Below are 70,861 nucleotides of genomic sequence, written 5' to 3'. Positions count from 1 at the left end.
GTGAAGAGGAACTAAAGAGCCATTTGAAAGTGAAAGAGGAGAGTGAAAAAGCTGGCTTAAACATTCAGGAAACTAATATCATGGCATCTGCTCCTGTCACTTCATTACAGATAGACTGGGAAACAGTGGAAACAGTGTCAGATTTTATTTTTGGGGACTCCAAAATCACTGCAGATGGTGATTGCAGCCATGAAATTAAACGACGTTTACTTCTTGGAAGGAAAGTTATGACCAATCTAGACAGCGTATTAAAAAGCAGAGCCATTACTTTGTCAGCAAAGGTCCATCTAGTCAAGGCTACGGTTTTTCCAGTGGCCATGTATGGATGTGAGAGTTGGGCTGTGAAGAAAGCTGAGTGCCAAAGAATTGATGCTTTTGAACTGTGTTGGAGAAGACTCTTGAGAATCCCTTGGACTGCGGGGAGATCCAACCAGTTCATCCTAAAGGAGATCAGTGCTGGATGTTCATTGGTAGAACTGAATTTGAAGCTGAAACTACAATACTTTGGCCACCTGATGCGAAGAACTGACTCATTGGAAATGACCGTGATGCTGGGAAAGATTGAGGGCAGGAGGGGAAGGGTATGACAGAAGATGAGATGGTTGGATGGCATCACTGACTCGATGCACATGGGTTTGGGTAGACTCTGGGAGCTGCTGATGGACATGGAGGCCTGTAGTGCTGCGGTTCATGGGGTTGCAAAGAGTTGGGCATGACTGTGTGACTGAACTGATAGTGTAATTCTTTTTTTCCAAATGTGTGTGTGTGTGTCTGCTATGTTTCTTCACTCGTGTCTGACTCTGTGGGATTCTATGGTCTGTAGCCTGCCAGGCTCCTCTGTCCATGGAGTTCTCCAGGCAAGAATACTAGAATCGGTTCCCCGGTCCCTCTTCTAGGTGATCTTCCTGACCCAGGGATCCAATGTGCTTCCCTCATATCTCCTGCATTGGTAGGCGGATTCTTTCATGCTAACCACTTGGGAAACCCCCTTTTTCCTAATATAAAGTAGTTAATCACGCTACACTCTAACTTTCCCAGACATACAAGATCCATACAGTATGAAATGCACTCCAGATAACTGTTGCTAATTTAAATTTAATTTTAACCAGCCTGATATGTTGATGAATATGAAAGGCTGCAGAAGCTGAGGATAAAGGCCAAACTATGCTGGATGGGTTTGTGGTTCTGGAGCTCACTGGTAATTATAAATGTAGATGTATATCTGGTATTTTTCTGTAGATAAGTATGGAGTTGTAAATATCAGAAAAATATTCAGACTACTTCTGCCAGCAGAACTCTGTATCTGGTGAAATTGAATACGTGAGGGAGAGAGACCATCTGCTTGACCTTTATTGTTTATTAAGTCACACCAATATAAAAGACCATTTGAAAGATAAGGCAATAAAGTGGTATCCCTTGCAGTGAGAATCTGTTACAATCTAGACATATATATATATATTTTTAAATGGGATGCATTTTAAATGTTAAATGCTAGAGGAAATTTAGATGCCAACTCATAAGCTTACAAAATAATCCTTCCATCCCTGTGATAACATTATGAGGTATATCTAACTTCCGTAAAAATTCTACTAAGAAGGGCATGGACTAAAGTCATTTATGGCAACAAAGGATGATTTTCTCAAGGCCTATACCAGGGAGATTAAAGTTTAGTACAGGGAAAATAAATGTGACTACAGAACCAATAACGACATTCACAAACAGGAACAGAGACACGTTGTTTGTCAGTCACTGCAAAACCAAGGGAAACAAAGGCATGAATAAGGAAGAGTCAGGAGGGAGTCAAGAGTTCACCTCAGATAAACTCAGCAGCTTATTCAAAGTGTCCTGTGAATAGTGCTGACATTTGGTTCACTAAAGCTTAAAAGTGCAGGCCAGAGGCCAGGCACCTGTGTACATATGAAAAGGCATAGCTATAAGTTGTGTTTTTGTCACTTGTTTATGGGCTTGTGAAATTTCAAGAGCCAGCATTCTTTTTCACCTATGAGTTCTGCTTATCAGCTGCTCACTGATGCCAGAATTTTCTTCAAGAGTATGATTTCATTTTTATTCAGTTCAGTTCAGTTCAGTCGCTCAGTCGTGTCCGACTCTTTGCAACCCCATGAATCGCAGCACGCCAGGCCTCCCTGTCCATCACCAACTCCCGGAGTTCACTCAGACTCACGTCCATTGAGTCAGTGATGCCATCCAGCCATCTCATCCTCTGTCGTCCCCTTCTCCTCCTGCCCCCAATCCCTCCCAGCATCAGAGTCTTTTCCAATGAGTCCACTCTTTGCATGAGATGGCCAAAGTACTGGAGTTTCAGCTTTAGCATCATTCCTTCCAAAGAAATCCCAGGGCTGATCTCCTTCAGAATGGACCGGTTGGATCTCCTTGCAGTCCAAGAGACTCTCAAGAGTCTTCATTTTTAATAGAACTTGTAAACTCTGTTCAAATGCAGCCAAAGTTTTGAGCTCTTTTAAATGCTGCTCTTTGACAAAGAATGCTTAAACATTACCTAAATGAGTATGTGCTAAGGATTTAGATTTTCAGAAGTTTGGAGATGGAAGTGCAGTTTGCCTTTAGCGAGAAGTGGTTGGGAAAGGTCACTTGCCGGGGTCCAGCCCCGGTGGATCCAGGGAATTCGAAGGGTGGACGGTGTTGGCGTGGAAAGACTTGTTTGTTTATTAATGTAAGATTAGATTAAGAAACTATAGTGTAGTAAGATTAAGTGGAGGAAGAGGGCTGAATAGCTTGGTTTACGCGGAAGGCCAATAAAATTCCAGACAAGGAATTTGCACCATCTACGTTGGGCCACCGGCACCCGCTTGAATATCTAAGGGTGCCTCCCCTTAAGCTCCCTTTCGCGCGGGTCTTAACAGCCAGGGCAAGTAAGTAGACCTGGCGAGCCTCTGCGCCCCAGGTGGAGATTCAGCCTGAAGTTAAAGTAAAGAGCAGAGAGAGGGAAGGGGAGAGAAGAAGAGAGAGAGACACGGGGGGAGCCAGAGTCCCAGAAACCAGGCCGAGAGACTAGTTCGAGAAGCTGGCCCGAGAAACTGGCCCCTGGCCCCCGGCCCCCGGCCCCCGGCCCCCTCCTTTATTGTTCAGTAGGCCTTTTATACTTTTGATAAAACATGGAGATCAACGGGTAACACAGAATTATGTAGCGTTCGCAGCCCAGACTCTTTCTATACATCATTTTGTATACAAAAGGTCTCAGGTGATTTACATTATCTTCTGGCCAAGAGGCTTGTTAACACTTTTTGGCTCTCTTCTTTAATGAATGTTAATTTTGTTTCCCCTGAAGTGTTTTTCTTTAATCTGCATCTCCTTAAAGCATTAAAGTTACATCTCTATAGAACAAAGGTGCAGTGGGTTATAACAAAGGTACTTAACTCAAAGATCTAATGTTGCTAATACCAGGTCTACTACTTGTTTTTCTATATACCAACTATATCTAAAAATAAAGGATATGAAAATTTGGCAGCAAGCATTGACTCAACAAATGAAACTTTTAATCAGTCCTATTCTAAAGATTTTGACTCCTCGGAAGCCCCTACATTCCTAGGATGTTTTAAGCTTCCTGTGCCTCCTGCCGTCAGGAGGCCTCAAACAATCACATGCGCAGCTGTACGAGTCCTGCAGGCAGGCTAGAAAGCCATCAGAGGGTTTTTGGATTGAAACACTCTCAAATGCAGAAGACTAAAGCCCTGAATTGACTTTTTCCAGAAAATGTCAGAAGAGTGGAAAAGCAGAGCACAAAAGCCGGCAGATTTTTGTTGGGGTACATGCTTAGGAATTTCCAGAGGGGTCCCTGAAGTCTGAGCACGCCTTGCGTATGTCAGCTTCCTTCCTCATGACCTTGTCACGGGCGGGATTCCTCACACTGGCTCCCGGCAGTCACTCATATTGTTAAGGTGTCTTTGAAAGACCAGGTTTAGATAGGAATAGAATAGGATGAGAGTGAACATGTGTTAGGTTAGAAGGGAATAGGTTTATGAGCCTACAGACAATAAAGACATTTGACTATTTTATAATTATTCTGGAAGATGGCAAAATTAAAAATTGTCCTTTGTGTATTGTCATTTTCTTAACCCTTCAGTTCAGTTCAGTCACTCAGTCGTGACCAACTCTTTGTGACCCCATGAACCACAGCACTCCAGGCCTCCCTTTCCATCACCAACTTCAGGAGTTTACTAAACTCATGTCCATTGAGTTGGTGATGCCATCCAACCATCTCATCCTCTGTTGTCCCCTTCTCCTCCTGCCCTTAATCTTTCCCAGCATCACGGTCTTTTCCAATGAGTCAGTTCTTCGCATCAGGTGGCCAAATTATTAGCGTTTCAGCTTCAACATCAATCCTTCCAATGAACACCCAGGACTGATTTCCTTTAGGATGGACAGGTTGGATCTCCTTGAAGTCCAAGGGACTCTCGAGAATCTTCTCCAACACCACAGTTTAAAAGCATCAATTCTTTGGGCCTCAGCTTTCTTTATAGACCAAATCTCACATCCATACATGACTACTGGAAAATCCATAGTCTTGACTAGATGGACCTTTGTTGACAAAGTAATGTCTCTGCTTTTTAATATGCTGTCTAGTTTGGTCATAACTTTCCTTCCAAGGAGTAAGCGTCTTTTAATTTTGTGGCTGCAGTCACCATCTGCAGTGATATTGGAGCCCAAAAAAATAGCCACTATTTCTACTGTTTCCCCATCTATTTGCCATGTAGTGATGGGAGCGGATGCCATGATTTTAGTTTTCTGAATATTGAGCTCGTAACCCTTAGGACTGCTAAAAAGTACCTATCCTGAGATAAGCATCATTTCTTTCTAAATTAGGCAAATAAATGCCAACTATTTATTTTACTGTGTCTAGATGTGTAATTTAGGTGTATGGAGGATTTACAGGGCACCTTAGAGAAACAATTGAGATAATTAAATGTCTGGGAAACTGATTTTTTATGTAGGGTAAAGGACTTAAATCTTTTGCTTTGTGTAAAATAGGACCACAAAGGATCACAGATTAATGTAAATATTAGAAATTATATTGCACAAAATTAAAGTGGTGGCATGTACCTCTTCTCCATATATATCACCCTACTTAAAGTATGAAGCTTGCTTTTGATATTTTTCTAGAGCCATCATTGTAGGCTTTATTTCCTTTCTTCAGTAAGAATTTGTAATACAATAGAACTTATAATGAGGTGGCAGGGATTGAAATTAGAGAATACAAAATATATTTCATACCTTTTAATGTGAAAATTCATTTGCATCTATGAACATTTAATAACACTATTGGATGGAAATGAAAGGATATGCAGATCATACTTGAATCCCCTTTTCATCTGCATTGTCCTGATTTTCCTTGTATTTGTTTGAGTGAATCTACTCTTTTCCATAATTATTTGATGATTTTAGCCACAATTACAACCAACTAATTGTAACGCTGCTTCTTTACTATCAGGCATGACTCATTTCCTTGCAGAAAAAACTATTACTTAATTTCACTGCAGTTTTTTCCCTAGCTCTATTGAAACCATCCTAAAAATTCAAAATGTCAAATCCTGGAAGATGATGCTGTGAAAGAGCTACACTCAATATGCCAGCAAATTTGGAAAACTCAGCAGTGGCCACAGGACTGGAAAAGGTCAGTTTTTATTCCAATCCCAAAGAAAGGCAATGCCAAAGAATGCTCAAACTACCGCACAATTTACATGCTAGTAAAGTAATGCTCAAAATTCTCCAAGCCAGGCTTCAGCAAAAAGTGAACCGTGAACTTCCAGATGTTCAAGCTGATTTTTAAACAGTAGAGACATTACTTTGTCAACAAAGGTCTGTCTAGTCAAAACTATGATTTTCCAGTAGTCATGTATGGATGTGAGATTTGGACTATAAAGAAAGATGAACACTGAAAAATCGATGCTTTTGAACTGTGGTGCTGGAGAAGACTCTTGAGAGTCCCTTGGACTGCAAGGAGATCCAACCAGTCCATCCTAAAGGAGATCAATCCTGGGTGTTCACTGGAAGGACTGATGTTGAAGCTGAAACTCCAATACTTTGGCCATCTGATGCGAAGAGCTGACTCATTTGAAAAGACCATGATGCTGGGAAAGATTGAGGACAGGAGGAGAAGGGGACGACAGAGGATGAGATGGTTTGATGCCATGATCGACTTGATGGACACGGGTTTGGGTGGACTCCAGAAGCTAGTAATTGACAGGGAGGCCTGGCATGCTGCAGTTCATGGGGTTGCAAAGAGTCGGACATGACCCAGTGACTGAACTGAACTGAACCCCTGTGTTCAGGCTTTGTTACTGGATGATTTAGAGTTCTGGCATCTGGGCTACAATAACTTAACTATATCAATTCTTTTAGATATTATGATTTTGTGTTTTTTTAATTAACTAAGTTTATTATTTTTTAAAAATTAAAAGATTTAAATTTTTTAGCCTTACTGAGGTGTAATTCACAAAGTTGTAAGATATTTAAAATGTGCAATGTGATACTTTGATGCATGTATACATTGTAAAAGAATTTTCCCCATCAAATTAATCAGCATATCTGTCACCTCACTTTTTTGTGTATGAGAATTCTTACTTTTAAAAATTATAGTTGATTTATAATATTGTGTTAGCTTCAGATGTACCACAAAGTGATTTAGTTACATGTATTATTTATTTTTCAGACTATTTTCCCTTATATGTTATTAGAAGATACTGAATGTAGTCCCTGTGTTATACATTAAATCCTTGTTGCTTATCTATTTTATGTACAGTGGTTTGTATCTACTAATCCCATACTTTTTTTGTTGTTTAGTTTTTCAGTGCTGAAGTTTGTAACCATTTTTCACATTTAAAAAAATGTTTATCTATCTACTTAATTTTGGCTGTGCTGGGTCTTTGTTGCTGCGCTGTCTGGTTGCAATGAGCAGGGGCTGCTCTCTAGTTGTGGTGCTTGGGATTTTCATTGCTGTAGCTCCTCTTGTTGCAGAGCACAGACATGAGTGCTTCAGTAGTTGTGCGCAGGCTTAGTTGCCCCATTGCACATGGAATCTTCCCAGACCAGGGATCCAACCCTTGTCCTCTGCATTGACAGGCAGATTCTTAACCACTGGACCACCAGGGAAGTCCAATCCCATACTTCTAGTTTATCTGCCATCCCCCGACCCACTGCATTAAGGAAAAAAAAAAAAGTTCATGCACTCTGGTAGTTCATGTGTGATTACAAACCTTGGTGGATTTTCATCTCTGTTTACCTAGAATTAAAGCTACGGTTGTTATACACCCTCCTACTATTGGTGACCTCAGTTTGCATGTTGCATTAACACTGTAACACTGGAAATTATTTTGATGTCCTGTTTTCATAATTCTTTATCAATGTTCCCTACAGTTGCCCCTGAAAGTGCATTTGCTTGCCAGTCACATTATTCAACATTTTTCAGTAAAATTAGGTTGCATTCAGTTTCTCACAGCCTCTTTTGACTTATCATAACCCACCACTTCTTTGTTTGCTTGTATTTTTTTGGCTGTCCTGGGTCTTTGTTGCTGCCTTTGGGCTTTCTCTAGTTGCTGGGGGGTGGGGTGGGAGCAAGGTTATTCTCTGCTGCTGCTGCTGCTAAGTCACTTCAGTCGTGTCTGACGCTGTGTGACCCCAGAGACGGAAGCCCACCAGGCTACCCATCCCTGGGATTCTCCAGGCAAGAACACTGGAGTGGGTTGCCATTTCCTTCTCCAATGCATGAAATGAAAAGTGAAAGTGAAGTCACTCAGTCATGTCCGACTCCTAGAGACCCCATGGACTGCAGCCTACCAGGCTCCTCCATCCATGGGATTTGCCAGGCAAGAGTACTGGAGTTGGATGCCATTGCCTTCTCCAGGTTAGTCTCTAGCATGTGGAATCTCCCCAGACCAGGGATCAGTTCTGTGTTCCCTACATTGGCAAGTGGATTCTAAACCACTGAACCACCAGGGATGTCCTTTAGCCCACCACTCTTAAAAAAGAATGCTACTGACTTGATTACAAAGCCAGGTTATTTGCTCTGCATAACGTCCTAAATTCTGGTTTTAACCCAAGATTCATCCTTAACTTTTTCCTCTATTCTCCATATTTCCTATAGACATTAGGATTGATTGGATTCAGGCTCAAGGGTTTAACTTTGTTTTGTTAAGACTATTTCATGGGTGATGCTGTATACTTCATATTGCATTGTATTTGAAAACATGTTATATTTGGTTGTTTCACTTCTGCTGCTGCTGCTGCTAAGTCGCTTCAGTCGTGTCCGACTCTGTGTGACCCCATAGATGGCAGCCCACCAGGCTCCCCCATCCCTGGGATTCTCCAGGCAAGAACACTGGAGTGGGTTGCCATTTCCTTCTCCAACGCATGAAAGCGAAAAGTGAAAGTGAAGTTGCTCAGTTGTGTCTGACCCTCAGCGACCCCATGGACTGCAGCCTTCCAGGCTGCTCCGTCCATGGGATTTTCCAGGCAAGAGTACTGGCGTGGAGTGCCATTGCCTTCTCCAATAGTGGATGCTAAGACTGATCAATGAGTTCAAGTGTTGGCAACTTGATTCCTTTATTGTAGTTTTCCATTTATCTTTTACTTAATGATTTTATCACCTATTGATAAACATAGTTTGAGTCATTTCATTAGAAGTTGCAAAATGTTGACTTTCTAATTCTAGTATACTATTATCCAGTAAAACTATTAGATTTCCAGGAAGTACTATTCATACTGCAAAAACAATATAAAATCTAAATTCTTTCACTTTAGTTAGGAGTTTTAAAAATAATGAGTTAGTGCCCAACAACATTTAATTATGGCCATGAAGGCTTATTTTTTCTTTTCTCTTTTTATATTTTTCATTCATTTTAATCACTTAGAATAATAGTGTTTTTGAATCATCAAATGATCTCACTTTTGACCAATGGGAGCCTCCTCAATCTGACTCTTGAGTTTTTTGTTTTTGTTTTTGGATGTGTACCCATTATTAGCCTTTGATAGCTTCTTTGCTTTCTGGTACAACAATCTGTTCCAAGCTCATCTTGTATATTTTCTGCCCCAGAAATGGATTAAGCTTGGTCCTTTTAGTGAAAATCATATTTAATTGTAGCTATTCTAATTGAGGGGTATAGTGGTATTTTATTTTGGATTTAACTTGCATTTCACTGATAGCTAATGATTCTGAACCTCTTTTCGTGTGCTAATTGACCATTCATACATCTTCTTTGGTGAAAGTGTTCAAATCATTCACCTATTTTATTTATTTTTCTATATATATATATTTTTAAATTTTACTTTATAGTACTGTATTTGTTTTGCCATACATTGACATGAATCCGCTTCGGGTGTACATGAGTTACCAATCCTGAACCCCCCTCCCACCTCCCTCCCTATATCATCTCTCTGGGTCATCCCAGTGCACCAGCCCCAAGAATCCAGCATCCTGTATTGAACCTAGACTGACAATTCATTTCTTACATGATAGTATATGTGTTTCAGTGCCATTCTCTCAAATCATCCCACCCTCTCCCTCTCCCACAGAGTCCAAAAGTCTGTTCTATGCATCTGTGTCTCTTTTGCGGTCTCACATACAGGGTTATCATTAAAACATCTTTCTAAATTCTGTATATATATGGAATTTAGTTACTGTATGGAATTTAGTGTTAGTATACTGTATTGGTGTTTTTCTTTCTGGCTTACTTCACTCTGTATAATTGGCTCCAGTTTCATCCACCTCATTAGAACTAATTCAAATGTATTCTTTTTAATGGCTGAGTGATACTCCATTGTGTATATGGACCACAGCTTTCTTATCCATTCGTCTGCTGATGGACATCTAGGTTGCTTCCATGTCCTGGCTATTATAAACAGTGCTGCGATGAACACTGAGGGACATGTGTCTCTTTCAATTCTGGTTTCCTAGGTGTGTATGCCCAGCAGTGGGATTGCTGGGTCATAATGCAGTTCTATTTCCAGTTTTTTAAGGAATCTCCACACTGTTCTCCATAGTGGCTGTACTAGTTTGCATTCCCACCAACAGTGTAAGAGGGTTCCCTTTTCTCCACACTCTCTCTAGCATTTATTGCTTGTAGACTTTTGGATCGCAGCGATTCTGACTGGTGTGAAATGGTACCTCATTGTGGTCTTGATTTGCATTTCTCTGATAATTAGTGCTGTTGAACATTATTGTGATTTTAGAGACAACAAATTTCTAAAGGGTTGAGATTATTATGCGGCTATTTTTTCAGCAGCTGAAAGATTGTCCTAAAGTGATTAAGTGGCTAATGTCCTGAAGCTAACAGTTGTTACAGCTGGGGCCCTGACTTAGGATGCAGTGTTTCTGCCACTAGAACCTAATCTGTTAACTAGTACTCTCTGAATCATCCTTAACTATTTCCTGAAGTCAAAATTCTACTGATGCCAAAGTTTGTGTTTTTTGGGGGCCCAACGAATCAAAATTTCAAAACTTTTTCTTAGCTTTTGAATTTTCCAGGCTATTGATAACCTGTGTCATCACACTAGCAGCCAGTCCAGTATTCCTGCCGTCACCTTTCCACAAGCCAAGGGACATGGCTTCAGGGTCCTCTGTCTTCAGTTTTCCTTCCTCTCTTTGTAAGTAGTCTCAGGTGAGTTTTTAAATATGTTAACCTATTCCTCAATTTTTTTAAAAGTGAAAGTCTTGTCTTTAGTATTTTTTGCTATGTTTCTTTTAATTGAAGTATAATGGATATAAATATTATAGAAGTTATAGGTGTATTGTGATTTACACTTTTAAAAAGTATTATATTAACGTATTCCCTGTGTTACAAGATATAGCTTATTTTATACATAAAAGTTTGTACCCCTTAATCTACTCCTTAAGTTCCTTTCTTTCTGCTTCGTGTAGAGCCAATTCTGTTTGTAGGATCTCAGCCTTTATCATTTTCTTTCTCCTGATTTTCAGATTCAAACCGACTTCACTAGAATCTGACTTATAAGGTTTTATGTATTTAAATATACAGAGTTATGAGTTTGCCAAAGGTTTCATTCATTGCTCAGATACCATCCATCTTCCCATGTCTGAGTAGGGTGTGATTTAACACGGAGTTATTCTCTCATCAACTTGATATCTAACTCCAATCTGAATTCTGTCTATTGCCTCTGGGGCCTCCCCAAGAGGTTTCTTTGTTCTCATATTTAGAACCTTCAAATGTTAACTTATTTGGCAAAAAAGAAAAAAAAAAGCATCTTTGAGAGATGTGATTAAGTTTAGAGTTCAAAAATGGAGAGATTATACTGTATTACCTAGGTGCGCCCTGAATGCAATCTTTAGTTGTGTCCGACTCTTTGTGATCCCATGGACTGTTGCCTGCGAAGCGCCTCTGTCCATTGACTTTTCCAGGCAAGAATACTGGTGAGTTGACATTTCCTTCTCCAGGGGGACTTCCTGACCCAGGAACTGAACTTGTGTTTCCTGTGTCTCCTGCATTGACAGGCAGATTCTTTGCCACTGAGCCACCTGGGAAGCCCCAAATGCAATCACATATACCTTTTAAAGGCAAGATTTAAAAACATACATGGGAGAAAATACTGTAAAAAATAATTAGACAGAGGCTTGATGCTTTATTCCCTGAAGATTAGAATGATGCGGCCACAAGTTAAGAGATGCTAATAGCTACAGAAAGAAACTGGGAGGGTCACAGCTCCCCAAAAGCCTATCAAGGGACCATTGACCCTGTGACATATTAATTTCAGCCCAGTCAACTTGATTTTGGACCTCCTGAAATGTGAGGGAATGAATTATTTATTTAAGCCACCAACTTTGTAATTTGTTGCAATAACCAAAAGAAATCAGCACACTTACCATGCTTAACTTCATGTTAGTTTGTATTATTTTCTAATTTCCAGTAAAGTTCTAACGCCATGTTTCCTTGGTATGCTTTCTCATTCTGCCTCTGATACATTTCAGCTGTGTAATCTTGGCAAATCATCTATCTTCTCTGTTATTCAGTTGCCTAACATTTGTGGGAATAATAATTGTATATACTTGCAGGGTTTTTTAAGGGCTTAATAAACTTACATTGTTAGGAGCTTAGAACAGTGCCTAGAACTGCAAAGTACTATGTAAATTGATGTTAGATAAATGTTTAAAAAGTAGGTAAAACATTTTAGGGGAAGGAAAATGGGGAGATAGCCATGGAATGATGCTTGTCTCCTCTTTATGTTTTGCTGAAAGGTTTACTTTTGTTTTAAGTTCAAAGGATTTGTTAACTAAAGACACCACTCATCACACATAATAAGCAATTTTAATATTTAATAGAGGATTATTGGACTTAATTTAAATACGCAGTCATTACAAGTGAAGAAACAGAGGCAATAGAGAAAAGTAACAGCACATACATCGCCAAATGGAGCTGAATGACCTACAGAGTTAAATAGCACTGGAAAGTCCCTTGTTAACAGCAATCTGGAGTCCCAGTCGGGAAAGGGTCCCAGCAGTGCACCCATCCCATGGGTGAGACTTCAGATTGCAATTCCAAGAGCTCCCACTTATTATCCCAGGCCACAAAGTGATGTCTTTACCAGATTGTGCACAAAAATGCAGCCCTGGTTTTACTTTAATTAAAAAAAAAAAATACTGTGTTTCACTCTGTAAGTCAAAGGATTTCATTAGACCTCCAGGGGATTGGCTAGACCCTCAGGGACTCAAGAATTTCAACACCCATTCCCTTTCTTATCTAAAGTAACACTTGACTTGCTGTGCTTACAGACAGGCATGGAATCCAGACAGTGTCCAGACAGGTCAGAAGCAGGTCAGCTCTCCTACTTCTGAAGCCTGAACAAGACTTCTTCCTTTTTAATTTCCTTAACAAACTACTTTCTATTTACTTTCAGAAGAAACAAATTGGAAACAGAAAATAAAAAAGATTCTTTTTTGTGTTGTGTTTTTTATATAGGGTTTATTCAAAAGAAAATCACATATTGCCATCAGATGTTTAAATCTCTGACAATTATTATTTACATAGTTAAGAAGTAACCTTTTAAAATTGTGAATTGGAAAAAAAATAAACCAAATATCATTTCTATATAAATTAAATCCAATGAAAAAAATATCATAAACAAACCTATATGGTGAGACTGATTATTTAAATTTTTTTTATTGAAATATATTTTTAATAGAATGGTAGTCTTTGAAAAGAAAATAAATTTTTTTAGCTTTCACTGATTCTTGTTCCAATTATTCCTGAAAAAGAAAGATAACATATTAGTTTTGTATAAAAATTATCAAATGGCTATAGAAAATTCCTCTTGTTGCATTATGATTTTAACATTAAGGGACTATATTGAATGGTTATCTATAAATCCATGCTACTGGAGATCCAGCCAGTCCATTCGGAAGGAGATCAGCCCTGGGATTTCTTTGGAAGGAATGATGCTGAAGCTGAAGCTCCAGTACTTTGGTCATCTCATGCAGAGTGGACTCATTGGAAAAAACTCTGATGCTGGGAGGGATTGGGGGCAGGAGGAGAAGGGGATGACAGAGGATGAGATGGCTGGATGGCATCACGGACTCAATGGACGTGAGTCTGAGTGAACTCCAGGAGTTGGTGATGGACAGGGAGGCCTGGCGTGCTGCGATTCATGGGGTCGCAAAGAGTTGGACACGACTGAGTGACTGAACTGAACTGAACTATTAGAAGTCATATTTAAGAGAATCAAGTTTGTTTTCCTCTATCTCCTTATAGCTATTATGCAGTTTCATAACAATTTTAAAATGCAAAGGTAATTCAATGTTATGATTTATTTGCAGGCATGCATATATTGTATAGAATATTTTGTGTGGGAGTGTTGGGATCAGATCACCAATCTCCTGATACTAAATGACTTGAAGTAGAATTCCTTCTCTTTCTTAAAAACTTTTGTAGAAAAGTAGTACTCTTTCTTTTACCTGTTATGAATTATCATTAATATAGTAAGGAAAGAAATATAAATGTTTATTAAAATATGAAAGTATTAAAATTTGGAATATCTTGAACAAATTCACTAATAACTACCCTTTTATCTTATATAATAGTAAAATAAAAACCTCAAAGAATATGACAGTAGAAAAGGTTTAACAACTCAACATTTAAGCCTTTTAATTTGTTTTGTAATAGCTGCTGTTAAGAGGCATCACTAACAATAGTAAAAGCTGTCAAATTAGGTATTCATTTCTACTGTAAGCACTGATGTCACCTTAGCAGAAATCCTGATGTGGTTAACAGTCAAAGCCTTGCCATTTTCCTGTCTAGCGAATATTCATAACAGTCAAATTGGAAAAGATTTATGAAAGGATAAAGGAATGAGGTCACAATAAAGGATAGAAATGGTATGGACATAGCAGGAGCAGAAGATATTAAGAAGCAGTGGCAAGAATACTCAGAAGTATACAAAAAAGATCATAATGACCCAGATAACCATGATGGTGTGATCACTCACCAAGAGCCAGACATCGTGGAGTGTGAAGTCAAGTGGGCCTTAGGAAGCATAACTATGAATAAAGCTAGTGGAGGTGATGGAATTCCAGATGAGCTGTTTCAAATCCTGAAAAGTGATGCTGTGAAAGTGCTGCACTCAATATGCCAGCAAATTTAAAAAACTCAGCAGTGGCCACAGGACTGGAAAAGGTCAGTTTTCATTCCAATCCTAAAGAAAGGCAATGCCAAAAAATGTTCAAATTACCCCGTAATTGCACTCATCTGATACTCTAGTAAAGTAATACTGAAACTTCTCCAAGCTAGGCTTCAACTACATGAACCGGGAAGTTTCAGACGTTCAAGCTGGATTTAGAAAAGGCAGAGGAATCAGAGATCAAATTGTCAACATCCATTGGATCATCAAAAAAGCAAGAGAGTTCCAGAAAAACATCTATTTCTGCTTTATTGACTATGCCAAAGCCTTTGACTGTGTGGATCACCACAAACTGTGGAAATTCTGAAAGAGATGGGAATACCAGACCACTTTACCTGCCTTCTGAGAAATCTGTATGCAAGTCAAGAAGCAACAGTTAGAATTGGTCATAGAACAGCAGACTGGTTCCAAATTGGGAAAGGAGTATGACAAGGCTGTATATCGTCACTCTGTTTATTTAACTTATATGCAGAGTACATCATGCGAAATGCTGGGCTGGATGAAGCACAAGCTTGAATCAAGATTTCCAGGAGAAATATCAATAACCTCAGATATGCAGATGACACCACCCTTATGGCAGAAAGTGAAGAAGAACTAAGGAGCCTCTTGATGAAAGTGAAAAAGGAGAGTGAAAAAGCTGGCTTAAAACTCAAAATTCAAAAAACTAAGATCATGACATCCAGTCCCATCACTTGATGGCAAATAGATGGGGAAACAAAGGACACAATGACAGACTTTATTTTCTTGGGCTCCAAAATCACTGCAGATGTTGATTTCAGCCATGAAGTTAAAAGATGCTTGCTCCTTGGAAGAAAATTTATGACAAACCTAGACAGCATATTAAAAGGCAGAGACATTACTTTGCTGACAAAGGTCCACCTAGTCAAAGTCATGATTTTTCCAATAGTCATGTATGGATGTGAGAGTAAGACCATAAAGAAAGCTGAGTTGATGAAGAATTGACTTTTTTAAACTGTGGTGCTGGAGCAGACACTTGAGAGTCCTTTGGACTGCAAGGAGATCCAACCAGCCCATCCTAAAGGATATCAGTCCTGAGTGTTCATTGGAAGGACTGATGTTGAAGCTGAAACTCTAATACTTTGGCCTCCTGACGTGAAGAGCTGACTCATTTGAAAAGACCCTAATGCTGGGAAAGATTGAAGGCAGGAGGGGAAGGGGACGACAGAGGATGAGACGGTTGGATGGCATTACCGACTCAATGGACATGAGTAAACTCATGAGTAAACTCCGAGAGTTGATGATGGACAGGGAGGCCTGGTGTGCTGCGGTTCATGGTGTCGCAAAGAGTTGGACATAACTGAACAATTGAACTGAACTGAACTGAACTGAACTGAACTGATACTGCTATCAGACTTAGCTTTTGGAAATAAAGAACTGGTCAAATTTTGTAATAAAGGTCAATAAATTCCTTTCGATATAGGAAACAGTTAGCAGTGTTTTCAAGGCCCACTTTTCTGAAGTCTTATTTCTTTTTACCCATACTTTCTAAAATATCTCTTTATCTCCATGTGAATCATGAACCATAAGTATGTATATAGACTGATGGAAGGAGAGTTGCTGCTGCTGCTGCTAAGTTGCTTCAGTCGTGTCTGACTCTGTGAGACCCCATAGACGGCATCCCACCAGGCTCCCCCATCCCTGGGATTCTCCAGGCAAGAACACTGGAGTGGGTTGCCATTTCCTTCTCCAATGCATGAAAGTGAAAAGTGAAAGTGAAGTTGCTCAGTCGTGTCCGACCCTCAGTGACCCTATGGACTGCAGCCTTCCAGGCTGCTCCGTCCATGGGATTTTCCAGGCAAGAGTACTGGAGTGGGGTGCCATTGCCTTCTCCGAAACAACTACTAGGAGTGTTCAATTAGTGGCAATACACTTTCGAAATTATTCACTGTTGAATTTAAGCTCTCATTTGTCTTTAGCCTGTGCCCAGGTTTCAGAGTATCTTCCATGTACTTTGGAATCCTTCTTTTCCTTTTTTAAAATAGCCACAGCTCTAAAACTCAGGGACAAAAGGCTTCTATTTTTTTTTAATCATTGTTTTTAAGAAAATTTAGAGGACTATAGTTTTGGTCAAAATAAGTAACAGAAACTGAATATACCATCTTGTCTGAAATGAACTTAAAATTTACCAAAATATGAGAAGCAACTATTTCTCAAGATCTGAATATCAAGTTATGAAGAACAGCAATCCCTAAGAGACAAGAAGCAGAGGAAATGAACCCTATGATTGTCTTAGCTTACTGCTTGCAATATTTTAAGGCCTTAGTGAAGGGAGATGGAGCTGGGAGTCTAAGAAGACCAAGATAGCTACAATTCACAGGATTGAGAATCTGAAGGAAAGAGGAGGACAAAGACATAGACACAAAGATCTAAGAAGGTTATCCTATGCTTATAGCAGCGTTATTTACAATAGCCAAGATATGGAAGCAAGGTACATGCCCATCAACAGATGAATAAATAAGGAAGGTGACAATGGATTATTAGTCAGCCATGGACTGAAGCCCATCAGGCTCCTCTGTCCATGGAATTCTCCAGGTAATAATACTGGAGTGGATAACCATTCCCTTCTCTAGGGGATCCTCCCATTCCCGGGAGTGAACATCAATCTCCTACATTGCAGGCAGATTCTTTACCATCTGAGCCACCAAAGAAACCCCATATGTATAAGTAGCTCGGTCATGTCCAACTCTTTGCGGCCCCACAGACTGTAGCCTGTTGGCTTTTCTGTCCAGGGGATTCTAAAGGCAAAAATACTGGAGTGGATTGCCATTCCCTCCATATATATACCAATATATACAAATATTAGTCACCTATAACAAAGAATGAACTTTTGCCATTTGCAACAACCTGAATGGACCTAGGAGTATTATGCTTAGTGAAATAAGTCAGACAGAGAAAGACAAAGTCTCTGTGTTATCAACTTATATGTGGAATCTAAAAATTAAAACAAAATACTGTATATAACAAAACAAAAAAAGACATTTATGGAGCACGAACTAGCGGTTATTGGTGGGGAGAAGGAAGGTGGGAGGGAGAAGATAAGGGTATGGGATTAGGAGATACAAACTACTATGTATAAAATAGATGAGCAACAAGAAAATACTGTACCGCACAGGGAATATAGTCAATGTTTTGTAATAACTTTATATGGAATACAATCTTTAAAAATATCAAATCCCGATGATGTATACCTAAAACTAACATCATATTGTAAATCAACTATGTCAATATAAATAAATAAATAGATATGATGATACTACCTCAGGTCAGGTCAAGAGCTATCTGAAAAGATGAAATGAAAAAAATATCTAGTGCTCAAAATGGCATAATATCTGGCAGGAAAAAACATTTTTATCACACATGAGTGCTAAGTCACTTCAGTTGTATCTGACTCTTTGCAACCCTATGAACTGTAGCCTGTCAGGCTCCCTGTCCATGAGATTCTCCAGGCAAGAATACTGGAGTGGGTTGCCATGCCCGCCTCCAGGGGATCTTCCTGACCCAGGGATTGAACCTGCATCTCTTATGTCTCCTGCATTGGCAGACAGGTTCTTTACCACTGGAAGCCCTTGATCATGCAGCCAGAGTAAAAAAGCTTAGTTTTCACAGGTCATATGGCTGAGCACTCAGAGTGATTTGATCTCTGCAGTGGGAAAAATTATCCTTAGATCAAAATGTTTCTCCGTTCCTGTTTACTAAAGGTGAAAATCATAGCAACCTAATGATATCCTAGAATAAATTCTTTCCCTCAGTATCAGAAGCAAGGCAAGACTGTCCATCTAATCAGTTTTATTGAATATTGAACTAAGCAATTTAAGCCAATACTGTACACAATATGTAACTGGATATAAATAAATGGTATAAATGGTATTCAGCTTGGAAGTTAAAATGTTCATAAACAAATGAATGGGTAAAAATTATGATATATCTGTATAATCTGACACCACTTTGCAAAAAAAGAGACTGAACTATTGATATGCATAACTACATGGATAAATCTCAGAATAATTATGCTGAGTGAAAGAAACCAGTCACAAAAGAGTATATACAGTATGATTCTGCTTATATAGCATTCTGGAAATTGCAAACCAATTGTACCAATAGAAAATACATCAAGAACAGGAAAAAGGGGAGTGTGGGAATATTTAAACAAACAAACATTAACAAAAAGACAGTAGGATACTTCTGGCTATTACGAATATAGTCTTATCTTGGTGTTTTTTTCATTGCTGTTCTTCAGTCACTAAGTCATATTGGACTCTGCAACTGTGTGAACTGCAGCAAGCTAGTCTTTTCCTGTCCTTTACTATCTCTCTGAGTTTGTTCAAGCTCATGTCTATTGAGTCAGCAATGCCAACAAACCATGGGTGTGTATATACATGCCCAAACTTATCAAAGTATGCATTTTTAGTACTGGTAGTTTGTTTTATATCCTATCTCAACAAAGCTGTTCAAAATATCTCAGTGGATATATGTTTGTTTATGGAGAGACTTTCTTTCCTGCTACTATAAATCTCATGCATCACAGGACTAAGACTGAGGCCACTTACCTGGTCAAAAGAAATAGAGGACTGAGGTCCTGGGGCAGCGTGGGCAGCTGCTGCAGGCTCGGCTTCATCAGGCTCTGTGATAGTAAGTGGTTGGACATCTGGGAGAGTAGGTGAGGGTGTAGTAGGTGGGACAAGAATCTCAACTATATATGTATTGTCTGCAGAAGGTGCAGCTTCATTTGGTGGGTAAAAAGGTCCTGTAGGTCTACGTGAGGCAGGAACAAGGCGGAAAACCCCAGTAGGAGGAGGTTGACCGGAAAAAGGAGATATGGGAAGACTAGCAATACTGTAGAGGGGAGCTGTAAGAACAGTGAAAACCAGTGGATTTGAGGGTACTGCTGTACCAGGATCAGGATTCCCAGGGTAATTGGGGAAATTAGTCTTTGTAACATAGACAGGAGGAGGGAAATCGCTGTCTGGCATGGGATAAGGAATACTTGCAGATGGGTCAACTGGGTAAGGAATACTTGCAGATGGGTCAACTGGGTAAGGACTGCCTATGTTGTCACTGTAATCCTAAAGGAGAGCAAAGTAGTCAATTAAAGATGATTACCTCCATCCTATCTATATTACTTATGACTGTGATGACATTTAATAAGTAAAGATTATATTATATCATCCTTTGGGCTTATCACAAAATCCCCAGGGACTAAAGACTTTGCAATATAACTTCTCAATGAATGTTCCTCAATGGTTTGGGGACACTTTGTCTTTCTTGATGGATTTTCAAAAACTTTTTTAAAGTATCAAATGAGTGCCTGCTCTGTGCTGTCCATGTGCCTTGTGTCCACATGGATAGAACACACAAGGTTTCTTTGCCTGTGCCACGGTTGTTGTCTCTCAGGTAGGAAGCTTCTTCATTAAAATTTAATATTGTGTATAGTATTCTTTCCAATTTTAGGGTTATTTCCTGAATTACTGAGTTAAAATACTTGCTCCTGGACCATGAAGGTAAGATGCATGATACATAAGCAATAGACATTCCAGAGTGTTCACAGAGGCAGACACATAACAGTGATTCATATTGTGATCAGGGAGTTCTAATTCTTGATTAAAATCTTAACTCTTGTAAGAAATTAAAAATAGTATCTCATATTGTTTTCATTAAAAAAATTATTTTCTATTCCTTTGCCATATGTCTAATGGTATTTGGTTAAAACTATACACATCTGGATCATATGTCTTGGCTTTTCCTTGATAGATTGTTGTGTTGAGCTACTGCATACTTGTGGGTAGATATTATTGTTATTTTCTTAACACACTCCTGTCATCAGAATTGAGGCAAAAATGACAAAGAACTAAACAAAAATTCTAATGGCAGTAAACTGATGAATGTCTTGGTGTGCTACATAGGGATACTTTGAGTATTTGCTGCACAGAAGTCACCTAACAATTTAGGACATACTCCTCCTGCTAGTAATTCCTAGATCATGCTTTCTTCCGCTATGCTTTCACATAGGCAAAATCTTCTCAGATTCATCACTTATTTTGTTGAAGTAAACTCAGTGCAATATTATTATAAAATCTTGTCAAAGCATGAGGAGGAAACCTGGACATAGCAAAACTTATATCCACTATAAAGGGCGTATACTTGCTTAATACTTCTGTTCATTGGAAAGAAATAAAATTCTTACAGTAAATATATATAAATATATATTTATACTATATATTTATACTTCATAAACATTTTCCTGTCAAATATGAGCTTAATAGGATTAATATTTTAACAGCAATAGTAGTCACAAAATTGCATACTAAAAATCAGAGAGTTTTAAAATGTAAAATATATTTCAAGGTAGAAACAAATACATTTCTGTGCGTGTTAGTTGCTCAGTCATGTACAACTCTTTGCAGTTCCATGGACTGTAGCCCACCAGGCTCCTCTGTCCATGGATTTCTCTAGGCAAGAATACTGGAGTGGGTTTCCATTTCCTCCAAAATACATTTATACATAGATGAAAAAAAATTTTTACCACATCAATAAAGTGGAAGCATTTCTAAAACAAAGGAAAAAGTTAACTCACTATGGTTATTCATTATGGAGTTCCAGAGAGATAAGAAAGACTTCTTAAGTGAAAAATTCAAGTAAATACAGGAAAACAGCAGAATGGGAAAGACTAGAGATCTCTTCAAGAAAAATGGAGATATCAAGGGAACATTTCATGCAAATATGAGCACAATAAAGGACAGAAGCAGCAAGGACCTAAGAGAAGCTGAAGAGATTAAGAAGAGGTGGCAAGAATACACAGAAAACTATACAAAAAAGATCTTCATGACCCTGATAACCATGATGGTGTGATCACTTACCTAAAACCAGACATGCCAAAGTGTGAAGTCAAGGGGACCTTAGGAAGAATTAGGAAGAACAAAGGTAGAGGAGGTGATGGAATTCCAGATGAGCTATTTCAAGTCCTAAAAGATGATGCTGTGAAAGTGCTGCACTCAATATGCCAGAAAATTTGAAAGGCTCAGCAGTGGCCACAGGATTGGAAAAGGTGTTTTCATTCCAATACCAAAGAAAGGCAATGCCAAAAAATGTTCAAACTACTATACAATTGTGCTTATTTCACATGCTAGCAAGATAATGCTCAAAATCCTTCAAACTAAACTTCAACAATATGTGAACTAAGAACTTTTAGATGTACAAGCTGGATTTAGAAAAAGCACAGGAACCAGAGATCAAATTGCCAACCTCTGCTGGATCATGGAAAAAGCAAGGCAATTAAAAAAAAAAATATCTGCTTTTGCTTCTTTGACTATGCTAAAGCTTTTGACTATGTGGAGCAGAGCAAACTGTGGAAAATTCCTAAAGAGAGGGCAATACCAGACTACCTTACCTGTCTCCTGAGAAACTTTTATGCAGATCAAGAAGCAACCGTTAGAACTGGACATGGAACAGCAGACTGATTCAAGATTGGAAAAGGAGTATATCAAGGCTGTATATTGTTACCCTGCTTATTTACCTTTATGCAGAGTGCAGTTGCTCAGTTGTGTCCGACTCTTTGCAACCCCATGGACTGTAGCCTACCAGGCTCCTCTGTCCATGGGATTTTCCAGGCAAGAGTACTGGAGTGGGTTTCCTTTACCAGGGGATCTTCCGGACCCAGGGATCGAATTTGGGTCTCCCGCATTGTAGACAGACGCTTTACCGTCTGAGCCACCAGGGAAGACATCATATGAAATTCCAGGATGGATGAAGCACAAGCTGGAATCAAGATTTCTGGGAGAAATATCAACAACTTCAGATGTGCAGATGATGCCACTATGACAGCAGAAAGCAAAGAGGAACTAAAGAGCTTCTTGATTAATATAAAAGAGGAAAGAGAAAAAGTTGGTTTAAAGCTCAACACTGAAAAAACTAAAATCATGGCATCTGGCCCCTTCTGTTTATGGCAGATAGGTGGGGAAACAATAGAAACCGTGACAGACTTTATTTTCTTGGGCTACAAAATCACTGGACAGTGACTGTAGTCACAAAATTAATAGATGCTTGCTTCTTGGAAGAAAAGCTATGACCAACCTAGATAGCATATTAGAAAGCAGAGACATCACTTTGCTGACAAAGGTCCGTGTAGTAAAAACTACGGATTTTCCAGTATTCATATATGGATGGGAGAGTTGGACCATAAAGAAGGGTGAGAGTTGAAGAATTGATACTTTTGAACTGTGGTGTTGGAGAAGACTCTTGAGAGTCTCTTGGAGTGTAAGTCAATCTAACCAGTTAATCCAAAAGAAATTAACCTTGAATATTTACTGGAAGAAGTGATGCTGAAACTGAAACTCCAACACTTTGGCCATCTAATGCAAAGAACCAACTCACTGAAAAAGACCCTGATGCTGGAAAAGATTGAAGACAGGAGGAGAAGGGGGTAACATAAGATGAGATGGTTGGATGCCATCACCACCTCAATGGACATGAGTCTGAGCAAACTCTGGGAGATAGTGAAAGAGAATTCTGGAGTGCTGCAGTCCATGGGGTCATAAAGAGTCAGACATAGTGACTGAAAAACAACAACTACATCAGACCTTCAGCAATGGGACTTCACTTCCAGAGGAAGCCTAATCCAGTTTTGTATAATTTGAAAATGTAAACTATAAGGTAATCTGCCTGGAATTCTGGTTCCCTATAATTTATTCTCCTCCAACCCACTGCCTTTCTGAATTCACTTCTTTTCCTTGCTGCTTATTCATTTTCAGATTACACAACTTTTATTATTTTGGTATCTGAAAATTTTTTTTGAAGAGTTTGGCACAGTAAACTGCATACTCATTAACATGTCTCTGCATCATTATCAACACTATAACTACAATATACAATTGTAGAATCACTATCTACAACTATTTGATGATTATACTATTACTGCAATTTAAAAAGTCCATTTACTTACCCTTGCAAAAGAAACATACATGAGGCAGGCCCAAATGAGAAACTTCATGTTGGTTGACCCTATGAATATTAATGATTATATTAATATTTATAATGATTTATAATGTTATAAATTGATTGTTTCAGAAAACATACAATATATTTCATATTTTTCTTCTATAGAATAACAGAAGTATCTATGGCTTCATTAGTCTGACAGAATGGGAAAGACTAGAGATCTCTTCAAGAAAATTGAAAAAAAAGAAAAAAAAATTAGAGATATCAAGGGAACATTTCATGCAAAGATGGGCTCGATAAAGGACAGAAATGGTATGGACCTAACAGAAGCAGAAGATATTAAGAAGAGGTGATAAGAATACACAGAAGAACCGTACAAAGAAGATCTTCACAACCCAGATAATCACGATGGTGTGATCACTCACCTAGAGCCAGACATCCTGGAATGTGAAGTCAAGTGGAGCCTTAGAAAGCATCACTACATTACCAGTGGAGGTGATGGAATTCCAGTTGAGCTGTTTCAAATCCTGGAAGATGATGCTGTGAAAGTGCTGCACTCAATGTGCCAGCAAATTTGGAAAATTCAGCAGTGGCCACAGGACCAGAAAAGGTCAGTTTTCATTCTAATCCCAAAGAAAGGCAATGCCAAAGAATGCTCAAACTACCACACAATTGCACTCATCTCAAATGCTAGTAAAGTAATGCTTAAAATTCTCCAAGCCAGGCTTCAGCAATATATGAACCATGAACTTCCAGATGTTCAAGCTAGTTTTAGAAAAGGCAGAAGAACCAGAGATATCCAACATCCACTGGATCATGGAAAAAGCAAGAGAGTTCCAGAGAAACATCTATCTCTGCTTTGTTGACTATGCCAATGCCTTTGACTGTGTGGATCACAATAAACTGTGGGAAATTCTGAAAGAGATGGGAATACCAGACCACCTGACCTGCCTCTTGAGAAACCTATATACAGGTCAGGAAGCAACAGTTAGAACTGGACATGAAACAACAGACTGGTTCCAAATTGGCAAAGAGTATGTCAAGGCTATATATTGTCACCTTGCTTATTTAACATCTATGCAGAGTACATCACGAGAAATGCTGGGCTGGAAGAAGCACAAGCTGGAATCAAGATTGCCGGGAGAAATACCAATAACCTCAGATATGCAGATGACACCATCCTTATGGCAGAAAGTGAAGAGGAACTAAAAAGCCTCTTGATGAAAGTGAAAGAGGAAAGTGAAGAAGTTGGCTTAAAGCTCAACATTCAGAAAACGAAGATCATGGCATCTGGTCCCATCACTTCATGGCAAATGGATGGAGAAACAGTGGAAACAGTGTCAGACTTTATTTTTGGGGGGCTCCAAAATCACTGCAGATGGTGTTTGCAGCCATGAAATTAAAAGATGCTTACTCCTTGGAAGGAAAGTTATGACCAACCTAGATGGCATATTCAAAAGCAGAGACATTACTTTGCCAACAAAGGTCCGTCTAGTCAAGGCTATGGTTTTTCCAGTAGTCATGTATGGATGTGAGAGTTGGACTGTGAAGAAAGCTGAGTGCCGAAGAATTGATGCTTTGAACTGTGGTGTTGGAGAAGACTCTTGAGAGTCCCTTGGACTGCAAGGAGATCCACCCAGTCCATTCTAAAGGAGATCAGTCCTGGGTGTTCTTTTTAAGGAATGATGCTAAAGCTGAGACTCCAATACTTTGGCCACTTCATGCGAAGAGTTGACTCATTGGAAAAGACCCTGATGCTGGGAAAGATTGGAGTCAGGAGGAGAAGTGGACAGCAGAGGATGAGATGGCTGGATGGCATCACTGACTCATTGGACATATGTTTCGGTGAACTCCGGGAGTTGGTGTTGGACAGGGAGGCTTGGCGTGCTGTGATTCATGGGGTCGCAAAGAGTCGGAAACGACTGAGCGACTGAACTGACTGACTGACATTTCTTGAAGTGTTTTTAAAAGAAATTCTACATAAGTTGTTTAAATAATACCAAGTTAAATTATTATTGTGCTATAATCAATTCAGTTCAGTTCAGCCGCTCACTGCTGTCCAGTTGTTTGTGACCCCATGGACTGCAGCACACCAGTCATCGCTGTCCAATTCCAGCTCCCGGAGGTTACTCAAACTCATGTCCATTGAATCAGTGATGCTATCCAACCATCTCATCCTCTATCACCCCTTTCTCCTTCTGCCTTCAATATTTGCCAGCATCAGGGTCTTTTCCAATGAGTCAGTTCTTCACATCAGGTGGCCAAAGTATTGGAGTTTCAGCTTCAGCATCAGTCTTTCCAGTGAATATTCAGGACTGATATCCTTTAGGATGGATAGGTTAGATTACCTTGCAGAGATGTTTGTATTATATTTTAAATCCAATTTGACCTTTTTCTTAATATAACAACTGTTAATTTAATGAAGCTTAAATGCATTAGCAATTTTCTTAAAGTGAAATAAATATTTCTTCTTCATAAAGAATGTAAAAATAAAATTTTAAGTCCTTTCAGAAAATTTGATAGCTAGTAAAGGATAATAGAACTATAATTTTAGACTCTTTAAAATAAAAACTTAAGAAATGATCCCAGATGTGTCTGCATTTAAAAATCTCACCAGGGTATCATTGCCTCAATTCACTTATCTACCCATATATCACTTGTGATTTATTATTTTAGAATGCTCCAAAAACTGGGGGAAAAAACCCAGCAACAAAGAACATTTATGACCCATTCAAGTAATGCTTTTTATCCTCTCTTTTCCTCAGATTTTATATTTTTCTTCAAATAGATTTAGAGTGAGAAGGGCTGACTTGACCCCATTTTTCAATCCTGCAGAAGAACATGAGAATTCTTCAGTAGAAACCCATCCTTCTCAGGTTTATGTGAACTCTTAAGTCCAGTATACACCTAGAGAAGACAAATTTTTCTTTGATACCTCTCCTCTCATGCAGCCTTGAAGTGAGAATTTAAGTGTTTGGTGGTTAGACTTACATAACACCCTGTATTACCAACCTCTCCAAACCAGGAAAGAATATAAATATGCCATGCATTTATACACTGATGGTGGTTTAGTCCCTAATTCCTATCTGACTCTTTGCAACCCCATAGACTGTAACCCACCAGGCTTCCCTGGGATTACTAGAAGTGGGTTGCCATTTCCTCTTGCAGGCAATGCATTCTGTTAAAATTTACCTGAGACCCACCATAGACTCCTTTTAAAAAAAAAAAAAAAAAAAAACTCTTTCAAAATGTGGGCATCTTAATAAGGTGTGTGTGGTGGGATGGGGGAGTGGGGTACCATCTTTCCAATATGGAAACTAATGGCTATAGGTCTTAGTCTTACTCTGGACTTCCTTTCCTCCAGGGGTGTTTATAAGAAATCCTTAATATAATGTTTCTTCTTTTGTTTGAAATAAATCAGCATTAAAACTAAAAATCATTTTGCCTTTTCATATTGTTCAATATGCTACTGGAGACCAGTGGAGAAATAGCTCCAGAAAGAAGGAAAGAATGCAGCCAAAGCAACAACAACACCCAGCTGTGGATGTGACTGGTGATAGAAGCAAGGTCCGATGCTGTAAAGAGCAATATTGCATAGGAACCTGGAATGTCAGGTCCATGAATCAAGGCAAATTGGAAGTGGTCAGACAGGACATGGCAAGAGTGAACATAGACATTCTAGGAATCAGCGAACAAAGATGGACTGGAATGGGTGAATTTAACTCAGATGACCATTATATCTACTACTGTGAGCAGGAATCCCTTAGAAGAAATGGAGTAGCCATCTGGTCAACAAAGGAGCCTGAAATGCAATACGTGGATGCAATCTCAAAAACGATAGATGATCTCTGTTCGTTTCCAAGGCAAACCACTCAATATCACAGTAATCCAAGTCTATGCCCCAACCAGTAATGCTGAAGAAGCTGATGTTGAACAGTTCTATGAAGACCTACAAGACCTTTTAGAACTAACACCCCAAAAAGATGTCCTTTTCATTATAGGGGATTGGAATGTAAAAGTAGGAAGTCAAGAAACACCTCGAGTAACAGGCAAGTTTGGCCTTGGAGTACGGAATGAAGCAGGGCAAAGGCTAATAGAGTTTTGCCAAGAGAATGCACTGGTCATAGCAAACACCCTCTTCCAACAACACAAGAGAAGACTCTACACGTGGACATCACCAGATGGTCAACACCAAAATCAGACTGATTATATTATTTGCAGACAAAGATGGAGAAGCTCTATATAGTCAGCAAAAACAAGACCAGGAGCTGACTGTGGCTTGGATCATGAACTTATTGCCAAATTCAGACTTAAATTGAAGAAAGTAGGGAAAACCAATAGACCATTCAAGTATGACCTAAATCAAATCCCTTATGATTATACAGTGGAAGTGAGAAATAGATTTAAGGGCCTAGATCTGATAGACAGAGTGACTGATGAACTATGGACGGAGGTTCGTGACATTGTACAGGAGATAGGGATCAAGACCATACCCAGGAAAAGAAATGCAAAAAAGCAAAATGGCTGTCTGAGGAGGTCTTACAAATAGCTGTGAAAAGAAGAGAAGCGAAAAGCAAAGGAGAAAAGGAAAGATATAAGCATCTGAATGCAGAGTTCCAAAGAATAGCAAGGAGAGATAAGAAAGCCTTCCTCAGTGAACAATGCAAAGAAATAGAGGAAAACAACAGAATGGAAAGACTAGAGATTTCTTCAAGAAAATTAGAGATACCAAGGGAATATTTCATGCAAAGAAGGGCTCGATAAAGGACAGAAATCGTATGGACCTAACAGAAGCAGAAGATATTAAGAAGAGGTGGCAAGGATACACAGAAGAACTGTACAAAAAAGATCTTCAAGACCCAGATAATCACGATGGTGTGATCACTCACCTAGAGCCAGACATCCTGGAATGTGAAGTCAGGTGGGCCTTAGAAAGCATCACTATGAACAAAGCTAGTGGAGGTGATGGAATTCCAGTTGATCTATTTCATTCCTGAAAGATGATGCTGTGAAAGTGCTGCACTCAATATGCCAGCAAATTTGGAAAACTCAGCAGTGGCCACAGGACCAGAAAAGGTCAGTTTTCATTCCAATCCCAGAGAAAGGCAATGCCAAAGAATGCTCAAACTACTGCGCAATCACACTCATCCCACACACTAGTAAAGTAATGCTCAAAATTCTCCAAGCCAGGCTTCAGCAATATGTGAACTGTGAACTTCCAGATGTTCAAGCTAGTTTTAGAAAAGGCAGAGGAACAGGAGATCAAATTGCCACCATCCGCTGGATCATAGAAAAAGCAAGAGAGTTCCAGAGAAAAATCTATCTCTGCTTTATTGACTATGCCAATGCCTTTGACTGTGTGGATCACAATAAACTGTGGGAAATTCTGAAGGAGATGGGAATACCAGACCACCTGACCTGCCTCTTGAGAAATCTGTATGCAGGTCAGGAAGCAACAGTTAGAACTGGACATGGAACAACAGACTGGTTCCAAATTGACAAAGGAGTACGTCAAGGCTTTATATTGTCATCCTGCTTATTTAACATCTGTGCAGAGTACATTATGGAAATGCTGGACTGGAAGAAGCACAGCTGGAATCAAGATTGCTGGGAGAAATACCAATAACTTCAGATATGCAGATGACACTTACGGCAGAAAGTGAAGAGGAACGAAAAAGCCTCTTGATGAAAGTGAAAGAGGAGAGTGAAAAAGTTGGCTTAAAGCTCAACATTCAGAAAACTAAGATCATGGCATCTGGTCCCATCATTTCATGGCAAATGGATGGGGAAACAGTGGAAACAGTGTTAGACTTTATTTTTTTGGGCTCCAAAATCACTGCAGATGGTGATCGCAGCAATGAAATTAAAAGACGCTTACTGCTTGGCAGGAAGTTATGACCAACCTGCTGCTGCTGCTGCTAAGTTGCTTCAGTCGTGTCCGACTCCGTGCGACCCCTTAGAGGGCAGCCCACCAGGCTCCCATGTCCTTCGGACTCTCCAGGCAAGAACACTGGAGTGGGTTGCCATTTCCTTCTCCAATGCATGAAAGTGAAAAGTGAAAGTGACGTCGCTCAGTTATGTCCAAGTCTTCGCGACCCCATTGACTGCAGCCTAACAGGCTTCTCCATCCATGGGATTTTCCAGGCAATAGTACTGGAATGGGGTGCCATTGCCTTCTCCAATGACCAACCTAGATAGCATGTTAAAAAGCAGAGACATTACTTTGCCAACAAAAGTCCGTCTAGTCAAGGCTATGGTTTTTTCAGTAGTCATGTATGGATGTAAGAGTTGGACTGTGAAGAAAGCTGAGCACTGAATAATTGATGCTTTTGAATTGTGGTGTTGGAGAAGACTCTTGAGAGTCCCTTGGACTGCAAGGAGATCCAACCAGTCCCTCCTAAAGGTGATCCGTACTGAGTGATCATTGGAAGGACTAATGCTGAAGCTGAAACTCCAATACTTTGGCCACCTCATGTGAAGAGTTGACTCACTGGAAAAGACCCTGATGCTGGGAGGGATTGGAGGCAGGAGGAGAAGGGACAACAGTGGATGAGATGGCTGGATGACATCACCGACTCGATGCACATGAGTTTGAGTTAAATCTGGGAGATGTTGATGGACAGGGAGGCCTGGCATGCTGCAATTCATGGGGTTGCAAAGAGTTGGACACGACTGAGCGACTCTACTGAACTGAAAACTAAAAAAATAAAAACCTATCAATTTTCTGATTTGAGTGTAAATTACTTGCTTATTTCAGAACCATAAAAATAGCAAAGTTTAAATGTAATTCCAAAACGCACTTTGCAAATATGTATTAGGTGTGTGTGTACTAAATCACAGCAGTCACGTCTGACTCTGTGTGACTCTTTGGACCTTAGCCAGCAGGATCCTCTGTCCATGGGATTCTCTATGCAGGAGTACTGGAGTGGGTTGTCATGCCCTCCTCCAGGGAATCTTCCCAACCCACAACCCAGGGATCGAATCTGCATTGGCAGGTAGGTTTTTTACCAGTGGAGCCACCTGGGAAGTCCAAATATGCCTTACTTGTCTGATTTTTTTGCATCAGTTGGTAATTGCAGTGGAGGAATCTTATGCTTTATTTCATTTTAAGTATGGAATACAATTGAAAAACAAATAGTTTAAATATTAACAGTATAGTCTCCTTATGTTCAGTTCAGTCGCTCAGTTGTGTCTGACTCTTTGTGACCCCATGAACCACTGCAAGCCAGGCCTCCCTGTGCATCACCAACTCCCGGAGTCCACCCAAACCCATGTCCATCGAGTCAGTGATGCCATCCAGCCATCTCATCCTCTGTCATCCCCTTCTCTTCCTGCCCTCAATCTTTCCCAGCATCAGGGTCTTTTCCAATGAGTCAGCTCTTTGCATCAGGTGGCCAAAGTATTGGAGTTTCAGCTTCAGCATCAGTCCTTCCAATGAACAACCAGGACTGATCTCCTTTAGGATGGACTGGTTGGATCTCCTTGCAGTCCAAGGGACTCTCAAGAGTCTTCTCCAACACCACAGTTCAAAAGCATCAATTCTTTGGCACTCAGCTTTCTTCATAGTCCAACTCTCACATCCATACATGACTACTGGAAAAACCATAGTCTTGACTAGATGGACTTTTTTTGGCAAAGTAATGTCTCTGCTTTTTAATATGCTGTCTAGGTTGGTCATAACTTTCCTTCCAAGGAGTAAACGTCTTTAAATTTCATGACTGCAATCACCATATGCTGTGATTTTGTAGCCCCGAAAAATAAAGTCAGCCACTGTTTCCACTGTTTCCCCATATATTTGCCATGAAGTGATGGGACCAGATGCCATGATCTTAGTTTTGAGAATGTTGAGCTTTAAGCCAACTTCTTCACTCTCCTCTTTCACTTTCATCAAGAGGCTCTTTAGCTCTTCTTCACTTTCTGCCAAAAGGGTGATGCCATCTGCGTATCTGAGGTTATTGATATTTCTCCCAGCAATCTTGATTCCAGCTTGTGCTTCCTCCAGCCCAGCGTTTCTCATGATGTACTCTGCATATAAGTTAAATAAGCAGGGTGACAATATATAGCCTTGACGTACTCCTTTGTCAATTTGGAACCAGTCTATTGTTCCATGTCCAGTTCTAACTGTTGCTTCCTGATATGCATACAGGTTTCTCAAGAGGCAGGTCAGGTGGTCTGATATTCCCATACCTTTCAGAATTTTTCACAATTTATTGTGAGTGTTACAAATATGAATTATCTACCAAAATAATTATAATCATTAAAACTTAGAAGAGACCCTCCATCCTGTGAATTTATTTATCGACCACTATATCTCTAGTTACACGTAGTACTGAATAAGAAATGACAATATGATATCATACTGTTTGGCAGTGCTCAAGTCATCATCGGAGCAACATGAAGTTATTTAGCTTGATGTATTCTTGAATCATAATAGTGCCTGTAGTGTTTATTCAGAGTAAGAGAATCCTTTCTTCAAGTGCTTAATATTCTTTCTGTGAGTCAATTAATACAAATCCCACTACTAAAGGCCTCATAGAAGGAAAAAAAAAGTACTCACATACAAGCATAAAATGTTTTCCTCATCTTATTCTGAAATATAACATATGTCTGACATTCAGTAAAGAGACTTACAAGATACACTGAAAGTCAAGAAAAAAATTATGAATTTAAAAAGAAGCCATCAGACCAGAGTCAGTTATACAGACGTTAGAATTCTCCTTCAGGGGATCTTCCCAACCCAGGGATCAAACCCAGGTCTCCCACATTGCAGGTGGGTTCTTTACCATCTGAGCCACCAGGGAAGCCCAAATGTAAACTTCATTGACCCTCTATTTCTGACTGTTACACTGAAAATTAGTATTATTAAGTCCATTACTTTGTGAGTTAACAAGTTAGGAAATCTGCAGATTATGTTTGACAGGTGGAAAGAATACATATGAATAAACATGAGAGTACTCTTCTGTTACATACAACCTAAAAATAGGAGGTGACTTCAGAATACAGATAGAGCAGAACATATCTTGCTATTTTGTAATAATGGAAATAGGATACTTTATACTTTGTTATTGACTGCTATGCTCTTGGAAATGTTGAGATGTTTAAATTACAAGAGACATACTCAACAAAGATATGCCACTAACTATTGTTACCCTAAGTATGCAAGTCATCTCCAAAGTTTTGTAATGTGTTTTCCTGCTTTCATATGTTTTAAGTCTTTTTTAATTATAGGAGACTCTTTAGGTATCTATCTGTACCAATAATGTAAACTTGCATCTAGATAGTGTTTGAAAATTATTTGTTGATTGCAAAAAGCAGCTACGATAAATACTGTGTTCCAGTTTAATTTGTGGTAACAAAATATTACCATCAGGCTTCCCTAATGACTCAGTGGTAAGGAATCTACCTGCCCATGTAGGGGACTCAGGTTGGGTTCCTGATCCAGGAAGATGCCCTGGAGAAGGAAATGGGAATCCTCTCCAGTATTCTTGCCTGGGAAATCCCATGAATAGAGAAGTCTGGCAGGCTACAGTCCATGCGGTCAGAAAGAGTCAGACACAACTTAGCGACTAAAACAGCAAACCAAATAAAATATTAGGTGTGGAGTATATGGAATATATGGAATTCATTAAAATGTCAGATAATGTTTTGATTACTGAGGACTTGATGTCTGCTTACACATTGCCACTGACATTGCTTACATTTTAATTTGGAAACCCAACAAATATAGACAGGGTTTCAGAAGTCAACTGGGTATATCTGTCTAAATTTGGGGAACAGTAATTTAGAGCTGAATTTATCTAAATAATTAGGAGCTGATTTTAATCAGTCAATTGTATGTGGCAACTAAAATATTTAAAGTGGACAATATGATTTAGGAAAAAATATGTTGAAATTGAAAAGAAGTGGCTGTGGCCAGAGGCCTAGAGAGCATTGATATTTGTGTAGGAGAAAGAAATGAGAGTATTTCCAGTAAGAAATAGCTAAATAAAGACAATTGTAAGAATCACCAGGACATAAATATCAATAGATTCAAGTAGAATGTTGCCCCTGAAGACAACATATTTTTTTTTTTGCTAAAATTTCCTCATCCATAAGGTATAATATTAAGAGTTATTAGTAATGAGTATTGTTAATAGTTATAAAGATAATTGAGACAAATACATAAATTGCCCTGCACATAGCTGTTCAATGAGTTTCAGATGTTATAATCATATTTATTACTTTGCCCAGTGAACAACACTGAACAGGATAGAGTACAGAGGAAATTTTAAAAAGCACCAAAGGAGCTATTAGTTTTGAACCAGAGAAAGATCACCACAGCCCTTGAGATTTGGAGAAGACAGTTAAAGTTATGTTCAGGTTTAGATCAAGTTAGTGAAGTGTCATGCTAGCGAGGTGGATAGTGTTTAGGACTGACAAACTCAATATTTGTCAATAAAGTAGAAAGGTAATTTTTTTTTTCAGTAAGATAATTAGGAGTTTAGAGAGAGTTGAAGAAGGCAGCTAACTCTAATGCCAAGACAACAAAGATTGATAAGCAGTCTTTCATGACTAACATGTTTAGAAATGTTTAAAAAACAAACTTACTTTAGTATTCAGCTGCTTTGCATGAAGTAGCAGTAGAAATTTAGTTCATGGTTGCATGCTTTCCAGTAGCACTAAGTACAGAGGGACAGAAGAGTTACAAGAGTTATCAAAATGATACTTTAAAAAAATCTAAGGGTGAAGTCTGGGCTGTGTAAGAAAGGAAGTGAGGCGAGTAAGAAATAGAATGGAATATATTCAGAGTGTTAAGGGATCGAGAGTTCTATGAAGACAAAGTAAAATTCTCTCAGCTTCTACCACTTCCACTCTTTCAAAATATATGGCATGTGTACCCTTCTTCTGAGAAACCCTTCAGTGTTCAGCCTGAATAGGAAAAAAAGTGAGGTTAAGAAGGCTTGGATAGAATGGAGTACAATGAGAAGGTTAAAGGACTGGAGTAGTCTACTGAATCAAAGAAAAAGTCTCCAATTTTCAGATCTTTTCATCAAAGATACTTATCATATAATGTCACTTGCCTATGAAAACTTCTCCAATGTCTTCCCATCACAAGCAAATGTTTCACAGAAATTTCTAAGCTCAAATAGATTTCATCTTCATTCTTTCCTCTTTAATTCACTTTCCTTTAAGTTCCCTATCCCTCTGTCTTCTTTGGATATGTTACCCTTCTAGAATTTTCTTATGTTCCATACACGAAGCCATTTGTTTTTGCTATTTCTCCAGTTGTTAATATCATTAATAGGGGACTTCGGAAGGTTTATGTTCCCAACGCCTGACTCCCTACTTTAGTGTGACAAGGCAACCAGAGACAGGAGGACTGAAGCCTCTGGTGAAGGTTTGGGGTTAATGTTGTGGCAGATGATGGGCACAAAGTAAAAAAAAAAAAAAAGGTAGAATGATGATTGAATAATACTGTAAACCTAGCTGTGGCTGGAGAATATAATGTCATATTTATGAGAAGGAAGATTGAATTACTCAGAAAGTGTATGGTTCTTTTGATGGTAGTCAAGCTGGTTCAGAGTTACTGTTAGGACTTTTTTATATTATAAGAGACTCTTTATGTTATAATCCATGAAGCCTTCCCCGGTGGCTCAGCAGAAAAGAATTTACCTGCAATTCAGGAGACAAGGGTTTAATCCCTGGGTCAGAAAGATCCCCTGGAGAAGGAAATGGTTACCCACTCCAGTATTCTTGCCTGGGAAATCCCATGGACAGAGAAGCCTAGTGGGTCATGGTCTCAAAGAGTTGGATATGACTTAGCAACTAAACAACAAACAATATTATAATCCACAGCCTCATGGGCCACTATGAACGATGGAAATGATGATTACACACCAAAGAATGCACTTGACATTTTATTTCCAAAGGGAAAGAAAAATATTTCTATAACTCAGAAAGATTAGGGAAAGGATTTTAAATAATCATCAGCTAAGTTTGTATGAAACCACCATATAAACCCAGTATATTCAATATAAACTAACCGGGAGAGTATAAATAATTCAGCAAATACTCTGCGATTTGTCTTATTGATGCACCACCCCAAACATGCTGCTTGTATGAAGTAAAGTGGTAGATCTGAAACTGTAGAAGATAGATTTTCCAGTCCAACCTGAAAAGGAAAACAGAATACTACATTACCTATTGATCTATATTCAAGAAGTAATGTATGTCTGTATACAGAACCCACACATACTCATTCATACTAGTTTAGCAGAATGTTATTATTTTTTTTCAAACTTTAAAATTTATTTTGTATCGGGGTATATTTGATTAACAATGTTGTGGTAGTTTCAAGTGAACAGCAAAGGGATTCAGCCACGTATATACATGTATCCAAAATGTTATTATTTGTACTATTATTAGTTAATATTTTCTAGTGTTCAACGTGATAACCTAACACATAGTAGTAGGATTTTAATAACTATTTGTGAAATAATTTAATGCATGAGTGAAAACTGATAGCCAGTTTCTTTAATCCAACAAATAAAAGTAGTATTAATATTTATATTTATTTATAGGATCACGGCAGATGGTGACTGCAGCCATGAAATTAAAAAACACTTACTCCTTGAAAGAAAAGTTATGACCAACCTAGACAGCATATTGAAAAGCAGAGATATTACTTTGCCAACAAAGGTCCGTCTAGTCAAGGCTGTGATTTTTCCAGTGATCATGTATGGATGTGAGAGTTGGACTGTGAAGAAAGCTGAGCACTAAAGAATTGATACTTTTGAACTGTGGTGGTGTTGGAGAAGACTCTTGAGAGTCCCTTGGACTGCAAGGAGATCCAACCAGTCTATTCTGAAGGAGATCAACCCTGGGATTTCCTTGGAGGGAATGATGCTGAAGCTGAAACTCCAGTACTTTGGCCACCTTATGAGAAGAGTTGACTCATTGGAAAAGACTCTGATGCTGGGAGGGATTGGGGGCAGGAGGAGAAGGGGGCGACCGAGGATGAGATGGCTGGATGGCATCACTGACTCAATGGATGTGAGTTTGAGTGAACTCCGGGAGTTGGGGATGGACGGGGAGGCCTGGAGTGCTGCGATTCATGGGATCACAAAGAGTTGGACATGACTGAGTGACTGAACTGATAAAGTGGTAAATATTTACACTTCAGCAACTTGAAGGAATATTTAATTATTCTTATTTTCTAAATAATTTATTAAACATGAAATGTTATTGCTTCCTGCACCTAAAACCCTTTAATATAATTGAAATCTAGATTTTAATAAAACAAAATAATTATGCAAAATGACAATGGGCTGATACATTAAGAAATTGCTAAAATTATTAAATTATTTAAAACTGACTTGCATTTTTGGTTTCTCTGTTTCTTTTGTCATTTTTCTATCAGTTTGATACCTTTTTTACCCTTTGTCATTGCTTTGTTTAGCCTATTTCTAACTATCCGAAAGGACTTACTTTAGGACTTATGTTTGATGCATCACTAGATCTTTTTGTACTACTACATATTTCTGATGTCTCTAACTTAGCATCTGGCACCTTGTATTGCATTTCTGTGACTTTGTCTAGAATAGAGCTTAATGAAGATAAGTTTGGTACCTTATTTTTATCTCCTTCATGTCTCTCACAGTATGGAACACATGATCAATTTTTTTAATGTAGAATAAGTATATAAATAATGATAGCAAAGTGAATAAGGCTATTTATTAAACACAACTGAATATTCAGCTCATATTCATAATAGTTATTCTTTTTTTTTCACAGAAAATTATTTTGCAAAGTAGTCTAATCCTTTCCATAATTTGGAGGGAAAAAGTGATATGACAAAGCAAATCAAGTTTGTGACAACATGACCTAAAGCCAAAAAAGTGTCCTAAAAAATTCCTCTAGCTGGACTTGGATTATAGCTTGGCATCAATAGTGGAGTGTTTGAGTCCTAGAACTGGAAATCTGTGCTGGATTCTTGGCTTTCCCACTTTTACACGGTGATCATGAACAAGCAGTTTCCTTATCTCAACGTGGCTAATAATATTGGTTATGGAGGTTTCTGTGAACATGAAATTTAATATAGGCAAAGGGCTTAGGATTGTGACAAGCATTGCAAGGCCTCAATAAATTACTACCACCTGTTACTACTCGTTTCTCTGAAACCTACTTTGTCCCACTGCAGGACACATACAAAGAACAAGAAATCTTGAGTGAGACAGAATGCCAAGATTGGAGATGACTTATGCACTGCAAGGACAATATCAAAGAAAAAGTGACTACACAAAAAAGCAACATTGATGTATACTTGTTTCCTTGACTGTTCATCATGGTTTTTGGGAACGCATGTAAGAATTAAAGATTTTAAAATTTAAAAAAAAATAAAAAATTTAAAAAAAAATAAAATAAAATGTCAAAGAGAATCACTAGGAGAAGTAGGTTTTATGTGTTTAAAAAGATAATGATTTTTTCCAGAGAAAATAATGCTTGTTTTAAACTAACTTGTGTAAGAAAACTATATTGTAGATCTTTCACCAAACTGAAATTCTGGGTCTGAGCTCTAAGGTGACAGGTTATCATCCTTGTGACCATTATGCTTGTGACAATTTTCCCCCAGAGCTCTTGCTTCTGACTGAATTTATCATCAGCTATAGAGAACCTTCTCTACAATTTATTTTCAAAATATTTATAAAATGCGTGGAAATATACAGATCACTTAATTTGTGAATCCAGGAGGTATAAGCAAAATTTTAAATATTTCATAAACCAAGTATGACTTAAAGTTGAAGCTATATACTTCCCATGTGACGTTAGTGGTAAGAACCTGCCTGTCAGTGCAGATGTAAGAGACATGGGTTCGATCCCTGGATCAGGAAGATCCCTTGGAAGAGGGCATGGCAACCCACTCTAGTATTTTTGACTGGAGAATATCATGGATAGAGGAGCCTGGTGGGCTATAGTTGATAGGATCACACAGAGTCAGACATGACTGAAGCAATTTAACATGTATGTATATTACTTAATATTAGTCATCCTTCACACAAAAATCCCATTTATTGTTTAAATTATAAACCTAAAGTTACTTACCATAACCAGGTAGAAGCAGTTAATTCAAGAATCTTAAAGGTACCTCTTTAAAAGAGAAAGAAATAATATATTTTAGCTAATTGCTTATACTAACAAACAAAAAGAGTATTTACAACTCTGTGGAAATATTTAGAAAAAATTTTGGCACATTATATTCAAACTACAGATACTAAATTCTTATTTTCTCTAATCACAGGGAAGATATCTTTAAATGCTATATGTATACCCAATACAGTAAATCATATTTAAAAAATCCATATAAATGAAGTGACTTGCCCCAACATTTATGTCAGGTTTTCTGGATTCCAATCTTATATTTTTATATTAAATTCTTGGTTCTCTAGGTAAAATTTCCTGCTCTCTCCCTTATTCCTTATGTTAAAATACATTTCCAAAAAAAAAAAAAACCAAAAAACATTTCCTCAGTCACATTTAAACAAAAATGAAACAAAGGAGAAATGTTAATTAGAGTTTGGTCAGGCTACTTTTTGGAATTTCAGATACTTCTGTGAAATGGAAGTAATATTCTCTATGCTGACCCACCTTCAGGAAATGCTATAGAATCAACTGAAATATTATAAGCAAATACTTATGAAATTTAAATCCAATGCAAACACAATGTATCATGATAATTATTTCTGCTTATTGTAGCTCTGTTCACCCTATATGATTTATAATTCAGTTTCCAGCCTAGAACATTCATTTAATTTTGTTTTAGCTTTTACTTTAGAACTTAGAATTTTATTTCCATATTTCATTTCCCTATCTTATTTTTATTACAAAAGACAACTTGGTTTTAAAATTAAAAATAAAAGGGAGAACTCACCACATAGGGAATAGCATTTGTCTTAGGTTGAGTCCATGGCTTCATAGCTTTCTGATGCTGATCAACAGTCTTGAGATACTGGGGCCAGGCAAATTTCTGGTAATACTGGCTGATTTTTTTCTAGGGAAATTATAATTATTCCATTATCCCATATGTCAGAACACCTGGACCTAACCAAATAAAGTTTTACTTGGATAAATTCTAAATGATACCAAACAGACTTAAGCAAAGTAAAGTTTATTCATATAAAATTATGTTTACTTTTATAAAATAAATGGTAGGTTTAAAAATATTCTTTGGTTATTTCAAACTCTAATGTTGAAATGCTTAAGTGGGAAAAAAAGAAAAAAAGATTGTGTAAGAAGGCAAGAGGATAATTTATTAACAGTGTCTTAGATTGCAGCTTCTTTTCCATATCTTGTGGAAATACTTTAGTCCTTAGAGTCATATAGAATGTGTGATTTGACTCAGTAGAATCTGCGACACTGAGCCAACTGTTAATCTCTGAGTGTCATTTATCTTATAGAAGTAAATGATAGTATATTGCTTGTCACCTATTCTGTAATTAAATATCCCTCTCCTCTGTGTTCTATTTTGAACCATTTATATGGGTACAACTATAGATTATTATAGAGATTAAACACAGTGGTATCTGTCTTCAGGATAATTTTCTATTTTTACAAAATGAAAAGTCAGTGAGTTTTTAGAATGACTGGTTGTGTGGATACATGGCAATAGTACAACTGGTACAATGGGAGAAGGTTGTTGCAATAGTTTTCATAAAGTATAAGGAAGACTTACAGAAATTAGAATTTGTTTAAAAAAATGTCAGTTTTTTGTTTTGCTTTGTTGTTGTTGGGAGGATTGTGGTTCAGTGGTGTCCAAGCTGAGTCTGAGTGTGCTCACATGTTTGTATAAAAATTTACCAGAAAATTTAGGCGATTCTTTTCTTCTTCAGTCAGTTTAGTTTTCTGTTAATAATAAAAATAAACTTCAATAAATGCAAAGCAAATATTATAGGATAGCATGAATTAATTTTGTTTGATAGGAAATTACTTACCTTAGTGAATACTTCTGTTGATTCCTTATGGAAAAAAAAAAAGAAAATCAGCTTTACTTGAATAGCCCACCAGTAATTTTGTCTGTATCATTACAGTAGAGAACTAGAGCTAATTATTTTTAACAATTCAAGGCTAAATCACTGCTATCAAGTAACAAAGTGCTATTTTATAGAAATTTATTATGAATTTAATGAGTCTGAATATGCATTTTCAGAGCATTCTCTGTGTCCATATGATAACTGACTGACTGAAAGTATGTTTTGAGTTTCCATTTATGTATATTATTCATACAATGTCAATTTTTCATTGAGTATAGCAGAGGCAAAGCCAGGGAGTAGAGGAGAGAGGGAGAGAGAGAGGGAAAACTAAAACAAAGCAGGCTCTTGAGGTATGTAGCAGAGCTTGCATATCCTTTCTGGGAAAACCATTGTTTTTTTAATGGCTGTGCCTCCCTTCATGCTAAGTCACTTCAGTCCTATGTGACTCTTTGCAACTCTATGGACTGTAGCCTGTTAGACTCCTCTGTCCCTGGGATATCCAGGCAAGAATACTGGAATGGGTTGCCATGCCCTTCTTCAGGCAATCTTCTCAAGCCAGGGATCAAATCTGTGTTTCTTGTCTCCTGCATTGGCAGTCTGGTTCTTTAGCGCTAGCGCCATCTGGGAAGCCCTTTTTAATGGGTAGGGACCCCCAAATTGAAAGAAAGAGTAAGGCATGCTCTTAAAGCTCTCAGTGAGGTTGATGTTAGACTGTGCCTCAGGCCGTAAGACTGTGGGCCACAATCCATGTTTCATTCTCTCCTGGGATGTCTTCCCATTGTGTTTTTCCACTTGACTCATTCTAACACAGCAAGTGTTCTTGTAACTGTGATTTACACAACCCATAACCCAATCCAGTATTCAACCCCCTAAACAACCAGAGAGATTCAGGGAAGAACTATAGTGAAAGCAATTGACAGGATGTTTATTTGGCATTGGCTTATTTGAAAAATGCCTGTTATCAATGAATCAGGGTCCAGCTGCACATTATTAAATTCATGGCTAGAACAGCTACTCAAACCTTTGGATACACTTCCTTTCAGATCTCTAAAATGACTCTGAATCTGTGTATTTTTCTTACATGTGTTTTTCTTTATTTTACTGGCTATTTTTATGTGGCTCTGTTAAAAAATTAAGTGTTAGCAAATACCTAATATGCTTAAAATAATTAACAGCAGAAAAGTGCAATAAACTAGTTAGTTATTTATTTTAAAAATATATTTTTTCTCACTGGATGAACTATTAGAAGATTCTGGGAGAAATAAAACAATAGTCAAAATTTGGGGACCAAGATAATTGAATTCTTAGCAGTAGCAGTATAATTTTAACATTTGTGGAGTTTTAGTTCTTTCTCATTTTACAAAAAGAATAATAATACAATAGGTAAAAAAGAATTGAAGTAAAATATTTAGTTCAAAAATTTGATTAAAAAAAAGAAGCAGTGGAAATAATATAAAACTTTTGTGATATAGAAAAGTCTTGCTCACATGGAAGGACTTAATTGAAAGAATTCAAGACAATTGAGTGGAACAGAGTTAAGTGTTGGAGAAAAATCATATTTTTAAATAACTTACAAATATAACTCTATTTTATTAAAAGAAGAATATTTCAGATAAGCCTAATTATTGATATTAGATTTTGAAACTATTAATTAAAATAGCTTCATACAGAAATAATATCTTACCATATCAATGGTCTTCTTTGAATTTTCCTTGAAAAATGAAGAATTAGACATTTAATTCCCACTGTATTGTGTATACATAATTTCCTTTTGACTGTATATAGAAAAACTCCTCTTTTATAAAGAATAATTCAATTGATTTTATTGCTTTGTAAATCACTGTTGTATCCCAAGAGTCTAACATAATGTAAAGGGCATAATGCTGGTTAAATGCATATTTCTTAAGTGAATGATGAATGACATATCAATGAATCAATAAATATGTAGATACATTTTATCTGACTGGTCTGCATAACCACATTGTCTCCTGATTATATGTATGTAAATAAATAATATTTTATAACTGTAACAACATAAAAAGTAATTTCTTAACTGTATTTAATGTGAGTGGTTTTGACTTGCTTCCTGAGAGGAGTTGGCAGATACCTTAAGAAAAAATTGAAATGATACATTTTAGTCTTACTTATGAAATTACTATTTCTCTTTTCTCAAATATTTTATTCATTATGAAGTAGGAATAAAACTAGGCAATTTCCTATGTGATGTGAAAATGTGTTTAATTATGTGTGATGTGCAGGAAGACACTTGGATAACAGCAGTTTATATGGATCTGAATTAATTTTCATTCTTATTTCAGAATAATACATTGAATTTCTCTCACTCTGTTTCTAAAATTTAAGATCTATACCAGGTCTCATGGTGTGATAGTAATATTAATGGTGAGCTATAAAAAAAGAAGTAGCAACAGCATTTTGACAAAGTATACGAGCACAGATCCAATCTTTGTATCCTTCAATGTGTACATATTTGTTCTGCCTTTTCCAGATTTTTCTTAGGGATCTAAAGTTCCAGTTTTCCAATCGGAAAAATTTTTTCAATTTTCATGTAAATCCAGATTTATTGCTTAAGCAACTACATCAAAGACTGTCTAGTACAGTGTATAATAAGTGAATAATATCTTACTAGTTATCAGATTATTGCCTTTGTAGGTAAATGCCTTACCTCACTGGTGGAGAGCTGCTCTCTGTTCTATATCCAAAAAAAAAAAAAAAAAAAAGTACCATGAAAACTTTCATTATTTATTCCTCATGTCGAAAACATTCCTTAAGACAGACTGTTTTATGAAAGAAAATGGTAGAGAGAGAACCTGGAACCTAGGTAAATTACTTCATTTCTTTATATTTTCTTAACAAAGCAATTTTTTTGTTACATGAAATTGATGATTACGATCTCCTCTTAGAGAACTGTTTGAGAAGCCAAGCAAAATGATATAGAAGCATACTCTTAAGACAGCTATGTTCAGTTTAAATTAAATTACTCATTTGTCATTATGGCTGCTATTGTTATTTGTTACTATACTTGAGCTATGTTTTGTTTGTGGCTTAATTTCTGGACTATAAGATTTTTGCAGTTGTTCTACTTTCTAAGTTAAAACTTGTCTCGTTGGGACATTTTATCTCTAGACATTTTACAAATCTTTATCCTGAACTCATCCTTCACCAAAAACAGAAAGAAAAAAAAAATAAACAAGAAACAACATATAAAAAAGCAGCACTCACCACGGTGGGAGTAAAGGCGCCAGCATTTCTCTTAACCTGATCCCATGGGTTCAAAACAATTGGACCTTGATACGGATACTGGAGATACTGGGGGAACTTCTGATAAAACTGATTGATTTCATTCTAGAGAGAAAGAAAATTACCAATATTTACTCCAGTATTGAATCTTCTCTATGTGTCAAAAGTAGATTATAGAAGAACCAAGTTTCTTAGAACTTTATTTAATTAGATAATTTATACAACATTGCAAATTTACCTAACAAAGGTTGTTAAGTAACATAAAATTTTCTGTAACTGGGATGGAATAGTTATGTGAACATTTGGAGAAGAAGCAGTGGTACTATGACTATTTACTTGAAGTTATAATTTGTATGAAAAATTTACCAGGGCTTTCTGGTAGTGCTTATCGTCCACAGTAATCTTAATTTCCTGTTAAGAAAACAAAACACTTGTTATAAAAATACACAAAGAGAAAACAAAGCTGGGCGATATGAATTTCACTTTATTTGAATGAAAATTAGTTACCTCTGGGGCAACTTCAGCAGATTCCTTCAGGGAAGAAAAGGAGGATTAACTTAATTTGCATGATTTAATCTTAGCATTGTACTAGAGTAGAAAGGGCAATTCATTAAGTATATTTAGAGTCCCAGCTACTACTACTGAGAAATTACAGTATTTATTCAGTTCAGTTCAGTTCAGTCTCTCAGTCGTGTCCGACTCTTTGCGACCCCATGAATCGCAGCACGTCAGGCCTCCCTGTTCATCACCAACTCTCGGAGTTTACCCAAACTCCTGTCCATCGAGTGATGCCATCCAGCCATCTCATCCTCTGCCTCTCCTCCTGACCCCAATCCCCCCCAGCATCAGGGTCTTTTCCAATGAGTCAGCTCTTCACATGAGGTGGCCAAAGTATTGGAGTTGCAGTATTTATTAGAGATTCAATACATGGAAAATTCAGAGTCCTCAGTTTCAAAGTAATAACATGTGACTGAAAACATGTTTAATTTTAAAGTTTTCATCAATTCTACATTATTAATTCAATACGAAATGCTTAGGGAGTGTAAACAGGTGACAAGTTTACAAAGTTGGCCTAGTGAGATGCGGCAAACTGAATCCAGTATACTTTTTCTGGATGACACATTGCTATTCATAGGAGGCCATTGGCTCTCCATTCCAGACAGACCCGTGGCCTAGAGAAACAGTAAAGCAGGCTTCCTAGATGTTAAGCAGGAAGTCTTCAGGCGCAGCCTCAAGGCTCTGAGCCGAGGCTATGGTTCTCCCTTTCCCAGACACCTTTCCCCATTGTGCTCATTGCTTGGGTATTTCTATCAATACCAGAGCATGTTTTTATTTCTTTCCTAGTCAGATATTTGATACCTCTGTGAAAGAACATCCATGTACACCAGGGTATAGTCACTTCCCAGTCTCCCCAGTATGACATTAACCCTATTTGTGATGTTAACAACAAATTACTACACATTGCTGAAAATCTGTTTTGGATGAACTTGCTATTCGGTGTTAAAAGAAAAGGTCTCTTACCTCACTAGATGATCTGATAGAATATTCCTTGAAAAAAATAATATATACAATATAAATCTGGTTACCAGAAGAAATGCAAACATTATTCCTTGCATGTTAATGTTTACTTGGGATATGTCTCTTATTACAAACATGATCATTAGTATGATAAGTTAAAAGGATTGAAATAAAAGCAATGCAACCAGGCTTCTTGGCTGCTTGTTTTTAATCACCTTTAGCAAATAAGTGGAAGAGATAAAAATGATCATATATTTAAATGTAAGTGGCTCAAGAGAATACACAGTGATTTAGGTGTGTATTCTCCACATTACTCAAGTGGAGAGGGAAAAACTGTCAATTTGAAGGAACTTATAAATCATTTTCCGGTTTATTAAAAAAGGAAATTTAAACATGTTCCCATATGCCATTACTAATTTTAGAATATTAAATATTGGTAATATGAACAAAAAATGTTCAAATGTATAAAAATTTCTCACCTCTTCATTTGCGTTCCTTACAACTTCCTTAAAGAGAGAAGAAAAATAATTAGATGTATTTCCCCACAGCATTGCTATACTATTTTCTCCTGAATATAAAAGGAAAAATTTCTCTCTCATTAAGAGATGCATTAGACTGGATTCGCTTTCATTGTATGAGTTTTGGATAAGTTATAACAGAATTTCCTATTTGATGACAGTGGTATTTATTGTTGTTTACTGTGTTTATTGTTGTATCCCCAGGGAGTCTCATAATTATTACTGTATTCCTAGAGACTAAGATAATGTTGGGGACATAGTTCTTGTTGAATAAAAGATTTGTCAAGTGAATGAATGAATATAAAAGGTAACTTTAGGCAAGGCATGGATAGATTCTTCTTTCTCATTTTAATAGTCGTTACTTATTATGTATCAGGAAAAATACATCACTAGGGCAACTGACATGCTTTAGGAAGCAAATATATATTGTTTTTGTGATAAATTGATTAAGTCAGTTTTAAGAAAATATTGTAACAGAAAAAGAATTTTAAAAAAGAATAAAATAAGTTTGATACTGAAAAACACTAAAAGATAAGTTCTTCATTCTTCATAGATTCTAGGAATCAAATGTGTTAGTTGATTCATGCAAAGATATGTTTTCTTCATTTGATTTAGTCATAGAATTGAGAAGACTATAATTTTGGTCTCATTGTTTAAAGATAATCTTGGTTTTCAAGTTTTATTGATTTGAAATATATTTTCCAAATAAAGGTTAATTTCAATGTAGTTCAAATACTATAATATTTTACTTCACATTATGCTACAGATGTGAAATCAGTGTATACCTCACAGGATGTGGTGCAAAGTTTCTCCTAAAAGAAAACAAAGCCAAAAGGATATAACATTTATTGAAATGTAGTATAATATTCTTGAGCATACAGTTATAGCAAAGAAAATACGATTTTGTGAATAAAAGAGTACAGAATTAAGGAAGAAAAGTAAAAATGATGAATCTTTAACTAGAAATTCTTTCAAAGATATCCTATTTTAATATTGTGGCTCAAAAATGGCTCTCAAATCTTTTCCCAGAATTCCTTTCATTAGTATATAGCATTTAAACAAAACAATGAAAACATCACCATTTTCACAATCACAAACACAATTCTCTTTTTGACTGAATGAGAAAGTGATCGATGTTTGACAGAAAAACTGTCTCATCAGTGAAAGATTAATAGACTAAAGTAATCAAACTTTACCTTTCTGGGATGAATGGCCATATTCTTTTCCTGCTTATATATCTACAAAATAAATAAATTTATTTTATAACTTTGATTAAATAAAGAAAGTTAAAATATATTATATTTGACTTAAGAATTTGGTACTTACTTCCTGGAAGATATTGATAGGTTCCTTAGAAAAAGAAAGACAATATTACTCATTTACCTAAATTGAATTCATATTAGCTTAATCATATATTGATCTACAACCATTATCTATGGGGTAGACAACATGTTAATCTTTACCTGAATTATAGAACAAAATTAACTGAAGTTTCATTACCTCTACTTAACTATTATATTTCATATACCTAACTCATTTTGCATTGTGCTTTGGGTTATGAATATCTGAATCAAAAACTTTCCCAAGTATCATCCACAGGGAAGAAAGAATAGGTTTTCTATATCCTCTGTACAATTTTCATTTTTTTTTCATATTATTATTATTACATTTTTTCCTCTATCTTTTTAAGAGAGATTAAACACATCACAGGAAAATAAGAGAATGCTTAGGTGACACTGCTGGTGACTGTGGGAACTTGTTTGTACCCATAGCTGGGAAGTCACTTAGGAAGTAGCATGTAATATGGCTCCAGAAAGCTTTAGTCCTTTTTGCAGAAACACAGAATGGATCCTTGTTACTGTACTCACAAAATATTCACCATGACTTGTGAACATACCTCATTAATATTGAGACATCTTCAGAAAAAAAATGTACTAATCTAATTTTGGTGATTTGAATGTGTAGATTTTTGGTCTTTATTCCTCTCTATATACTTTTTCGTTGTGGTTGCACTTCCAATTTTCTCTAATTCTATAGTTCTAGGCTCACTGGTGAAAAATTGTTTTAAAGACAATAGTTTAGGGCATATTCTGTTTTTATTAACTGAAAAGATTTTCTGTTGATCCTAAGAGTATCTTACCTCACTGGAGGAGACATGTTCCATCTTCTACAAACAAAAGCAAATACAGTTTTCAGTTTTATGGCAGATTTAAAATGCCAAGGTATCTCACTATTTTGTTTTGTTTTTATCATTATTCCTGTTGTTTTGATGGCAAGAGACTTTTAAGAATTTGTTTCTGGAAATGCATGATATTTAGTTGAATATTTTCATTATTATTATAATATTATATCCTATATTATTACCAGCAAATCATTCTGTATGTCAAACAAATCCTTTTTATAGCTTAATGTAGTTCTTACTTTTAGGAAATGTTGGGTTCTTAGTTTATCCTATCACCGTTTAAAATATAATGTATGTGCACATGTGCTACAGAATCTTAAAATGTTTATAATACCATGATATTTTGTTTTATTTAGTTTTTGTCAATGGCTAGATTTAATTACTGTTAAGGGAAAGATTGAGGACAATTACTGATTTACAGAGAAGAGTAATTAAGACTAGGAGATTATAAATAAGAAACAATGAAACTTGGTGTAAGATTGACCACTGAAGCTTATTTTATCTTATATTTACCTAACTGGAATTCTTACTGTAGCTAAGCTCTTGGTTTGGCTTTAAATTTAGAGACTAACAGAAACTTTTCAAGATTGATGTGTGAGGTGTGGAAATGGAAAGGAAGCAAAGAACTCTGGTCATCCTGAAGATACGGTACATCTGAAAAGTGAAAGCGAATGAAAGCGTCTGACTCTTTGCGACCCTCTGGACTGTGTAGTCCACGGAATTCTCCAGGTCAGAATACTGGAGTGGTTAGTCTTTCCCTTCTCCAGGGGATCTTCCCAACCCTGGTATCAAACCCAGGTCTCCAGCATGGCAGGCAGATTCTTTAGCAACTGAGCCACAAGAGAAGCCCAGTCTGAACTGAGTGAGAACTGGGCCTGGGAGAGGTGTTGGCAGCACAGGCTGCAGGGTAAGGGAAGAAGCCCAGTCGCTCCTGAGGGAGCTAACAGATTACAAGCCTGTATCTTCAAAGCACTTCATGTGAAGCATCTAGTCCTTCTTTATCACTGAATATTTCTGTAACATTCTCACTAGATGTTGCTTTGAGAAATGAAGGGTTGACTTTGCATTAGGTTATCTGGCAAGTCATTTTCTAAGTTGTTGCTCTTTAGTCTCTCAGTCGTGTCTGACTCTTTGCAACTCACGGCCTGTAGACTGCCACAATCTTCTGTTTAAGGAATTCTCCAGGCAAGAATACTGGAGTGGGTTGCCATTTCCTTCTCCATGGAATCTTCCTGACCCAGGGATGGAACTGGAGTCTCTTGCATTGCAGGTAGATTCTTTACCACTGAGCCACCTGGGAAGCCCAACTCCTAAAGTTAGCACTCTTCAACACATCCCTGTTTCCTATCAAAGTATCATTGTTGCTGAGCTACTGGAGTCAAGAATGATGAAATTCTGACATATGCTTGAGAGATGGTTTGGGAATCTACATTTTTTCTGTGACTCTCCTGAACTTTAAAAGAAATCCTTGTTATGGTTTCATGTTTCTTACTTTTAAGAAGTGATTCTCGGAGTGAAAATATTTCCCCAATAAATTCAAATGTTTATGGAAGAAAGTGTACGCTTTTTAACTTAGAACTAAAAATCTTTCCAATCCTAGAAGGAGAACACTTTAGAAGTGGTATTTTTGTCCATCTTCATAACTTACATAAGGCAGAGCCAAGGCCATCTTTGATTATAGGTTTCAAAATTTATACACTTCCTCTCTATTCCCTGCTGTCTACCCCTGACATTATCCTCATAAAAAATTTAATATTCTTATATTTACATAATATATTATCATCTGTATCTTATTATACTTACATGCTTTGCAAGGGCAACGGCCAAAAGGCAGGTAAAAATGAAGAACTTCATACTTACTTGGTCCTGTGAAATAGATAAGAAGCTAATTAATAACAGTTTTACTCTCCTTATAACCACATATTTCCTCATTAATTATGTATTAAATTATCTTCAGATAATTAGGAAAGGGCAATGAAGACTGATAAAAGTAGATTCATTGAGAAACACATGGATTTGAATACAACGAGTTCTTCACAAGAATAAATTAACACAACATAATATAAAATCTGGAGAAGGAAATGTGAAATCTTAGTTTCTAAATAGTGGAGGCTCATTTGGGCATACCACATTAGTGGCATAATTGACCCTATGTATAAATGGCTAATTTATTAATTAATTTACCCACTTATTCAATGACTACTTGCTATGTCAGGTACTATTCCAGACATAAAGATACAGTGATGAAAAATAATGATGTTTATACTAATAATGCCATATTTTTTTTACAATTCTTCTTAAATCTTGTGGAGAATCATCAGAAATGCAAAAAACAACAGAAATCTTTTTAAAATCAGATTTCAGGTGAGCCAAAACATGAAGCCTGCCTCCCTTATAAGGGGAGAATTGGCAGGTGAAAATAGCACTCTGCTGGGGACAAGAAGCCTGCTGATCCCAGCTCAGCCTAGGACAGGCTGCTAAACCTTGAGCATCACTGAACCTTACTGAACCTGACAGAATAACCACCAAATGAGATTTTTAACTAAGAAGATTTGATTTCTAAGATCCCCTCCAGCTCAATCTCTAATACTATGACCACATACAAGTCCCCAAGGTTTGCTGACTACATATCAATGCTTTTCCAGTGCATAAGCAAATAACTGAAAAGTGAAATAAAGTTATTTTAATGCTTTTTTGCAGAGAAGGCAATGGTAACCCACTCCAGTAGTCTTGCCTGGAAAATCCCATGGATGGAGGAGCCTGGTAGGCTACAGTTCATGGGGTTGCTAAGAGTCGGTCACGACTGAGCAACTTAACTTTTTTTCACTTTCATGCATTGGAGAAGGAAATGGCAACCCACTCCAGTGTCCTTGCCTGGAGAATCCCAGGAACAGAGGAGCCTAGTGGGCTGCTGTGTATGGGGTCACACAGAGTTGGACACACTGAAGTGACACAGCAGCAGCAATGCCTTTTTGACATATAATAGTGTGGAAATGGCAACCCACTCCAGTACTCTTGCCTGGAAGATCCCATGGATGGAGGAGCCTGGTAGGCTGCAGTCCTTGGGGTCGCAAAGAGTCGGACACGACTGAGCGACTTCACTTTCACTTAGTGCTTTACTCTGTACATCTACAAATTTGAAATCAATTATTTTTAAACAGCAAGATTTTATTTGACTCAAAATTGTTAAATTTGCTGGTGATCTTTGCCTGTGCAAATTTAGAGAATGTGTATGCATGGGAATTATTCTCTCTTAAGATTAGCATTGCTTGCTTTTGTTATTAATTTATCATTTCTACTAAAGAATCCCAGATATTCTTGTTTCCTTTTACAGGATAATGCACATGACATTCACTTTATAAGCATTTCATAATGACAATGTTTTAAAATAAGATGATAAATATATTAAATTTTATAAGTTAAAAATTTGAAATAAGTTCATTATGTATAGCCACTTACCTCAGTTTTACTTAAGATATTTTATTTTCCATGGATGAAAGAAACTGGAACATGGACAAATATTAACTGAGAGTTAAATAAATGCTTTTATCTTGTTGATAAATGAGAACCATAGAAATAGTTGTAGTTATGAAGCATCCGCTATTACCAGACATTGTGCTAGGTATGTTGTAAATTCTTTCTCTAGTCTGTGGAACAATTTGTTAGGTAAGTGTGTCTGATTAACAGATGAAGAAAGTGATCCAGGAGGTCATACATCTAATGTGTAGCACCCTGGATTTTCAAAAACCTCATTACGATTAGCTCATCCTTAAAACTGTGGCATTTCATCATAAGATAGAGCAGTATAACAATTTCTAGCATCTGTATGTTAATTTTTTTAAGAAGCACTGAAAAGGAGATAAATCAGTAGCTTTGTTAGCTATCAAACAATTTCTCAAAGAATCTTAAGGTACACTGATATTAGTTTCTTTAAAAAATACTTTTTGGAACAATGCTATTAGGTTTTACAATATTACAAGGTACATAGAATAGCAAAAAGACAAATGAAAATATTACCTCGCTTCCTAAAAGGAAGACAAGTAGTCCAGGCAATGGAATATCTCTGATGGATTAGCACAGAACTATTTATAGCTTGTTCCTCCATAATATGGTAATTCTGTGGTTTGAAATACTTGAACAGAATTTGAATTCTAAGAAGTCATGATGATTAGAAATGCTTTTCTATCGAATTTTTGTATCCCATATTCCAAGGAATGCTTCTACTCAGTTTGATTTAGAACATGATAACAGGTCATGTGGGGTTTATAATATGTCATGATTGTCTATATTTCATGTTTGTGTAGCTCAGCTCTTCCACATTTTAATACTAGTTATGAGGCTCAGCATAAGGCTTAAGGCTTTTTTGGTTTATTTTTTGCCTAGACGTACCACAGAGCCTCTTCTAGTCACTGCCATTTAAAATAAGCATCTAAAATTATATTTTGGATATGTTAATTAAAATTTCACTAATAAGTGAAAAATACATCCTTCCTATTCACTCCTTGAAGTGAAGTGAAGTCGCTCAGTCGTGCCCGACTCTTTGTGACCCCATGGACAGTAGCCTGCACCAAGCTCCTCCATCCACGGGATTTTCTAGGCAAGAGTACTAGAGTGGGTTGCCGTTTCCTTCTCCAGGTAATCTTCCCGACCCAGGGATCGAACCCAGGTCTCCTGCATTTTAGACAGATGCTTTACCGTCTGAGCAACCAGGGAAGTCCCTGGTGAAAATGATTCACTGCTTATCGTTTGCCAGCTCTAAAAATAGGGTTAGCCATATGCAAGTCTATGTAATACACTGGGAAACAGCTCTTCTACTAGCTAGCAGTAACTTTTATAAGTATTTACTTTTTTAACTTTTCTCATTAGTTTCAAATCTGTCAAATAATACTATCTATACTTAATTCAATTTATAATATTGTCTTAAGTCTTAAAGTCACTCAGTTGTGTCCGACTCTTTGTGACTCCATGGACTGTACAGTTCATGAATTCTCCAGGCCAGAATTCTGGAATGGGTAGCCTTTCCCTTCAGGGTTTCTTCCCAACCCAGGGATCAAATCCAGGTCTTTCACATTGCAGACAGATTCTTTACCAGATGAGCCACCAGGAAAGCCAATATTAAAATAATTAGAAATAATTTATATAGAGTGAGTTGGTAACTACATACAACCTACATTTTTTTCTGTGCCAGTTTATCTTCCATTGCTTAGATACTTATCAACAGCTTTCTAATACATCTTATAACTTCTCATCTGTTCTCTCCAACATGCATTTTCCATTAACTTCCTCACAAATGGTTTCTTTCTAAAATCAATGTAACAAGCAATTTTACTGAATCAAAATATTTCTGAGGTTTTGTATACTGTCTAGGGTAATGTTCAAGATGTTTAACGTAGAATTCAAGGTCATTCAAGATCTTTTCAGGAAATTTTTCTGCCCTCATTTCTTAACATGTCATATTCCTCATTCACAATCTTTCCAGGGCACCATGATATGTCCATGCTCATTCTGACTGGAAATGCCTTTCTATCACATTATTTACCTTGTAAATGCCAATCTGTTCCTAAATATTTGGTTGAGATTTGAACCATCTGTGAAAAGGTCTCCCAAATCTTCAACATACTTGAACTTTTTAATAAATGTGGCAAATGAAATAGTTGAACAGATACTGAAGTTGCAAATGTAGTGAAGATTTTTTTCTTTATTCTGTGAGTAATTCTTTAGCACACGCCAGGGATTTTCTAAGGATCTAGGAGAAAGCCATAAACAAATGAAAAAATCTCTGCTTTCAAGGAGATTCTATTTCAACTGGCTGAGAGAGATGATTCCATGATAAATAACAGATCGTTGCTTTTATCATCATGCATGGTAAGGGGAAAACTGGAGAATGAGTACAGGAAGCATTAATAGGGATGAGGTGGTCACTCTTAGATAGTGTGACCAAGGAATGTCTCCATGAGCGAAACAGCAAAAGCGTGAAGGAAGACAACATTTTACTGTAGATAGTTCAGGAAGGACTCATCTGCAAAGGCCCTGATTTAAGAGTCGGGTTGGCAAATTTGAAAGATATTGGATAAAACAACATGGTTGACAAATAGTAAATTTAGTTGAAACAAAGTCAGAGGGAAAAATGGGACCCATAATACAAGGTTCTTCAATATTGAAAAGATTTTAAGAAAACAGTTACACTGATTGGAAGATGCTGTCAAATAGAAGATAACTTGGGATTATCCACCAGAAGTAGACTGAAGGGGCAAGAGAAGAAATATGATCAATTTGAAGCCTACTGTAATAATATAGGCATGTGATTATGTCAGCAGATGGAATAGTGAGAAATGGTAGCATTCTAGATATACTTTGAAACTCAGAGAATGTAGAATTTAATAGATTAAAGGTGAAGTGTGAGAGAAAGGAAAAGGTCAATAATTACTCCAGATTTTTGGCTTGATCATCTAGAATAATGTAGTTACTACTTACTGGTATGGCAGATGTTGAGGGAGGATCTGGTTTGTGGGAAAACCATTAGGAGCTTAGTTTTTTTTCCCCCTTAATTAATTAATTTATTTATTTTATTTAAAAAATTTTCCTTTATATTGGAGTTGCAATGAGCAGCCTGGTAGGCTACAGTCCATGGGGTCGCGAAGAGTCGGACACGACTGAGCAACTTCACTTTCACTTTTCACTTTCATGCACTGGAGAAGGAAATGGCAACCCACTCTAGTACTCTTGCCTGGAGAAATCCATGGACAGAGGAACCTGGTGGACTACAGTCCATGGGGTTGTAAGTCCAACAGGATTTAGCGACTAAACCACCACCACCACGGTCTTCTGTTGATGCTGTCTGGCCAGCAGAGGGAGTCCAAGATCCACCACAGGATTAGAGAGCAATTTACGGAGAAGGCAATGGCACCCCACTCCAGTACTCCTGCCTGGAAAATCCCATGGGCGGAGGAGCCTGGTAGGCTGCAGTCCATGGGGTGGCTAAGAGTCGGACACGACTGAACGACTTCACTTTCACTTTTCACTTTCATGCATTGGAGAAGGAAATGGCAACCCACTCCAGTGTCCTTGCCTGGAGAATCCCAGGGACGGGGGAGCCTGGTGGGCTGCTCTATATGGGGTCGCACAGAGTTGGACACGACTGATGTGACTTAGCAGCAGCATACTTTTAGAAGCTTAGTTTTATAAATGTTAAATTTGAAGTTCCAACTAGAAATTTAGGTTGAAATATAAACAGTATACAGCAATACAAAATTATCTAGTGGGATTGATTTCTTTAATCATTGAAGAATGATTAAAGAACAGACAACAAAGATCTTACATGATTTCAGTATTTTCTAATGCTACTGATTACATTACTTTGTCATCCAAGGTCTGTCTAGTCATGGCTATGGTTTTTCCACTAGTCATGTATGGATGTGAGAGTTGGATTATAAAGAAAGCTGAGTGCCAAAGAATTGATGCTTTTGAACTGTGGTGTTGGAGAAGACTCTTGAGAGTCCCTTGGACTGCAAGGAGATCCAACCAGTCCATCCTAAAGGAGCTCGGTCCTGGGTGTTCATTGGTAGGACTGATGTTGAAGCTGAAACTCCAATATTTTGGCCACCTGATGCAAAGAGCTGACTCATTTGAAAAGACCCTGATGCTGGGAAAGATTGAGGGCAGGAGGAGAAGGGGACAACAGAGGATGAGATGGTTGGATGGCATCACTGACTCGATGGACATGGGTTTGGGTAAACTCCGGGAGTTGGTGATGGACAGGGAGGTCTGGCGTGTTGCAGTCCATGGGGTCTCAAAGAGTCGGACACGACTGAGTGACTGAACTGAACTGAACAGATGTACAGATAAAATGAGAACATAAAGAAAAGGAAGCTCTTACCACACTTAGAAATAAAAGACCTGGAGTAGGTGAGTTCTGTAAGATATAAATAGAAAGAAAGAAAGGAAATTCTAAAATACTGAAAGTCCTATATTATTTCAGTGGGCATATGTTTGTTGTCATATGTTCAATACATTGCAATGATTATATCAGTAGTTCATCAAGATGCTTATGTATAGAAATGTCCTTAAGTATAAGAACCAGGTAGTCCAGAAAGAAGATAATGTATAGAGGGGAGTTTGTGCAAAGTTGAAGGAACAGAGAGTTAGGTCATAAGGAATCAAAAGGGTCAGTCACCCTGAGGATGAAAACAGAACTTGAATGCAGATTGATAAGAGCTAAGGATAATTTAAGATATGTTATCTTATAAATGTTACTAGTTGATTAGTGAATATTGGGTCATTGGAAATAATGTGGAAAATTTTGGTAATTTCTGTCTAAAACAAAGTGGTCTCTGGAAGGAAAAACAGCACTAGCAATGTGAGCTACGAGGAATGACATGAGAAATGTATCTAATCATTTTTTCTAAAAAGAAGTTTAATTCAATGTATTTTTTATATGCTCTGAGAAATCTATGAATGAAATCTTATGGAAACTCAAATCATATTTTAATATATTAATCTCTATTTTTAATGTCAAAATATTACTTTATTATGCAGAGAAATCCCTTTTAAACTAAATGTCTGTTATATATTGGAAGAATTGTATGCATGTGGGTGTTCTTTGGAAGGAATGATGCTAAAGTTGAAACTCCAGTACTTTGACCACTTCATGCGAAGAGTTGACTCATTGGAAAAGACCCTGATGCTGGGAGGGATTGGGGGCAGGAGGAGAAGGGGATGACAGCGGATGAGATGGCTGGATGGCATCACTGACTCGATGGACGTGAAATTGAGTGAACTCCGGGAGATGGTGATAGATAGGGAGGCCTGGTGTGCTGTGATTCATGGGGTCGCAAAGAGTCGGACATGACTGAGTGACTGAACTGAACTGAACTGAACTGAACTGAATATAATGCCTGGAGGCCTACATACAAATTTAAAAATCCTGTTACCTCTGAGGAGCTAGGGATGGGAATGAAATTGAGCAGCAACAATGAAGCTTCAGTTGCAGTGACAATTTTCTTTTTTCTACTCGTGAACTAAGGTATTTTAATAAATTAAAGTACTACTTGTGTGTGGTGAAATGCACATGTTTAAACTGTACAGGTGGATCATTTACCAGGGTCGAAGTGTGTTACTTTTCTATCACCTCATGAAGTTTCCTCCTGCCCTGTCCCACTTGATCACCTTTCTCAGAAACTGTCACTTATCTGAAATGATCAATAAATCATTTTTTTTCTGTTTTCATCTGTATGTAATCATAGAGCATATACTGTATGACATCTAGCTTCTGTCTCATGGCATAATGTTTTTGAGATTTATCCATGTTGTTGCAATTATTGCTGAGTCATCTATTATAAAAATGCTGTTGAATGACACCCTGGCTGTTTCTAGTTTGGGACTATCATGAATAAAGATATCATAATATTATTTGTACAAGAATCTTTGAAGACAACTTTTTTTGTCTTGGGTAAGACAGAGGAATGGTATAACCTTATCACGTAGTAGATGCACACTGAATATTTTCATAGCATGTTGACAGTTACTTGCAGTTTTAAACTCAGAACAGAGCATATGTTAGAATTTGGAGTACAGCCACTAATCTTGTATGACTTTCCCAGTAACTAGATAAATGGTATACTCAAGGTGGAATGTTCTCTAATTTCACCAGAAGAGGAAGAGAGATTCAAGGAAGTCGTGTGATGGGCATAAAGACACAGCTGGACTCAAGTCAGGAAACATTGACTTTTATTCCAGTGATTTTTCTATTCAAGAGTACTCTGTTCTGTTACCCCACTTCTTTACTGAGCAATCTTTTTCGATTTTGATTTTGAGCCAAATACATCTCAGTATGTGTGTATGAAAGTATATTTTTTCACCAGAAAATTTTGTGATCTAACTTGAGCAAAATATTTGTGTGAAAAAATTTAATAGACAACATAGGGGTTACTAAAATGTAGCTTAGAACACAAATATATTAGATATTTTAACATAATTAATAAGAATTAGATTCCATCAGTGTAGTTAATAAGAATTTATCTTTTCAATTTTGTCATATACTTATATGAGGACTGCCTTGTCAACCACCAGAACAAGAATAAAGATACTGAATAGAAACTTGACTTTATTTGAATCCTAATAAAGTAGATATAATAAAGTAGTAATTCATTCATTCCTTCTCAAACTTGTATGGATTATACTATGTGCTAAAGAATTGTGATACTAGTGATATACAGAAAATTAAGATTATATTCCCTGATTTCAGGAACATATTTTCTAATAAACTCATACTAGATAAGTTAAACAAAATGTTGTAGTGGGAGTATACTCAAAATGTTATGAGAATATGAAAAATGTTCATATCAAACAAGTCAGATAAGCAGGGACATCTAGGAAAGGATCAGAGGAAATGTAGTGCTATGTCCTACAAAATGAGGGGAGTCACAGAGGAAGGAGGTGAGGAAAAGGAAGGTGTCAGAAGCCTGAACAGACAGGAAAATGAGAGAGGGTAGCCAAATGAGGAGCAACAATTTTGAGTTCAAGAGAAAGAGAGGCAAGAATTGAGGGTAAAGAGTTCTGGGAGGCTAAACATTTTATGTCTCCTCTTGGGGGCTGAGAGTGGCATGGAAGACTCTTCATCAGCAGTGAGGTGGAAGCACTGAATTTTGCATTAATTATTGAAAAATTATTACAGAGAAAGATTTATAGTGATGTAAAATAGCAGACAGCATTGCCATTTATAGGGGTGTGTGAAAGAAAGTACAATTATAAGGGCCAATTTGCTGAAATCACTGATGATGTTGATTAAGGAACAGATTGAAGAAATGTTTAAAAGAATAAATGACAGACTATTAAACAACCAATCAAAAATGCAGAATGTTTTGTGTGTCTGCTATGAGAAACGGAATTGGAGTAAATGATTAAATTGTCCCAAAATTCTATTAAAAAGAAAATAAGAGCTTAATCTGGCACTATTTGCTATAATTCACTTGCTCAATTATATGCAAGTGAATTCAAAGCCAGCAAGTCAAATATGAACTATATATGAATTATACACATAAAAATTAAAATATGTTGTGAGGAATATTTAATAATTAAAGAATTTTAAAAATTCATATTTAACAATTGAAAAATGTAAAAGAAATACTATTATTTCTTTTAAAAGTTTCTCCTGAACTTTTTCTCTCAAGAATGATATAATATTGCAGAGCCATATTGCACCTGAAAAGTAAATAGTACATTTCTGCTAAAAATTTAATAATCAAAGACTTGAAGAAGTAATATAGTGACTTCTATGTCGGTTTTTGCTGCTTTTTATTCACTAAGTCATGTCCAACTCTTTTGAGACCTACTGAGCCACCAGGGAAGCCCAATATGTTGTTTTACTTATTATCTGTCAGTTTCTCTTATTTATTCACATCAAGAACACTGGATGTTATTCAGAATTCGAAGTATTTAGAGTAGCTAGTGGAGGTGATGGAATTCCACTTGAGCTATTTCGAATCCTGAAAGATGATACTTTGATAGTGCTGCACTCAATATGCCAGCAAATTTGGAAAACTCAGCAGTGGCCACAGGACTGGAAAAAGTCAGTTTTCATTCCAATCCCAAAGAAAGGCAATGCCAAAGAATGCTCAAACTATTGCACAATTGCTCTCATCTCACATGCTAGTAAAGTAATGCTCAAAATTCTCTAAGACAGGCTTCAGCAATACATGAACCATGAACTTCCAGATGTTCAAGCTAGTTTTAGAAAAGGCAGAAGAACCAGAGATCAAATTGCCAACATCTGCTGGATCGCGGAAAAAGCAAGAGAGTTCCAGAAAAACATCTATTTCTGCTTTATTGACTATGCCAAAGCTTTGACTGTGTGGATCACAATAAACTGTGGAAAATTCTGAAAGAGATGGGAATACCGGACCACCAGACCTGCCTCTTGAGAAACCTATATGCAGGTCAGGAAACAACAGTTAGAACTGGACATGGAACAATAGACTGGTTCCAAATCGGGAAAGGAGTACATCAGGGCTGTATATTGTCACCCTGCTTATTTAACTTCTATGCAGAGTACATCATGAAAAATGCTGGGCTGGAAGAAGCACAAGCTGCAATCAAGATTGCCAGGAGAAATATCAATAACCTCAGATATGCAGATGACACCACCCTTATGGCAGAAAGTGAAGAGGAGCTAAAAAGCCTCTTGATGAAAGTGAAAGAGGAGAGTGAAAAAGTTGGCTTAAAGCTCAACATTCAGAAAACTAAGATCGTGGCATCTGGTCCCATCACTTCATGGCAGATAGATGGGGAAACAGTGGAAACAGTGTCAGACTTTATTTTTTGGAGCTCCAAAATCACTGCAGATGGTGATTGCAGCCATGAAATTAAAAGACCCTTACTCCTTGGAAGAAAAGTTATGACCAACCTAGATAGCATATTCAAAAGCAGAGACATTACTTTGCCAACAAAGATCCATCTAGTCAAGGTTATGGTTTTTCCAGTGGTCATGTATGGATGTGAGAGTTGGACTATAAAGAAAGCTGAGTGCTGAAGAATTGATGCTTTTGAACTGTGGTGTTGGAGAAGACTCTTGAGAGTCCCTTGGACTGCAGGGAGATTCAACCAGTCCATCCTAAAGGAGACCAGTCCTGGGTGTTCATTGGAAGAACTGATGCTGAGGCTGAAACTCCAATACTTTGGCCACCTGATGTGAAGAGCTGACTCATTTGAAAAGACCCTGATGCTGGGAAAGATTGAGGGCAGGAGGAGAAGGGGATGACAAAGGATGAGATGGTTGGATTGCATCATCGACTCGACGGACATGGGTTTGGGTGGACTCCGGGAGTTGGTGATGGACAGGGAGGCCTGGTGTGCTGCAGTTCATAGCGTCGCAGAGTTGGACATGACTGAGCGACTGAATTGAACTGAACTGAACTTTGGAAAAACAAATTCAAAGGATACATTTAAAATCTTTTGAAAATTAAAATTTCCTTCTTTTTCAGCAGTTGAGATATTAGATAAAATGATTGACTAAAATAGGAATGATTAAGTGAGGATTATTTATGCAAAATAAAGTTTTTAATGAAGGAAATGAAAATGTAAAGAGTAGGCAAAGGTAGATATGAGAATAAAATAACATAGAAAACTTCATGCCAACCTTAAAAACAAAGTAATTTTGCAAAACCGCCATGTTAGAAATAAAACATAAATTCTGAATTTATCTTGAGGTTAAAATACAATTAATTTTAGTGAGTATATATTAGACTTTCAGACAATAAATAAGGTTCTAGGTACTCAAACAATAAGCTAGTAACATCCTATTTTTTGAGATTGTATTTTTTCTTTGGATTGTAGAGAAATAAGTATGTTTGAGACAGCTAGATAATTTAAATAATTTTGTCATTTTGATTTCTAAGTGTCATAGCTATGGAGACTATTTCTAAATAACTGTTGGAATAAGTCTGACTTTAAAAAATTACATTGCTAAGTCACATGAAAGGTTTATTCAAACATGTTTGATTGCATTTTTCTTTCTTGCTTCCTTTTGTATCTTGATTTTCCTTCCTCTCATCTTTTCCCTCCTCCTACCTCCCATTCTTTTCTTCTTACTTTTATTTTTTCCTTAGTCTTTGAAACAAATAAATTTTATAGATATTGGTCATATTACTGAGTGGATTTAAAGCAATAATATGGCTCAAGTGAATACAAGAGATTTTGAATAAAAATTCAAATGATCCTACTTGAGTGTAATGTAAATGGAAACATAAACCACACTGAAAGTTAACATATCCTATATTTTAGGTTGGAATACTACATTAAAGTGTTATATGAATATATTCAACAAGATATATTAAAATTATACTCAACAAGGTAGAAAGTTGTGAAATATGTGTGACATTCAAAATAAAAACTGCTGACTGTATTCATAAGAGTGGCATTCTTTTTTTGTTTAAAATCTTAAACTTCACGACAGGGAGATGGCTTTATAAAACTAATAGACCAAAGCTTGTTTTTCTATCTTTAGAAAGAGAAAGAATGATAGAATGTTCTCCAAAGCCAAATATCAGGCTCTTGAAAATGACAAGATGTTTCCTTTACAACATAACACAACAAAGAGATATTGCTATTTCATGAGTGTGGTGCCATAAGGATACAATCCAGAGCCAGCTTTAATATGTACTTTCCTGTTTTCAGTCTCTTCCAAAGACAAGATGATCTTTAACTCTCAATTCATACTAATGACAGAAACCCAAAGCTGAATCCCTGAAGGATTCTTGAAGTAAATTTTTTAAGCCATCAAGGAATTTAAGTGTATGCTATGTTATAATTTCATTTTAATGTAATATAGAAATATGAGATGACAAATTTGAAAAAAGCTTTTAGTGCAATTAGATTGAAGATTTGGTTTTGACTTCAGAGGATCCAAAGAAAATTATATTGACGCTATACTAAGGTGCTTATACATTATCTGGAAGACAAATGAATATATAGAGATGTCTAGGAAATTAATGTGGCTTCTGTGGTTGTTCGGATGGCTAGGATCTGTGTCTAATCCTTAGGTTAGGAAGATCTCCTGGAGAAGGGAATGGCAACCTTCTTCAGTATTCTTGCCTGGAGAATTCCATGGGCAGAGGAGCCTGGCGGGCTACAGTCCATGGGGTTGCAAAGAATCAGACACAACTGAGTGACTAACACTTTCTTTCAGGAGATTCTTGTTGTTCAGTCACTATGTTGTGCCTGATTCTTTGCAACCCCATGGAATGCAGCATGCAAGGCTTCTCTGTCCTTCACTATCTCCCAGAGTTTGCTCAAACTCATGCCCATTTAATTGATGATGCCAATCAACCATCTCATTCTCTATTGCCCCCTTCTCCTCCTGCCTTCAATCTTTTGCAGCATCAGGATATTTTCCAATGAGTCTGCTCTTTACAATCAGGTGGCCAGAGTATTGGAGCTTCAGCTTCAGCATCAGTCTTTCCAATGAATATTCAGGGTTGCATGACTGGTTGATCTCTTTGTTGTCCAAAGGACTCTCAAGTCTTCTCCAGTAGCACAGTTCGACAGCATCAATTCTTTAGCACTCAGCCTTCTTTATGGTCCAAGCTCTCAAATCTGTACATGACTACTGGGATATGGTTGAGTGTCTTAGGGCATCATAGTATATAGATGATAATGAACATGATTAAGATAAATAGGGTGTAGGGAAACAGCAAATTAGCCAAGATAGCATGGTCAAGTTCTCTTGCTCCTTGGCCCTCACTCTTTCTCCATGTTTTGTAAATAATGATTGTGTAACAGCTGAGATCACCCATAGCACTGCACATGCGTGTCACGAGGTATTCTCCTGGCCGTGGGCTGCTGTGTGTGTATGCCTGTATGAGTTTCACCATGAAAGCCCTAGCTACTGCCGCACTGGGACTACACTGGAGTGACAGCATGGTTATGTTATATGAGGTTATGTTATGGCTCAATCATGGCTTCTTAATGGTTCTGTTGAGGCTGCTGCTACGATTGCTGCATCAGCCAGGACAGAAGCTGTGTTGCGGCTGCCGCGCCAGCCAGGAGAGAATAAACGTGTCTGCAGTTGCTATGGCTCCCCGTTTTCTTCCAGCCTCTTAGCTCGCACCTTGCCTTCCCTGGGTTCAGCGGACAATGTGCACAGTGCGATACAGGAAGACAACTGGCATCATGAACAGGATTGGCGATACACAGGGAAAATGCAGTCAGATAATAAGTAAAGTAATAACTGTAGAACATTCATGCTATATTTGGGTGAAAACATTCCATAAAAATAATTAGAAGAAATAACCAAATAAAAAGATTTATAAATGAACTTAACAGGATGATTTTTTACAATAGAATATAGTTAAGTAGAGTGACCAAATAACAAATGAGTTATCAAAAGTTAATCCCAGCATTAGTCTAGACATGTGTGGATAAGACAAAGGGAAAACTATGCTTGAGTTATCCAAGGTAGAAAATAAATGGAATAGCAAAAAATGTTACTGTAGAACACCATCTATCCTACTTCATAAAATGCCTGCCTGTGCAGAGTACATCATGAGAAACACTGGGCTGGAAGAAACACAAGCTGGAATCAAGATTGCCAGGAGAAATATCAATAACCTCAGATATGCAGATGACACCACCCTTATGGCAGAAAGTGAAGAGGAACTAAAAAGCCTCTTGATTAAAGTGAAAGAGGAGAGTGAAAAAGTTGGCTTAAAGCTCAACATTCAGAAAACTAAGATCGTGGCATCTGGTCCCATCACTTCATGGGAAATAGATGGGGAAACAGTGGAAATAGTGTCAGACTTTATTTTTTGGAGCTCCAAAATCACTGCAGATGGTGATTGCAGCCATGAAATTAAAAGATGCTTACTCCTTGGAAGGAAGGTTATGACCAATCTAGATAGCATATTCAAAAGCAGAGACTTTGCCAACAAAGGTCCGTCTAGTCAAGGCTATGGTTTTTCCAGTGGTCATGTATGGATGTGAGAGTTGGACTGTGAAGAAGGCTGAGCACTGAACAACTGATGCTTTTGACCTGTGGTGTTGGAGAAGACTCTTGAGAATCCCTTGGACTGCAAGGAGATCCAACCAAACCATTCTAAGGGAGATAGGTCCTGGGTGTTCTTTGGAAGGAATGATGCTAAAGCTGAAACTCCAGTACTTTGGCCACCTCATGTGAAGGGCCGACTCATTGGAAAAGTCCCTGATGCTGGGAAGGATTGGGGGCAGGAGGAGAAGGGAACGACAGAGGATGAGATAGCTGGATGGCTTCAGTGACTCTATGGGCATGAGTTTGAGCGAACTCCGGGAGTTGGTGATGGACAGGGAGGCCTGGTGTGCTGCAATTCACGGGGTTGCAAAGAGTCGGACATGACTGAGCGACTGAAATGAACTGAACTGAAGGTCGAATAAGTCTATGCCAAAAATATAACAGTTAATAAAAATGTTACCATTGTCTAATAAATGATGATAAATGGCATAGTAACTTGGAATCGTCACTGGTTATAAACATATCCAAATTATTAAATTGCACTTTTATTAAAATAACTATAATATTTTAAGTCTTAATGTATAGTCAAATTTTCAGTAAAATTTAATAATCTTATAGGATTTTACTTAAAAAATTCCTATTTCAAAGTCAAATGACCATGGAGCTCAGTACTATATATTTCATATTTTAACTGATGCATTTTTTTTTTGAATTGAATTTGCTTTCTTTAAGTCTTTCGGGTTTTGTGTTCCTCAAGGGAAGCCATGTGATAATATGATTACACAAGATAGTAGAAAAAAAATGGGTATTACTAAGTATCTAAGGAAATTGTATAAAAATGTACTTTTTGATACTAGTTGAATAATCAAGTGTACTAAAATCTGAATATCATGGTATCATCTATAAAATTTAAACAAATTATATTTTCTAATCCACTTTCACTCAGTCTGGTATATGAGACTGTCAGAATGAGTATCACCTTAGAGCTTGTTGGAACTGCAAATTCATAGATCATAGTAAAAGTTGTAAAAATATCGAGTTGTTTCAACATGACTTTCTGATTTTGCGTTTTTATCTAAATATCTAACACAATAGTTACTTAAGTTCTCAGTTTAAAGAATCTAACAAATGGTAAGTTAAAATATGAACTCAAGGCTTACAAATATCTCTTTAAAAGCAAAGAAAGATATATTTAAAAGTAAAATGAATGGTCCCATTAGGATTTAATAATTTTTAAGGTATTAATATTTAAACTCACAGTCTGAAATGATTGGTTTTTCACTGTTGCTTTTTCTGTTGCTTCCCTATTACCTCAGAATTTCATCTACACGAAGGGCACACAGTGCCCTCAAAAGTCAAGTACAAATTGTTTGTGGCAGAACATACCCTTCTGACTCTGAAACTTAACTTGTTTAAAATAAACTTCCAGCTTCCTGGATTCATGTTTCTGCACTTTTTTTTGTTTTGTTTTTTTTTTTGATTCATGTTTCTGCACTTTTTTTTTTTTTTTTGCTATTTAGCTGTTGATTAAAAGTTTTATCTTCAATACATGAACCTGTGTAAGATTTACAGCACACAAACTGTTGCTTTCAAACAATAAGGAACGATTAGAGCTTATGGAATTTAGAAACAACTGACCAAGTAATTTCTCCTATTGCCAGATTTTCTGTGTTTCTCAAAGTAATACACATAAGAATCATATATTGGAGGCATATGAAAGTGTAGCAAACGTTGAATTTGTGAATCACTTAGCTTATTACACACTATTAGCATACAACACCGAATTGTCAAAGTAGAGACAATGAAGTAAGAACCACACCAAGGAGGATTCCAGGAGGAGGCATCTCAGCAGGAGCAGTGGCCTTCGGTCAGGCAATGGGTTTGGAACAAGTGTGAGTGGGAGGTCACCTTCTGTTCTCCTAGGGTTTCCAGGGCAGGTTCTCTGCAACAACTCTCAATAGCATAAAGCTGGGTTTTCCTGGGAAGAGCTCTCAAGTCACTCAGCTTGGTGGGCTCTTTTTAAGGAGCAATGGTTATCCCTGGGGAGAGGTCTTGATTTTGGTTATTCTTTCTGTTCCAATGTGGTACATTGGCCATCAAATGTCCCATCTAAAGAGATGACTTAGCTTATCACCCCAACACACTCCCAGTCCTACACAGATATTTCAGAACAACTAATGTGGAAGTCCACATTGGCCACTGGGTCTCAATTTTAAACTATCTAAAATGTCTTACTCCTGGGAAGGAAAGTTATGACCAACCTAGACAGCATATTGAAGAGCAGAGACATTACTTCGCCAAGAAAGGTCCATTTGGTCAAGGCTATGGTTTTTCCAGTAGTCATGTATGGATGTGAGAGTTGGACTAGAAAGAAAGCTGAGTGCTGAAGAATTGATGATTTTGAACTGTGGTGTTGGAGAAGACTCTTGAGAGTCCCTTGGGCTGCAAGGAGATCCAACCAGTCAATTCTAAAGGAAATCAGGCCTGAATATTCATTGGAAGGACTGATTGTGAAGCTGAAACTCCAATACTTTGGGCACCTGAAGCAAAGAACTGACTCATTGGAAAAGACCCTGATGCTGGGAAAGATTGAAGACGGGAGGAGAAGGGGACAACAGAGAAGGAGATGGTTGGATGGCGTTACTGACTCAATGATATGAGTTTGTTAACTCTGGGAGTTGGTGATGGACAGGGAGGCCTGGTGTGCTGCAGTCCATGGGGTCTCAAAGAGTTGGACATGACTGAGCAACTGAACTGAACTGAACTGAACATGTCTTAACATAGCTTCATCCTACAGGTTTCACACAAGAGGAGTAGAAATCTTAACCAAAACGAAATCACATTTTAACAACATGCATTTTTAAAAATAATGTCTCACTTTATCTGTTCTTAATTGTTGCCAGCAAATTATTTTCACCTATGGAGCTACTTCATCAAATCATTTTTTCTTCCACAGTGGAGGTGATCTGACTTAAACCAACTTTGTCATTTCAACAGCTACCCTTAACATCTGGAGTGGCATTGAGTTCAGTAAATTCTTAATTTTGCAGACAGAATTCATTGCATTCAGCAGCCACCCTTTGATTCTTAGTTGTAACTGCTAATTTCAAAGAGACTGGAAATCATATAACCATGCTTTTTAATATTTTAGAATTCTAGAAAAGCTTTTATGAGTGGCCAGTTACTACTGTGAGTATCCATCTTCTTCCTTCTCCTTTTCTAAGACTTTACTTTTGTGGTTGTTTCTTTCTGTTAAATATCTTAACTTGTTTTGTTTGCACTTGTTTATTCCCTCGGTCTACAATGATCTTTGTGTGTGTGTGTGTGTCAGTCCTGTGTGTGTGTGTGAGTTGTGTCTGACTCTGCGATCCCGTGGACTATGGCTCACCAGGCTCCTCTGTCCAAGGGATTCCCCAGGCAAGAGTACTGGAGTGGGTTGCCATTTCCTTTTCCAGCTATGACCTTTAGTTATCACTTATTTTTCAGATACCATTTCTTCATTCTCTGCTTCCAATAAATCACACTAACCATTGCTTTTTCACAATGATGGCTAAGCTTTTGGAAAGATGTCCTATTTATGACTTCTTCTTCCAAATGTTTTTAATGCACTGCCTTTGTAAGTCAGTTCATCCTCTCTTGCATGGATAAAGATATGTAGTTTATCTTGAATTTCTAAATTAAAATCTAATCTTTATCTGTCAGTTTCAAAATACATTTTCTACAACAGTTTTACATTTGGAAAAAATAATAGATGTATCAGGCAACTTAACTGCCTCAATACTTTTCTCTGGCTTCTTATCCTGATTAAGGTAATATTGACAATCCATAACATGTAATTCAAGGGCATTCAAACGTCATACAGCAGACATTTGTCATTCCATTTTTCACTACGCTTTGTCTCATTTGCAATTTTCCTGAAAGCACCATGGAGTTTCATGTGTTTTTGATTTCCATTTTTCCTCTGCTCAAGAATGTTCCTCCCTCATATTTTCACAGACAGTGCATTTAATATTCCTTATGTTTAGTTTTAGATCATGTCCAAATTTGACTATAGCTACAAAATTGCCTGCAAATATTATAAAATACAACCCTTAGAGTGTTTATGTAAATGCATTTTCCCTTTAAAAAATATAAGTATAGTATATTTAACAAGTAATTATTGACTGCCTAATGTGTGTCAGGAACTCTTTTATCCAAATAGAATTGGGCCATGAAGAAAAAGAAATCTCAGTCTTCATGGAAGATATACTATACGTTAACTGGCAGGTAAGATAAAACATGGTAAGTCATAAATCATTGGTCTGGTGAAGAAAAAAAGAAAGTAGAATTAGAGGAATTAGAGGAAAGGGATAGGAAATTTTTCTAGAAATGGGATATCCAGGGTTAATGTGCTAGGAAATGTCTTCCTGACAAGAAAGTAAAAACTTGAAGGAAGTAAAGAAGTCAGTGTTATTGACAGCTATGAGAATAGTACTCTAATCTAGATCATGAGATGGAAGCATGCCTGCGATACTAAAATAATAATACTGTTAATAATGATATTAAAGCAAATAGAACAGTGTTGTTTAAATTGAGATCTTTCTTGGAACTGAGATCAGAGAAATCAAAAGAACCTGATTATATAGGATTTTAAGGGCATTTTGAGAAGTTTAAAGGACTTCTGCTCTGGAAGTCAGCTTCTGGGGCTGATTGCATATCAGGGACTGGGTTTATCCTGCTTGTTAAATAACTCAGAAAAAAATAGCATTTATAAAAATAAAAGTATATCTACTACCCTCTAAATGGAAAAAGAACAATGTCTAATACCAAATCAAAATTATCAAGCATGGGCCAAAAGAGGAAGAAATAACTCACAATGAAGAGGAAAATCAATGAATAGAAACAAATTCAGATACGACAAAAATAATAGAATTAGAAAAAAATTATATAAATACTTAGTGAAACTATATTTTATACATTCAAGTAGAGGAAAGCATGAGCTTGCTTGAAAAATATTGTTTTGACTAGAAAAGTACACTGAATGTAATTAATAACATGTTTTAGGAAAAAAAGATGAGGGAACTTGAAAGAATACTGAATATAAAAGATTAGGAAGCTTGAAAATGTCCAAAATAAAACTGTACAAAATCAAGAGGAAAAAAATAAGAATGAAAAGAAACAGTGCTTCAGTGAGCTGGTTCAATGAGAATCTCAAAAGGAACCCATATGTTTTGTATAGTACATATATAATACATATATAATTGTGCTGAAGGTGAGGAAGGGAAGGAAGAAAAACTATTTGAATAAATCAATGAACAAATAGTGTCCAAATGTTAGGAAACTTGCAACTCATAGATCAAGAGGACAACAAATTATGACTGCAAAGCATCAAAAAGACCACATCAAGCACGTTATAAACAAATGATTTCCTAGCCATTTCTTTCTCTTGACAGCAGTACATGAATTATGGGATTTTAGTTTAGTGACAGGGATGGAACCTGTCCTCAAACCCAGCCTCAGTAGTGAAAGCATGCACCCTGGACCTCCAGGGAATTCCTCTACTAGTCTTAAAAAGAAAGTATCTAGAGAAAACAGTATATGTGTTATACAGGGCCACAAACACATGAATAACTGATTTCTCAAAATAAGCCAGGAAAGGGTGGTGGAATATCTTAAGTACTGAAAAGAAAATATCTGTCAAACAAATTCTATGAGTGAAAATATAATTCTAAAATGGAGGCCAAAGAAACCTTTTTCAGATCACAAACCTGAGCAAATTTATGATCATTATGCTAGCCTTAGAAGTAACATTTAATGAAAGTCATTCAGGCAGAAGTAAAGTAATAACACATGAGAATCTTTAGCTCCTTAATAAAAGAACATTGAAAATGGTAAATATGGGGATGAATAGGAAATGCCTCAATTATCTATGTTTGAAAACTCTTAAAAGGTAAATATTTAAAAAATAAAAGTAATAATATATATGGTGTGTGTTTTAACAAAAGTAAGGTTAAAGTATATGACAACATCACCACAAACCACTGAAGGAGGAAAATTGAAGGCTAATATCTAAGATTCCTTATTAATATGGCTGTTAAAAAAAGAAAATAAATGTGATTGAGACTGTAGAAAAGAGAGCTCTGGGGTATTGTAGAAATATATGTTGGTGCAACCCCTAAGGAAGATATTATGGAAATACCTCAAAAAATTAAAAATAAAGCTAACATCTGATTCACTAATCCCACTTCTCAGTAACTATCTGAAAGAATTTAAATCAAGGTGTCCAAGTTAGTTGTGCCCTTTCATGTTCTTCACATCA

General features: G+C 37.1%; 2 protein-coding genes across 11 annotated transcripts; both read right to left on the bottom strand.

Annotated features, from left to right (window-relative positions):
• On the bottom strand, nt 13,125-35,290 carry LOC102178810 (proline-rich protein 27). Of its 4 annotated transcripts, XM_013964700.2 has the most exons (4): nt 34,192-35,287; nt 23,609-23,667; nt 19,221-19,736; nt 13,125-13,225 (listed from the first exon to the last, which is right to left on the bottom strand). In XM_013964700.2, the coding sequence occupies exons 2-4, from the start codon at nt 23,654-23,656 to the stop codon at nt 13,220-13,222; spliced, it is 570 nt and encodes a 189-aa protein (XP_013820154.1). In that variant the 5' UTR covers nt 23,657-23,667; nt 34,192-35,287; the 3' UTR covers nt 13,125-13,219. The 4 variants fall into 4 exon arrangements, with proteins under 4 accessions (XP_013820154.1, XP_017905026.1, XP_017905028.1 ...); XM_018049537.1 differs by lacking the exon at nt 13,125-13,225 and having other exon boundaries at nt 18,573-19,736; nt 34,192-35,290; XM_018049539.1 differs by lacking the exons at nt 13,125-13,225; nt 34,192-35,287 and adding an exon at nt 29,508-29,549 and having other exon boundaries at nt 18,573-19,736.
• Nucleotides 35,489-52,183, bottom strand: CSN1S2 (as2-casein). Of its 7 annotated transcripts, none has more exon segments than NM_001285585.1 (18): nt 35,489-35,755; nt 38,686-38,730; nt 39,512-39,631; nt 40,438-40,482; nt 40,572-40,595; nt 42,295-42,321; nt 43,294-43,320; nt 43,851-43,973; nt 44,235-44,279; nt 44,376-44,399; nt 45,390-45,416; nt 45,866-45,892; nt 46,690-46,716; nt 47,101-47,142; nt 47,231-47,254; nt 48,045-48,071; nt 49,890-49,952; nt 52,104-52,133. In NM_001285585.1, coding segments are annotated over 16 exon segments (672 nt in total). In that variant the 5' UTR covers nt 49,941-49,952; nt 52,104-52,133; the 3' UTR covers nt 35,489-35,755; nt 38,686-38,718.

Source organism: Capra hircus, chromosome 6, assembly GCF_001704415.2.
Source record: "Capra hircus breed San Clemente chromosome 6, ASM170441v1, whole genome shotgun sequence".
NCBI classification, from domain to species: domain Eukaryota; kingdom Metazoa; phylum Chordata; class Mammalia; order Artiodactyla; family Bovidae; genus Capra; species Capra hircus.
This window is presented reverse-complemented; position numbering and strand designations above follow the sequence as displayed.

What these genes read in the sequence shown, in the direction of transcription:
- CSN1S2 (XM_013964673.2), bottom strand. Translation starts at nt 49,940, where the DNA reads ATGAAGTTCTTCATTTTTACCTGCCTTTTGGCCGTTGCCCTTGCAAAG. An exon ending in CCGTTGCCCTTGCAAAGCAT is followed by an intron (nt 48,072 to 49,889) that starts GTAAGTATAATA and finishes TTTTGTTTGTAG; the next exon opens with AAGATGGAACATGTCTCCTC. An exon ending in GCGCCTTTACTCCCACCGTG is followed by an intron (nt 43,321 to 43,850) that starts GTGAGTGCTGCT and finishes TTTTGGATATAG; the next exon opens with AACAGAGAGCAGCTCTCCAC.
- LOC102178810 (XM_018049537.1), bottom strand. Translation starts at nt 23,656, where the DNA reads ATGAAGTTTCTCATTTGGGCCTGCCTCATGTATGTTTCTTTTGCAAGG. An exon ending in TGTATGTTTCTTTTGCAAGG is followed by an intron (nt 19,737 to 23,608) that starts GTAAGTAAATGG and finishes GCTCTCCTTTAG; the next exon opens with GATTACAGTGACAACATAGG.